The sequence below is a fragment of the Aegilops tauschii genome, chromosome 2 (assembly GCF_002575655.3).
Source record: "Aegilops tauschii subsp. strangulata cultivar AL8/78 chromosome 2, Aet v6.0, whole genome shotgun sequence".
NCBI classification, from domain to species: Eukaryota; Viridiplantae; Streptophyta; class Magnoliopsida; order Poales; family Poaceae; genus Aegilops; species Aegilops tauschii.
Genome location: NC_053036.3, coordinates 354,368,743 through 354,440,831, shown reverse-complemented (window position 1 = coordinate 354,440,831; position 72,089 = coordinate 354,368,743).

Here is a 72,089-nt window from a genome sequence, read left to right as displayed (position 1 = left end):
CCAATGCCACCTCGAGAATCCGCAAGTTGAGTGCCAAAACATATATCAAGTGAATCAATAAAATACCCCATTGTCACCACGGGTATCCATATGCTAGACATATATCAAGTGCTCTCAAGCCCATAAAAGTATTCAATCCGATAAAACGAAATCTCAAAGGGAAAACTCAGTTCATCACAACAAGATAGAGAGGGAGAAACACCATAGGATCCGACTATATTAACAAAGCCCGCAATACATCAAGATCATGACATCTCAAGAACACGAGAGAGAGAGAGATTAAACACATAGCTACTGGTACAAACCCTCAGCCCCGAGGGTGGAGTACTCCCTCCTCATCGTGGTGGCCGCCGGGATGATGGAGATGGCCACCGGTGATGATTCCCCCCTCTGGCAGGGTGTCGGAACATGGTCTAGATTGGTTTCTCATGGCTACAGAGCCTTGCGGCGGCGGAACCTCTGATCTAGGTTAACCCCGAGGGTTTTCGGAATATTTGGGAATTTGTAGGGTAAAGAGGGGGTGCGGGAGACCACTGAGGTGGGCACAACCCACCAGGGCGCGCCTAGGGGCCCAGGCGTGCCCTGGTGGGTTGTGCCCCCCTTGGGGCACCCCCCCAGGTGTTGCTCTGGCCCAATGGATGTCTTCTGGTCCATAAAAAATCCACAAAAAGTTTCGCGGTGTTTGGACTTCGTTTGATATTGATTTCTTGTGATGTAAAAAACAAGCAAAAAACAGCATCTGGCACTGGGCACTGGGTCAATAGGTTAGTCCCAAAAAATGATATAAAGTTGCTATAAAATGATTATAAAACATCCAAGAACGATAATATGATAGCATGAATACTTCATAAATTATAGATACATTGCAGACGTATCAATCCTTAAACTCCCTGACAATTATCTTTTCCCTGCTGCTATCAAGGGCATGTGCAGGAAGATGGGCAAGATCCTAGAAGTCCAAACTACCCTACCGGCGGGTTTTGTAGGAAAATTTGTCAGAGTGAAGGTCGAACTGAATGTGACAAAAAAGTTGATACGATTTGTGGGTATAACCAAGAATGAAGAGACAAATTACTATCAAGTTCAGTATGAAAAGCTATCGATCTTGTATGGGAATTGTGGCATGCTAGGCCACTGGCATCAAGAATGTGGAACTGGTGAGTATGATCTGACGAAGCTTGAATGGGGGGACTTCATGCTAGCGGATGGTGGTCGTGGTCGAGGAAGAGGCGGTGGGACCGGACGCACTAGTGGACGAGGGGGACGTGGCCGTGGTGCCCGTGGGGGCCATACGGGTAACACCGGAGGTGGTAACACATGGGAGACGGCTACAAGCTAGCGACATAATGCAGTGTTCCATCAAGCTGCAACGGACATGGAGACGGAGGCAGGGAATAGGTATGATGGTATGGAAAGCCAGGATGCTAGAAACATGAATATCCTTGGCAAGCGTACTACAAAATCCATGGTGCCGGTGTCCTCTACGGCTCTAACTGTTATCCCTACTGCGCCACCCATGTCTTCAGTTGTGGCCAGGCTAGTGGATTGGATAGAGGGGGAAACCCATCTGGATACACCTGTGGAAGAGATGAATACGCCACAGAAGAACACAAATAAGAAGAAACGGAAGGGAGAAGGTGATGATGCAGTCAATAGTTTGAAGGATACTTCAAAACCTGAGATATCGGCGTCCTCCCGAGACTGGGATGGCCGGATGCAATGAAAATATTAGCTTGGAACTGCCGGGGGCTTGGGAATGCCTCGGAAGTTCGAGCGTTGCTGGATGTCCAGCGACTTTGTCGCCCAGATGTGATGTTCTTGTCGGAGACTCACCTCGACATTTTTCCGGCAGAGTGTTTATGCAAGAGACTGAAGATGGTCCACAAGCTTATGTGTCCTAGTGATGGTAGAAAAGGGGGCTTAGATCTATCCTGGAATAGTAACATTAAAGTTCATAGGCTAGCCCTAGATGTTATGTTTATTGATGTGAGAATTGAAGAAATAAATAGTACTATTTGGCGCTTGACTGGGATGTATGGCGAATTCAAATGGGAAAATAAACACCTAACGTGGATCCGTATGCGGCAACTCCACCAGGCGCATGATCTCCCTTGGTTGCTCATAGGAGATCTGAATGAGATATAGTTCCTCCACGACAAAGAGGGAGGTAATCCTAGACCTCCACGATATATGCGTGAATTCCAAGATGCTATCGATGACTACGAACTTCATGATCTAGGATTTATCGGTGACCGTTTTACCTGGTTCAGAGGGAGAATAAAAGAAAGGCTTGATCGTGGTCTCATAAATGATGCATGGGCTAACCTGTTTCCTCATGCAGCCGTAGAGAACTTGGAATTCAATCATTCAGACCATCGACCCTTGCTGGTAGACTCGGACTACCACAGTCGTGCTGCTAGGTCAGGTAATTACACCCAACCGAAGAGGTTTGAGGCAAGTTGGTTACGGGAGGATAGTTTTAATGATAAAGTGGAAAAAGCATGGAATGATATTACTGCAGATCCCGAGGCAAACAATATCTATGAAAAATTAAACAAAATGCATGATCAATTCCATGACTAGGATCAGAGAGTTCTCAAGAAACCGAAAAAGAGGCTCAGGAAGGCGCAAAGGGATCTTGAAAAAGTAATGGCAGGGCCACTAGATGATAATAGTGAGGCAAAAAGAAAAGAACTTTTGGAACTGATTGAATACCTGCTGGAATTAGAAGAGATACAGGTGATGCATAGGTCGAGAGCTAATTGGTTAAAATTTGGAGACCATAACACGGGATTCTTCCAGGCCTTTTCCTCCGCAAGGAGGAAGAAGAATTTTGTGAAACGTCTAAAAGATGAGATGGCAATTGGCTAGAAGGTATACCAGAACTAAATAGCCACATCCTGAATTATTTCACTCATCTATTTTCGTCTAAAGTACAGCACAAGGAAGAGTCTTTACTTCAGAAAGTCCAACGCAAGGTTACTGATCATATGAATAATTTCCTCTTAGCCCCATATACGGTTGATGATGTGAAGAAAGCAGTGTTCAGTATAGGTGATCTGAAGGCTCTAGGACCAGATGGTCTTCATGCAGTATTCTTCAAACGATACTGGCATTTAATTGGGAATGATATTACAACAAAGGTGTTGGAGGCAATTAATTCTAAGCAGATACCAGCCAAGTGGAATGAGACCACAGTTGTGATGATCCCAAAAACAGACGCCCCTGAATTGGTAACACAATTTTGACCCATTAGTCTATGTAACGTGTTATACAAAATAATCTCTAAGATGTTGGCCAGCGTCTGAAAAACATCATGCCTGAGATAATCTCACCCACACAAAGTGCTTTTGTACCGGGTAGGATAATTACTTACAATATCCTGATAGCATATGAATTTGTTCATAAAATCAAAAACAAAAGAGTGGGCCAGACGGGATTATGTGCAGTCAAGCTTGATATGCACAAGGCATATGATAGGGTGGAATGGTCATTCTTACATGATATGATGATTGCTCTCGGGTTTGATACTCGATGCGTTCAGATGATGATGGCATGCATGAGTTCTGTGAGTTATAAAGTGAGGTTTAATTCTCAAGAAATGGACTCTTTTAATCCAACAAGAGGAATCAGGTAGGGGGATCCCCTCTCTCCCTACCTGTTTCTCATATGTGCGGCAGGTCTTTCCAGTTTGTTGCAGTATGAAGAAGAAGCTGGTGGTATAGAGGGGATTCAAGTGTGCAGAAATGCACCGTCAGTATCACACCTTTTATTCACTGACGATTCTCTTATCCTCATGAAAGCCGATGTGTTAAATGCAGCTTCCTTACAGCATGTTCTGGATACCTACTGCCAAAGTTCTGGGAAAATGGTGAGTTTAGCGAAATCAAGTGTATTTTTTAGTCCTAACACACCTGTTGCTTCTAGGACTGAGATTTTCCAAGAGCTGCATATTGATACAGAGGCATTGTCAGACAAGTATTTAGGACTGCCAGCTATGGTTGGGGCAGATAGAAGCGATTGCTTCAAGCACTTCTATGAAAGAATTAAGGAGAGATTGAAAGGATGGAAGGAAAAGCAACTCTCTACTGGGGGTAAAGAAATTCTTATCAAAGCGGTGGCCCAGGCCATTCCAGTGTTTGCTATGTCGGTGTTTAGCTTACCAAATGGGATATCCAAAGATTTCACTGATTTAATTGCCCAATTTTGGTGGGGGTGATGAAGACCACAAGAAGATGCATTGGTATACATGGTGGAAGCCATGTTACCCGAAATGTGAGGGAGAATGGGGTCCAGGGACCTTTATTCCTTTAATCTGGCCAAGCTCTCAAAACAGGTTTGGCGACTCATAGATGACCAGGAGTCTCCCTGTGCAAGGATTTTGAAGGCGAAATATTGTCCTAACTGTAGTTTACTCCTGAAGGAAATATGCCCTAGAGGCAATAATAAAGTTGTTATTTTATATTTCCTTGTTCATGATAAAGGTTTACTATTCATGCTAGAACCGTATTGATCGGAAACTTAAATACATGTGTGAATACATAAACAAATACCGTGTCCCAAGTATGCCTCTACTAGACTAGCTCATTGACCAAAGATGGTTAAGGTTTCCTAACCATAGACATGTGTTGTCATTTGACAATAGGATCACATCATTAGGAGAATTATGTGATGGACAAGACCCACCCGTTAGCTTAGCATAATGATCGTTCAGTTTATTGCTATTGCTTTCTTCATGTCAAATACATATTCCTTCGACTATGAGATTATGCAACTCCCGGATACCGGAGGAATACCTTGTGTGCTATCAAATGTCACAACATAACTGGGTGATCATAAATATGCTCTACAAGTATCTCCGAAGGTGTTTGTTGAGTTGGCATAGATCAAGATTAGGATTTGTCACTCCGAGTTTCGGAGAGGTATCTCTGGGCCCTCTCGGTAATACACATCATAAGCTTGCAAGCAAATGACAAAGGAGTTATTCACGAGGTGATGTATTACGAAACGAGTAAAGAGACTTGCCGATAACGAGATTGAACTAGGTATGGTGATACCAACGATCAAATCTCGGGCAAGTAACATACCGATGGACAAAGGGAATTACGTATGTTGTCATAACGGTTCGACCGATAAAGATCTTCATAGAATATGTAGGAGACAATATGGGCATCCAGGTCCCGCTATTGGTTATTGATCGGAGAGGTGTCTCGGTCATGTCTTGATACGTCTCCAACGTATCTATAATTTTTTATTGTTCCATGCTATATTATATTCTGTTTTAGATGTTTATTGGGATTTATTATACACTTTTATATTATTTTTGGGATTAACCTATTAACCGGAGGCCCAGCCCAAATTGCTGTTTTTTTGCCTATTTCAGTGTTTCGAAGGAAAAGGATATCAAACGGAGTCCAAACGGAATGAAACCTTCGGGAACGTGATTTTCGGAACAAACGTGATCCAGAGGACTTGGAGTCTATGTAAAGTAATCAAAGAGGAGAGCACGAGGCAGGGGGGTGCGCCTGCCCCCCCCCCCCCCAGGCGCGCCCTCCACCCTCGTGGGGCCCACGTTGCTCCACCGACGTACTTCTTCCTCCTATATATACCCATGTACCCTGGAAACATCAGATACGGAGCCAAAACCATATTTCCACCGCCGCAACCTTCTGTACCCATGAGATCACGGAGGCTTTTACATCAACACCATAGCCTCTCCGATGATGTGTGAGTAGTTTACCTCAGACCTTCGGGTCCATAGTTATTAGCTAGATGGCTTCTTCTCTCTCTTTGGATCTCAATACAAAGTTCTCCTCGATCTTCTTGGAGATCTATTCGATGTAATCTTCTTTTGCGGTGTGTTTGTCGAGATCCGATGAATTGTGGGTTTATGATCAAGTTTATCTATGAACAATATTTGTATCTCCTCTGAATTCTTTTATGTATGATTGGTTATCTTTGCAAGTCTCTCCGAATTATCAGTTTGGTTTGGCCTACTAGATTGATCTTTCTTGCAATGGGAGAAGTGCTTAGCTTTGTGTTCAATCTTGCGGTGCTCGATCCCAGTGACAGAAAGGGAAACGACACATATTGTATTGTTGTCATTGAGGATAAAAAGATGGGGTTTATATCATATTGCATGAGTTTATCCCTCTACATCATGTCATCTTACTTAAAGCATTACTATGTTCTTATGAACTTAATACTCTAGATGCATGCTGGATAGCGGTCGATGTGTGGAGTAATAGTAGTAGATGCAGAATCGTTTCGGTCTACTTGTCACAGACGTGATGCCTATATAGATGATCATACCTAGATTCTCATAACTATGCTCAATTCTATCAATTGCTCGACAGTAATTCGTTTACCCATCGTAATACTTATGCTATATTGAGAGAAGCCACTAGTGAAACCTATGGCCCCGGGTCTATTTTCCATCATATTAATCTTCCAGCACTTAGTTATTTCTGGCACCGTTTATTTTTGCAATCTTTACTTTTACTCTTTATCATAAAAGTACCAAAAATATTATTTTATCATATCTATCAGATCTCACTCTCGTAAGTGACCGTGAAGGGATTGACAACCCCTTTATCGCGTTGGTTGCGAGGTTCTTATTTGTTTGTGTAGGTGTGTGGGACTCGCGCGTGGTCTCCTACTGGATTAATACCTTGGTTCTCAAAAATTGAGGGAAATACTTATGCTACTTTACTGCATCACCATTTCCTCTTCAAGGGAAAACCAACGCGGTGCTCAAGAGGTAGCAAGAAGGATTTCTGGCGTCGTTGCCGGGGAGGCTCACACCAAGTCAAGTCAAGATTTGATTTCCCGTCAACGAGCCATTTCTGGCGCTGTTGTCGGGGAGTCTACGCACAAGTCAAGACATACCAAGTACCCATCACAAACTCTTATCCCTCGCATTACATTATTTGCCATTTGCCTCTCGTTTTCCTCTCCCCCACTTCACCCTTGCCGTTTTATTCGCCCTCTCTTTTCCATTCGCCTCTTTTTCGCTTGCTTCTTGTTTGCTCGTGTGTTGGATTGCTTGCTTGTCACGATGGCTCAAGATAATACTAAATTGTGTGACTTTACCAATACCAGCAACAATGATTTTCTTAGCACTCCGATTGCTCCTCTTACCGATGCTGAATCTTGTGAAATTAATGCTGCTTTGTTGAATCTTGTCATGAAAGATCAATTCGCCGGCCTTCCTAGTGAAGATGCCGCTACCCATCTAAATAGCTTCGTTGATTTGTGTGATATGCAAAAGAAGAAAGATGTGGACAACGATATTGTTAAATTGAAGCTATTTCCTTTTTCGCTTAGAGATCGTGCTAAAGCTTGGTTTTCGTCTTTGCCTAAGAATAGTATTGATTCATGGAATAAGTGCAAAGATGCTTTTATATCCAAGTATTTTCCTCCCGCTAAAATCATCTCTCTTAGAAACGATATCATGAATTTTAAGCATCTTGATCATGAACATGTCGCACAAGCTTGGGAGAGGATGAAATTAATGATACGTAATTGCCCTACACATGGTTTGAATCTTTGGATGATTATACAAAAAAATTATGCCGAATTGAATTTTGCTTCTAGAAATCTTTTAGATTCGGCCGCGGGAGGCACTTTTATGGAAATCACTTTAGGAGAAGCTACTAAACTCCTAGATAATATTATGGTTAATTATTCTCAATGGCACACCGAAAGATCTACTAATAAAAAAGTGCATGCGATAGAAGAAATTAATGTTTTGAGTGGAAAGATGGACGAACTTATGAAATTATTTGCTACTAAAAGTGTTTCTTCTGATCCTAATGATATGCCTTTGTCTACTTTGATTGAGAATAATAATGAACCTATGGATGTGAATTTTGTTGGTAGGAATAATTTTGGTAACAACGCGTATAGAGGAAACTTTAATCCTAGGCCATTTCCTAGTAATTCCTCTAATAATTATGGTAATTCCTACAACAATTCTTATGGAAATTTTAATAAGATGCCCTTTGAATTTGAGACTAGTGTTAAGGAGTTTATGAATTCACAAAAGAATTTCAATGCTTTGCTTGAAGAAAAAATTGCTTAAGGTTGATGAATTGGCTAGGAACGTTGATAGAATTTCTCTTGATGTTGATTCTTTGAAACTTAGATCTATTCCACCTAAGCATGATATCAATGAGTCTCTCAAAGCCATGAGAATTTCCATTGATGAGTGCAAAGAAAGAACCGCTAGGATGCGTGCTAAGAAAGATTGCTTTGTGGAAGTGTGTTCTTCTAATTTTTGTGAGAATAAAGATGAAGATTTAAAAGTTATTGATGTGTCTCCTATTAAATCTTTGTTTTGCAATGTTAATCTTGATAATGATGGGACTGGAGATGAGTTACCTTTACCTAGAAGGCGTTCCAAAAATTCGGAGTTATTAGAACTTGATACGAAATTTGGTAAAAGTGGGATTGAAGAGATCAAAACTTTAGATATTAATGAACCCACTATTTTGGATTTCAAGAAATTTAATTATGATAATTGCTCTTTGATAGATTGTATTTCCTTGTTGCAATCCGTGCTAAATTCTCCTCATGCTTATAGTCAAAATAAAGCTTTTACTAAACATATCGTTGATGCTTTAATGCAATCTTATGAAGAAAAACTTGAGTTGGAAGTTTCTATCCCTAGAAAACTTTATGATGAGTGGGAACCTACTATTAAAATTAAAATTAAAGATCATGAATGCTATGCTTTGTGTGATTTGGGTGCTAGTGTTTCCATGATTCCAAAAACTTTGTGTGATTTGCTAGGATTCCGTGAATTTGATGATTGCTCTTTAAACTTGCACCTTGCGGATTCCACTATTAAGAAACCTATGGGAAGAATAAATGATGTTCTTATTGTTGCAAATAGGAACTATTTGCCCGTAGATTTTATTGTTCTTGATATAGATTGCAATCCTTCATTTCCTATAATTCTTGTAGACCTTTCCTTAGAACGATCGATGCAATCATTGATATGAAGGAAGGGAATATTAGATTCCAATTTCCGTTAAGGAAAGGCATGGATATCAAGTGCATACAGGATGTTCGGTTCCATCTCCTGCATAAGGATTACCTAGCAGTTGTTCTATCATACCCGAATGAATTTCATATTCAATTTTTTCAGTAGGTGCAGTAGGTTGAGGGGTAGCTAATTGTGGTTCCGGTCGAGGTGAAGGTACCCCGAACAAACCCCTCAAAGGATTGTTTTCCATAGTAACAAGTGACAGTAAATTTCAGCACACTATATAAATGTTTCCTTACCAAATTGCACTTACCAAAGGCGCTTCACTCCCCGACAACGGCGCCAGAAAATAGCCTTGACGACCCACAAGTATATGGGATCAATTTTAGTTCTTTTCGATAAGTAAGAGTGTCGAACCCAACGAGGAGCAGAAGGAAATGACAAGTGGTTTTCAGCAAGGTAATGTCTGCAAGTGCTGAAATTGTAAGTAACAGTGTAGTTTGATAGCAAGATAATTTGTAACGAGCAAGTAACAATGATAGTATCAAAAGTGCAGCAAGGTAGCCCAATCCTTTTGAGGCAAAGGACAGGCCAAAACGGTCTCTTATGATAAGCAAAGCGTTCTTGAGGGTACACAGGAATTTCATCTAGTCACTTTCACCATGTTGGTTCGATTCGTGTTCACTACTTTGATAATTTCATATGTGGGTGGACCGGTGCTTAGGTGTTGTTCTTACTTGAACAAATCTCCTACTTATGATTAACCCTCCCGCAAGCATCCGCAACTACAAGAAAAGTATTAAGAATAAATTCTAACCATAGCATTAAACTTTTGGATCCAATCGGTCCCTTACGGAATAGCTCATAAATTGGGGTTTAAGCTTCTATCACTCTCGCAACTCATCATCTAATTGCTACCCCACAATGCATTCTCTAAGGCCCAAATATGGTGAAGTGTCATGTAGTCGACGTTCACATGACACCACTAAGGGAATCACAACATACATACTATCAAAATATCGAGCACATATCAAGTTCACATGATTACTTGCAACATGATTTCTCCCATAACCTCAAGAACAAAAGTAACTACTCACAAATGATAATCATGCTCAAGATTAGAGGGGTATTAAATAGCATATTGGATCTGAACATACAATCTTCCACCAAATAAACCATATAGTAATCAACTACAAGATGTAATCAACACTACTAGTCACCCACAAGCACCAATCTATAGTTCCGGTAACAAGATTGAACACAAGAGATGAACTAGGGTTTGAGATGAGATGGTGTTGTTGAAGTTGTTGATGGAGATTTCCCTCCGCAAGATGGGAGAGTTGTTGGTAATGATGATGACGATGATTTCCCCCTCCGGGAGGGAAGTTCCCTCGGCGGAATCGCTCCGCCGGAGGGCAAAAGTGCTCCTGCCCAAGTTCCGCCTCAAGACGGCAGCGCTCCATCCCGAAAGTCCTCTCCTTATTTTTTTTCTAGGTCAAAATGACCTATATACCAGAATATGGGCACCGGAGGTGGGCTTGGGTGAGCACAACCCACCAGGGCACGCCTGGGCTCCCTGGCGCGCCCAGGTGGGTTGTGCCCACCTGGCGGGCCTCCTCTGGTACTTATTTGCTCCAATATTCATCATATATTCCATAAAAATTCTCCGTGAAGTTTCAATCTGTTTGGAGTTGTGCAGAAGAGGTAGCCTGACGTAGCTTTTCCAGGTCCAGATTTCCAGCTGCCGGAATTCTCCCTCTTTGTGTGTACCTTGCAAATTATGAGAGAAAAGGCATTAGAATTATTCCAAAAAGCATTATTATGCATAAAAACATCATAAATAACAGTAGGAAAACATGATGCAAAATGGACGTATCATGCACCTATACAAATTACCATTGTATTTGGTGTGTTGGGGACACAAGAGACTTTTTATTATTTGGTTCCAGGGTTGTTTGAGAGAGACCATCTTCATCCTACGCCTCCCACGGATTGGTAAAACTTAGGTCATCCACTTGAGGGAAAATTTCTACTGTCCTACAAAACTCTGCGCTTTGAGGCCCAACACGTGTCTACAAGAATAAAGTTGCATAGTATACATCAAGCTCTTTTCTGGCGCCGTTGCCGGGGAGGTGAGTGCTTGAAGGTATATCTTTAGATCTTGATATTGAATTTTTTAGTTTCCTGTTTTATCACTAGTTTGGTTTATAAAAGAAAACTACAAAAAATGGAATTGAGATTGCATCATATTATTGATCATCTTTATAATATCTTTCTTGAAAATGATGGTTCGGAAAATTGTGCTCAATTGTTAGAAGAAGAAGTCAATAAAATGTTTGGCACATAATATTTGAATGATGAGCATGATTACAATGTTGTTAGTATGAATTCTTTAAATATCCAAAATGCTAATGATGATTGCACAAGTCATGACCAAAATGTTTCTTATAAGCATGTCAATTTTTGTGGAGTGCATAAAGTTTGTGAAGACGTGTCTTATAGGGAAGATAGATTTTGCAATAAGCATAAACATGATAGAACCAATTCTTTGCTCAAAGTGATATATGAATTTGATACAAAATTATGTTCTCTTTGTCCTATTACTTGTGAACTTTGCAATAAGGTTGTCCATCTTAATTTTCAATGCAAATTTTTTCATGATGGAATCATGGCCAAATATTGTAATGATTTGATCACCCTTGAACTTTATAATGAGATTTATCTATTTTTGGGGAGTGAAGAATTGACATATAAAATTAGTTGGTTTGAAGTATTCATTCTCAGAGACGACATTGAAACTAAACTAAAAAATATCCATATGTTTTGCATGGTAAATTGCAATGAGAATGCTTATATTGCCAACTATAGAAAGATGGGAAAATGAATATAATATAAAAGGAATACTAATGAAAGGGTAAAGATTTCCACCTTCCCTCCTATTGTATCTCATGATGAAATAGGTGATGAGGAGGAGCTCCCTATTCAACCAATCTCATCAATAAGAAGCTTGAAAAATTAATTAAACCGACACATGATGTGGTAAAGAAGAAGAAAAGAAGAAGAAAGAATAGAGTTAGAAAGGCATCTCTCCCAAATAGTGTTGCTCCTATTATTGTTGTGCCTCATGAAAATGAATCAAAAATAATTGTGGAGGATGATGCACTTGATGATGATATTGCTTATATGTCTTATGGCACAATGTCCGAGAGCACTATTGATGATGATTTTGTTATGCCAATTGCTTGTTGTGATGATTATGATTGGGAAGATAATGATACTTCTTATAATATTGGAAATCTTTTTGGCACCAACTTGGGAAATTATGATGATAACAATTGTTATACCGTTGGTGCTATTCATACTATTAATGATGAGAGTGATTATGCTTATGATATGCCAAGCCACAAGCTTGGGGATGCTATGTTTGATGATAATGACATGTTTGAGAATTTATTTGCTGCAATTAATGTTTGTCCCAAGCTTGGGGATGCTATGCTTAATGAAGATGATCTTTTGAGTCTCCTTACTTTGAATGATCAAATTTGCTATGATGATTGCATGCCTCCCACTTATGATGATTATTATGATGATACTTATGTTATAAAAAGTAGTGATAATTATTGTCATAATTTTGAATATCCTTTTAGTCAAAATTACTCTTTTAACGTGGGAAAAATTTGTAGTATTCGAGTTTCCTATGATACTCCAACTATTATGAATGAGAATAAAATTGCTTATATGGAGAGGAATAAATTTTCTATGCTTTTGGATCATGAAAAGAATGCTTTATGTGATGGTTATATTGATGAATCTATTCATGATACTACTAAAAATTATTATGAGAGAGGAACTTATGATTCATGATGCTCTTGTTATGTTTCAATCCTTATCTTTTATGCAAGCATCATTGAACTCATCATGCCTGGCTTAAAAGGTATTAAAGAAAAGCGCTTGTTGGGAGACAACCCAACACTTTTACCTACAGTTTTCGTATGTTCACATGATTATGCTACTGTAGTGATCATGTTTTATTGCTTTTGTTTCAATAAAGTGCGAAGTAAAGCTTTTGGGATAGTGTGGATGATAGTTGACTTGAATCTGTGCAAAAACACAAACTTTTGCGTCCAGTGAAGAAATTCTTATATTTTACTGGAACATGGAAAAATTCTGAAATTTTTATAGGTGATATATATATATATATACAAATTCTCTATGTTGTCCTAATTTTTCAGAATTCTTGGAGTAGCAGAAATATGGTTGGAGTACAGATTACTACAGACTGTTCTGTTTTTGACAGATTCTGTTTTCAATGCATAGTTTGCTTGTTTTCTAGTTTCTATGGCTTATATTGCTCAATATAAATTGTGGAAATGATGTGCTACAGTAGGCATTGTGTGGAAACAATTATGAATCTTGTCTTTGACAGTACCAAAGTGAAATGGCACTGGTACGCGTCGGTCCTAAACAAACGGTTTTTTACCCCTTTCCGCGACGACATTTGGAATCATCGCCAAGTGAGTGTAGGCGATAGGGGGGGTCCTTCCCACACGACCCAGAAACCGTTGGTGATATGCCCTCCTGGCACACACGCTCGGGAAAATGAGGTCGTGTGCGACCGGCGAGCGCTCAAATACAGAAATACGTACACCAGTGCTAAAAAAATACAATTATACAAGCGAAATCATTTCTGGTCGTAAGTACATCCCACACAGTCAGTCACCACTAAACGTTTCCGTTCGTATATACATACCACACAGTCACTTCAAGGAAAACGTTTGCGCAAGGTGGCGTAGCGCAAACAGTTTTGAACAGAATGTCGCGTGTGATTATTCATTGATCCAACATGGTTTATTCCTAGAAACTATGTGCATTGCCTTAGGTCATCGCCCACGGTGTTTTCTCATTAACCGTTTTCAATAGGAAAACCCAATTAGCAAGCTAATTGGCCAATTAGCGGGCTAATTGGCCTATTATTAATAATCCATTTACTAATCTAATTGACATTCATATTAAGCACATAATATATTCCATTTCCATATTAAGGAAGCAAGATTTCATAATTGAAATACATCGGAGTACAACATGATATAGCTTCAGCACTCAGCTACCCCATTACACAACTGCACCAGCAGCAAGTTTCACATGCAACATCTAGAACCTTTCGAAATTAGCATCATAGACGGTACATAGAGAGATGCATCTCATGTGGAAAACTGCTGAAGCGGAAGGCGAATATTGAGCCTTCATTCATGTTAAAGGTCTTTGCAACTTTAGGCCAGTGCCTGTGGATGATTGACCGTCCGTCCTTCGACCTCTTCAGGAACACTTCAATATTGAACCGTGGGTGTTGTATGAAAACTTTCCTTGCCTCCTGACCACAGAGGTGGTTTGAGAGGTAATCATCACTAAACCCTGAAAACAAGGATGTGCATAAATATCTTCTCTATATTGGAAACGGGGCAAAGGAATAAAAAGGCAAGGTATAATAGTTAGTACCATCTTGTAAACCTCAGTGCTTCCCATTGTTTCCCTGCAACACATATAAGGTAGTTAGTCATCAGGTTAAGTAAGGGTTCGCATGCTATCAATAAAATATGTTGATGAAAAATAAGCACATTGCAGATTCATCTGATTAATTCAAGCCACATGGAAAACCCATTTATCCAAACCAAACATGATTAAGAACTAGGAAATATAGCACTTGTATATGTTTCTCATGTATTAAGTGCAGCCAAATTCGACTTCCTCACATGGTATACAATAAGAGAATGCAGCCACAACAATTGAACATTGCATTGCAGAATTGAACCAAGCAGTTAACTAAACACCACAACAAATGAACCAAACGTTAACTGAGCACCACATTACACAATATAACATACTCCTAATAGAAGATCAGACATTTAACCAAACCAAGCATGCTTAACAACTTGGAAATATAGCAATTGTATTTGTTTCTCATATATTTAGTACAGCCAAATTCGATTTATTCCTCACATGGTATACAATAAGAGAATGCAGCCACAACAATTGAACATCGCATTGTAGAATTGAACCAAGCAGTTAACTAAACACCACAACAAATGAACCAAACGTTAACTGAGCACCACATTGCACAATATAACATACTCCTAATAGAAGATCAGATAGTTAATCAAACCAAGTATGCTTAACAACTTGGAAATATAGCAATTATATATTTTTCTCATGTATTTAGTACACCCAAATTCGATTTATTCCTCACATGGTATACAATAACAGAATGCAGCCACAACAATTGAACATCGCATTGCAGAATTGAACCAAGCAGTTAACTAAACACCACAACAAGTGAACCAAGCCACAACAAATGAACCAAGCAGTTAACTAAACACCAATTGAACAATATAACATACTCCTAATAGAAGATTAGACAGATAACCAAACCAAGCATGCTTAACAACTTGGAAATATTGTACCCTGAAGAATTGAACATCACATTTGCAGAATTGAACCAAGCATCTAATTGAACACCACATTGCACGACATATAGAACATATACACTATAGCAGAAGATTGCATGGTAAAAGTAGATAGCACAATTCACTAGAATTTGTTAAGGGAAGGTAGTAGCTAGCAAACTAAACGTGGGTCCTTATAGTGAGCTAATAAGACAAGCTACTCCTCATTGTCGGAGATATCGATGACGATTGGCTCCTTGGACATGGAAGAGGGCGAGGCCTCCGCATCGTGGGTTCCCTTGTTGTAGTGGTGAGTTGCCTGAGCCACTCCGGGCACCAACCTGCTGGCTCTCGAGATGAGGTAAGCACGTGCACGCAGAGAAAACACCTTGTAGTCTTCGTCGAAGGCATCGACGGTGGCCTCGAGAAAATGCCATGAACTGTCGTTTAAAGCAGCCAACCGCGTCGCGGCGTCGGCGCGCGAGGCGTCAACGGTGGCCTCGACGGCGAGGTGCTCCTCCAAGATCTGGGGGCCAGCACGAATGGCAGCCATCGCGACCTCATCTGCGCGTGCGGCCGCGATTTGCTTCTCCGCTGCCAAATGCTCCTTGAGGTCCTGGCTATACTGCGTGCACCATGGCTTAGGCCGGCGCTTATTTGGTGGAGGGGGCGGTGATTTGGGTGGAAGGTGTCGCGCTCGTGCCGGCGGTCGGGGCATGTGGGATGTGGAAGGAGGAGGAGGATGGGGGTCGGGTGTGGATTACCTTCCTGGATAGGCGAGGCCGAGCAGCGTGAAGGAGGGACGCCGGCGAGGAGGCGGCGGCGCTGCAAGCAAGGAGTGAAGGTTTCAACTTGGAAAGGAAGGCGGAAAGGGGGGAAATGTGGCTTTTGGTCAGGGGGAGGGGGCGGGGAGGTAGATATTTCCGCGAAAGACGAAAATTTGGAACCGCTTCAGCCAAAAAACTAGCGCGCAAAGTGTCATCAGACACAGTCCCTTATTTAGACACGGTCCGAAGATATTTTGTGCTGCATCTCACACGGTTGGTTATAATAAACTGTGTGGGATCTACTTGATTTTTTGTCTTAATTTGAATTACATAACGGGATCACAGCGGCGATGGACGGTGTTTGAATTGCTAGCCTTTTATCTGCAGTGATCATAAAAGAATTGGAATTATTCAGGGTTCGTTTGGACATTTTTATGCATTAAGTGGGTTTTCAATGCATTTATGTGCATAATTCAAATTTGAACTACATGCACATGCTCCAGTGCATATAAATTGGTTGAAAAATCAAATCTTTGTCCTTGGGTGCATGCTTAGGTCCCATGCAAGAAATGGGAATGAATGTCAAACACCCTGCCACCGTCACTCGGCCGCAAACATTGAGATACCTGGTTTTTAATTCTAGTAAATCCAAAACTCGTCTGAAATTCATGAAACTTGGCATGCTATCATGAAACGGCATCAACATGGCATGGTGAAGTTTTGACCCATTTGGGGCAGGTTTGGGTATATGCTTCTCACAAACCAGAGCTTCTCACAATAAGCATGATGGTTTCGGTAGGGAACGCCCCAACTTTGGGGACGAAACAATATCCATTGCCTCTAATTGCTTTCAAATTTTTTCTCGTGTCAACATAGAACAACAAGAGTGTTGTGTTATTTTTTGTGATTTTTCGGGGTTCGTTTGGACATTTTTATGCATTAAATGAGTTTTCAATGCATTTATGTGCATAATTCATATTTGAAATACATGCACATGCTCCGGTTCATATAAATTGGTTGAAAAATCAAATCTTTTGTCCTAGGGTGCATGCTTAGGTCCCATGCAAGAAATGGGAATGAATGTCAAGCACCCTGCCACCGTCACTCGGCCGCAAACATTGAGACACCTGGTTTTTAAATTCTAGTAAATCCAAAACTCGTCTGAAATTCATGAAACTTGGCATGCTATCATGGAGCGGCATCAACATGGCGTGGTAAAGTTTTTGTCCCATTTGGGGTAGGTTTGGGTATATGCTTCTCAAAAACCATAGCTTCTCACAACAAGCATGATGGTTTCGTTAGGGAACGCCCCAACTTTGGGGGCGAAACGATATCCATTGCCTCTAATTGCTTTTAAAACATTTCTCGTGTCAACATAGAACAACACGAGTGTTGTGCTATTTTTTGTGATTTTTTGGGGTTTGTTTGGACATTTTTTATGCATTAAGTGAGTTTTCAATGCATTTATGTGCATAATTCAAATTTGAACTACATGCACATGCTCCGGTGCATATAAATTGGTTGAAAAATCAAATCTTTTGTCCATGGGTGCATGCTTAGGTCCCATGCAAGAAATGGGAATAAATGTCAACACCGTGCCACCGTCACTCGGCCGCAAACATTGAGATACCTGGTTTTTAAATTCTAGCAAATCAAAAACTCGTCTGAAATTCATGAAACTTGGCATGCTATCATGGAGCGGCATCAACATGGCGTGGTAAAGTTTTTGTCCCATTTGGGGCAGGTTTGGGGAGATGCTTCTCACAAACCATAGCTTCTCACAACAAGCATGATGGTTTCGGTAGGGAACGCCCCAACATTGGGGGCGAAACGATATCCATTGCCTCTAATCGCTTTCAATTTTTTTCTTGTGTCAACATAGAACAACAGGAGTGTTTTGTTATTTCTTGTGATTTTTCGGGGTTCGTTTGTACATTTTTATGCATTAAGTGAGTTTTCAATGCATTTATGTGCATAATTCAAATTTGAAATACATGCACATGCTCCGGTGCATATATATTGGTTGAAAAATCAAATCTTTTGTCCTTGGGTGCATGCCTAGGTCACATGCAAGAAATGGGAATGAATGTCAAGCACCCTGCCACCGTCACTCGGCCGCAAACATTGAGATACCTGGTTTTTAAATTCTAATAAATCCAAAACTCGTTTGAAATCCATGAAACTTGGCATGCTATCATGGAGCGGCATCAACATGGCGTGGTAAAATTTTTTGTCCCATTTGGGGCAGGTTTGGGTATACGCTTCTCACAAACCAGAGCTTCTCACAACAAGCATGATGGTTTCGGTAGGGAACGCCCCAACTTTGGGGGCGAAACGATATCCATTGCCTCTTATCGCTTTTATTTTTTTTCTCGTGTCGACTTAGAACAACAGGAGTGTTGTGCTATTTTTGTGATTTTTCGGGGTTCGTTTGGACAATTTTATGCATTAAGTGAGTTTTCAATGCATTTATGTGCATAATTCAAATTTGAACTACATGCACATGCTCCGGTGCATATAAATTGGTTGAAAAATCAAATCTTTTGTCCTTGGGTGCATGCTTAGGTCCCATGCAAGAAATGGGAATGAATGTAAAGCACCGTGCCACCGTCACTCGGCCGCAAACATTGAGATACCTGGTTTTTAAATTGTAGTAAATCCAAAACTCGTCTGAAATTCATGAAACTTGGCATGCTATCATGGAGCGGCATCAACATGGTGTGGTAAAGTTTTTGTCCCATTTGGGGCAGGTCTAGGGATATGCTTCTCAAAAACCATAGCTTCTCACAACAAGCATTATGGTTTCGCTAAGGAACGCCCCAACTTTGGGGGCGAAACGATATCCATTGCCTCTTATTGCTTTCAATTTTTTTTCTCGTGTCAACATACTACAACAGGAGTGTTGTGTTATTTTTTGTGATTTTTCGGGGTTCGTTTGGACATTTTGATGCATTAACTGAGTTTTCAATGCATTTATATGCATAATTCAAATTTGAAATACATGCACATGCTCCAGTGCATATAAATTGGTTGAAAATCAAATCTTTTGTCCTTGGATGCATGCTTAGGTCCCATGCAAGAAATGGGAATTAATGTCAAGCACCGTGCCACCGTCACTCGGCCGCAAACATTCAGATACCTGGTTTTTAAATTCTAGTAAATCCAAAACTCGTATGAAATTCATGAAACTTGGCATGCTATCATGGAGCGTCATCAACATGGCGTGGTAAAGTTTGTTTCCCATTTGGGGCAGGTTTGGGTATATGCTTCTCACAAACCAGAGCTTCTCACAACGAGCATGATGGTTTCGGTAGGGAACGCCCCAACTTTGGGGGCGAAAAGATATCCATTGCCTCTTATTGCTTTCAAATTTTTTCTCGTGTCAACATAGAACAACAGGAGTGTTATGCTATTTTTTGTGATTTTTTGGGGTTTGTTCGGACATTTTTATGCATCAAGTGAGTTTTCAATGCATTTATGTGCATATATCAAATTTGAACTACGTGCACATGCTCTGGTGCATATAAATTGGTTGAAAAATCAAATCGTTGTTCCTTGGGTGGATGCTTAGGTCCCATGCAAGAAATGTGAATGAATGTCAAGCACCGTGCCACCGTCACTCGGCCGCAAACATTGAGATACCTGGTTTTTAAATTCTAGTAAATCCAATACTCGTCTGAAATTCATGAAACATGGCATGCTATCATGGAGCGACATCAACATGGCGTGGTAAAGTTTTTGTCCCATTTGGGGCAGGTTTGGGTATATGCTTCTCACAAACCATAGCTTCTCACAACAAGCATGATGGTTTCGGTAGGGAACGCCCCAACTTTGGGGGCGAAACGGTATCCATTGCCTCTTATTGCTTTCATTTTTTTCTCGTGTCAACATAGAACAACAGGAGGTTGTGTTACTTTTTGTGATTTTTCGGGGTTCGTTTGAACATTTTTATGCATTAAGTGAGTTTTCAATGCATTTATGTGCATAATTCAAATTTGAACTACATGCACATGCTCCGGTGCATATAAATTGGTTGAAAACTCAAATCTTTTGTCCTTGGGTGCATGCTTAGGTCCCATGCAAGAAATGGGAATGAATGTCAAGCACCGTCCCACCGTCACTCAACCGCAAACATTGAGATACCTGGCTTTTAAATTCTAGTAAATTGAAAACTCGTCTGAAATTAATGAAACTTGGAATGCTATCATGGAGGGGCATCAACATGGCGTGGTAAAGTTTTTGTCCCATTTGGGGCAGGTTTGGGTATATGCTTCTCACAAACCAGAGCTTCTCACAACAAGCATGATGGTTTCGGTAGGGAACGCCCCAACTTTGGGGGCGAAACGGTATCCATTGCCTCTTATCGCTTTTAATTTTTTTTTCTCGTGTCGACTTAGAACAACAGGAGTGTTGTGTTATTTTTTGTGATTTTTCGGGGTTCGTTTGGACAATTTTATGCATTAAGTGAGTTTTCAATGCATTTATGTGTATAATTCAAATTTGAACTACATGCACATGCTCTGGTGCATATAAATTGGTTGAAAAATCAAGTCTTTTGTCCTTGGGTGCATGCTTAGGTTCCATGCAAGAAATGGGAATGAATGTAAAGCACCATGCCACCGTCACTCAGCCGCAAACATTGAGATACCTGGTTTTTAAATTCTAGTAAATCCAAAACTCGTCTGAAATTCATGAAACTTGGCATGCTATCATGGAGCGGCATCAACATGGCGTGGTAAAGTTTTTGTCCCATTTGGGGCAGGTTTGGGTATATGCTTCTCACAAACTAGAGCTTCTCACCACGAGCATGATGGTTTCGGTAGGGAACGCCCCAACTTTGGGGGCGAAACGATATCCATTGCCTCTTATTGCTTTCAATTTTTTTTCTCGTGTCAACATACTACAACAGGAGTGTTGTGTTATTTTTTGTGATTTTTCGGGGTTCGTTTGGACATTTTGATGCATTAACTGAGTTTTCAATGCATTTATATGCATAATTCAAATTTGAAATACATGCACATGCTCCAGTGCATATAAATTGGTTGAAAATCAAATCTTTTGTCCTTGGATGCATGCTTAGGTCCCATGCAAGAAATGGGAATTAATGTCAAGCACCGTGCCACCGTCACTCGGCCGCAAACATTCAGATACCTGGTTTTTAAATTCTAGTAAATCCAAAACTCGTCTGAAATTCATGAAACTTGGCATGCTATCATGGAGGGGCATCAACATGCCGTGGTAAAGTTTTTGTCCCATTTGGGGCAGGTTTGGGGATATGCTTCCCACAAACCATAGCTTCTCACAACAAGCATGATGGTTTCGGTAGGGAACGCCCCAACATTGGGGGCGAAACGATATCCATTGCCTCTAATCGCTTTCAATTTTTTTCTCGTGTCAACATAAAACAACAGGAGTGTTTTGTTATTTTTTGTGATTTTTCGGGGTTCGTTTGTACATTTTTATGCATTAAGTGAGTTTTCAATGCATTTATGTGCATAATTCAAATTTGAAATACATGCACATGCTCCGGTGCATAAAAATTGGTTGAAAAATCAAATCTTTTGTCCTTTGGTGCATGCTTAGGTCCCATGCAAGAAATGGGAAGGAATGTCGAGCACCCTGCCACCGTCACTCTGCCGCAACCATTGAGATACCTGGTTTTAAATTCTAGTAAATCCAAAACTCGTCTGGAATTCATGAAACTTGGCGTGCTATCATGGAGTGGCACCAACATGGCTTGGTAAAAATTTTGTCCCATTTGGGGCAGGTTTGGGTATATGCTTCGCACAGACCAGAGCCTCTCACAACAAGCATGATGGTTTCGGTAGGGAACGCCCCAACTTTGGGGGCGAAACGATATCCATTGCCTCTTATCGCTTTTAATAGTTTTTCTCATGTCGACTTAGAACAACAGGAGTGTTGTGTTATTTTTTGTGATTTTCCGGGGTTCGTTTGGACAATTTTATGCATTCAGTGAGTTTTCAATGCATTTATGTGCATAATTCAAATTTGAACTACATGCACATGCTCCGGTGCATATAAATTTGTTGAAAAATCAAGTCTTTTGTCCTTGGGTGCATGCTCAGGTCCCATGCAAGAAATGGGAATGAATGTAAAGCACCGTGCCACCGTCACTCGGCCGCAAACATTGAGATACCTGGTTTTTAAATTCTAGTAAATCCAAAACTCGTCTGAAATTCATGAAACTTGCATGCTATCATGGAGCGGCATCAACATGGCGTGGTAAAGTTTTTGTCCCATTTGGGGCAGGTCTAGGGATATGCTTCTCAAAAACCATAGCTTCTCACAACAAGCATGATGGTTTCGCTAGGGAACGCCCCAACTCTGGGGGCAAAACGATATCCATTGCCTCTTATTGCTTTCAATTTTTTTTCTCGTGTCAACGTTGTACAACAGGAGTGCTGTGTTATTTTCTGTGATTTTTCGGGGTTCGTTTGGACATTTTGATGCATTAACTGAGTTTTGAATGCATTTATGTGCATAATTCAAATTTGAACTACATGCACATGCTCCGGTGCATATAAATTGGTTGAAAACTCAAATCTTTTGTCCTTGGGTGCATGCTTAGGTCCCCTGCAAGAAATGGGAATGACTGTCAAGCACCGTGCCACCGTCACTCGACCGCAAACATTGAGATACCTGGTTTTTAAATTCTAGAAAATTGAAAACTCATCTGAAATTCATGAAACTTGGCATGCTATCATGGAGGGGCATCAACATGGCGTGGTAAAGTTTTTGTCCCATTTAGGGCAGGTTTGGGTATATGCTTCTCACAAACCAGAGCTTCTCACAACAAGCATGATGGTTTCGGTAGGGAACGCCCCAACTTTGGGGGCGAAACGATATCCATTGCCTCTTATTGTTTTCAATTTTTTTCTCGTGTCAACATAGAACAACTGGTGTGTTGTGCTATTTTTTGTGATTTTTTGGGGTTCGTTTGGATATTTTATGCATTAAGTGAGTTTTCAATGCATTTATGTGCATAATTCAAATTTGAACTACATGCACATGCTCCGGTGCATATAAATTGGTTGAAAAATCCAATCTTTGGTCCTTGGGTGCATGCTTAGGTCCCATGCAAGAAATGGGAATGAATGTCAAGCACCGTGCCACCGTCACTCGGCCGCGAACATTGAGATACCTGGTTTTTAAATTCTAGTAAATCCAAAACTCATTTGAAATTCATGAAACTTGGCATGCTATCATGGAGCGGCATCAACATGCCGTGGTAAAGTTTTTGTCCCATTTGGGGCAGGTTTGGGTATATGCTTCTCACAAACTAGAGCTTCTCACAACGAGCATGATGGTTTCGGTAGGGAACGCCCCAACTTTGGGGGCGAAAAGATATCCATTGCCTCTTATTGCTTTCAATTTTTTTCTCGTGTCAGCATAGAACAACAGGAGTGTTGTGTTATTTTTGTGATTTTTCGGGGTTCGTTTAGACATTTTTATACATTAAGTGAGGGTTCATTGCATTTATGTGCATAATTCAAATTTGAACTACATGCACATGCTCCAATGCATATAAATTTGTTGAAAAATCAAATATTTGTCCTTGGGTGCATGCTTAGGTCCCATGCAAGAAATGGGAATGAGTGTCAAACACCCTGCCACCATCACTCGGCCGCAAACATTGAGATACCTGGTTTTTAAAGTCTAGTAAATCCAAAACTCGTCTGAAATTCATGAAACTTGGCATGCTATCATGGAGGGGCATCAACATGCCGTGGTAAAGTTTTTGTCCCATTTGGGGCAGGTTTGGGGATATGCTTCCCACAAACCATAGCTTCTCACAACAAGCATGATGGTTTCGGTAGGGAACGCCCCAACATTGGGGGTGAAACGATATCCATTGCCTCTAATCGCTTTCAATTTTTTCTCGTGTCAACATAGAACAACAGGAGTGTTTTGTTATTTTTTGTGATTTTTCGGGGTTCGTTTGTACATTTTTATGCATTAAGTGAGTTTTCAATGCATTTATGTGCATAATTCAAATTTGAAATACATGCACATGCTCCGGTGCATAAAAATTGGTTGAAAAATCAAATCTTTTGTCCTTGGGTGCATGCTTAGGTCCCATGCAAGAAATGGGAATGTATGTCAAGCACCCTGCCACCGTCACTCTGCCGCAAACATTGAGATACCTGGTTTTTAAATTCTAGTAAATCCAAAACTCGTCTGGAATTCATGAAACTTGGCATGCTATCATGGAGCGGCATCAACATGGCTTGGTAAAGTTTTTGTCCCATTTGGGGCAGGTTTGGGTATATGCTTCGCACAAACCAGAGCTTCTCACAACAAGCATGATGGTTTCGGTAGGGAACGCCCCAACTTTGGGGGCGAAACGGTATCCATTGCCTCTTATCGCTTTTAATTTTTTTTTCTCGTGTCGACTTAGAACAACAGGAGTGTTGTGTTATTTTTTGTGATTTTTCGGGGTTCGTTTGGACAATTTTATGCATTAAGTGAGTTTTCAATGCATTTATGTGCATAATTCAAATTTGAACTACATGCACATGCTCCGGTGCATATAAATTGGTTGAAAAATCAAGTCTTTTGTCCTTGGGTGCATGCTTAGGTTCCATGCAAGAAATGGGAATGAATGTAAAGCACCATGCCACCGTCACTCAGCCGCAAACATTGAGATACCTGGTTTTTAAATTCTAGTAAATCCAAAACTCGTCTGAAATTCATGGAACTTGGCATGCTATCATGGAGCGGCATCAACATGGCGTGGTAAAGTTTTTGTCCCATTTGGGGCAGGTCTAGGGATATGCTTCTCAAAAACCATAGCTTCTCACAACAAGCATGATGGTTTCGCTAGGGAACGCCCCAACTTTGGGGGCGAAACGATATCCATTGCCTCTTATTGCTTTCAATTTTTTTTCTCGTGTCAACATAGTACAACAGGAGTGTTGTGTTATTTTTTGTGATTTTTCGGGGTTCGTTTGGACATTTTGATGCATTAACTGAGTTTTCAATGCATTTATGTGCATAATTCAAATTTGAAATACATGCACATGCTCCGGTGCATATAAATTGGTTCAAAATCAAACCTTTTGTCCTTGGATGCATGCTTAGGTCCCATGCAAGAAATGGGAATGAATGTCAAGCACCGTGCCACCATCACTCGGCCGCAAACATTAAGATTCCTGGTTTTTAAATTCTAGTAAATCCAAAACTCGTATGAAATTCATGAAACTTGGCATGCTATCATGGAGCGGCATCAACATGGCGTGGTAAAGTTTTGTTCCCATTTGGGGCAGGTTTGGGTATATGCTTCTCACAAATCAGAGCTTCTCACAACAAGCTTGATGGTTTCGGTAGGGAACGCCCCAACTTTGGGGGCGAAACGATATCCATTGCCTCTTATTGCTTTTAAATTTTTTTCTCGTGTCAACATAGAACAAGAGGAGTGTTATTCTATTTTTTGTGATTTTTTGGGGTTTGTTTGGACATTTTTATGCATCAAGTGAGTTTTCAATGCATTTATGTGCATATATCAAATTTGAACTACGTGCACATGCTCCGGTGCATATAAATTGGTTGAAAAATCAAATCTTTGGTCCTTGGGTGTATGCTTAGGTCCCATGCAAGAAATGTGAATGAATGTCAAGCACCGTGCCACCGTCACTCGGCCGCAAACATTGAGATACCTTGTTTTTAAATTGTAGTAAATCCAAAACTCGTCGGAAATTCATGAAATTTGGCATGCTATCATGGAGCGGCATCAACATGGCGTGGTAAAGTTTTTGTCCCATTTGGGGCAGGTTTGGGTATATGCTTCTCACAACAAGCATGATGGTTTCGGTAGGGAACGCCCCAACTTTGGGGGCGAAACGATATCCATTGCCTCTTATTGCTTTCAATTTTTTTCTCGTGTCAACATAGAACAACAAGAGGTTGTGTTACTTTTTGTGATTTTTCGGGGTTCGTTTGAACATTTTTATGCATTAAGTGAGTTTTCAATGCATTTATGTGCATAATTCAAATTTGAACTACATGCACATGCTCCGGTGCATATAAATTGGTTGAAAACTCAAATCTTTTGTCCTTGGGTGCATGCTTAGGTCCCCTGCAAGAAATGGGAATGAATGTCAAGCACCGTGCCACCGTCACTCGACCGCAAACATTGAGATACCTGGTTTTTAAATTCTAGTAAATTGAAAACTCGTCTGAAATTCATGAAACTTGGCATGCTATCATGGAGGGGCATCAACATGGCGTCGTAAAGTTTTTGTCCCATTTGGGGCAGGTTTGGGTATATGCTTCTCACAAACCAGAGCTTCTCACAACAAGCATGATGGTTTCGGTAGGGAACGCCCCAACTTTGGGGGCGAAACGATATCCATTGCCTCTTATTGTTTTCAATTTTTTTCTCGTGTCAACATAGAACAACAGGAGTGTTGTGCTATTTTTTGTGATTTTTTGGGGTTCGTTTGGATATTTTTATGCATTAAGTGAGTTTTCAATGCATTTATGTGCATTATTCAAATTTGAACTACACGCACATGCTCCGGTGCATATAAATTTGTTGAAAAATCCAATCTTTGGTCCTTGGGTGCATGCTTAGGTCCCATGCAAGAAATGGGAATGAATGTCAAGCACCGTGCCACCGTCACTCGGCCGCGAACATTGAGATACCTGGTTTTTAAATTCTAGTAAATCCAAAACTCGTTTGAAATTCATGAAACTTGGCATGCTATCATGGAGCGGCATCAACATGGCGTGGTAATGTTTTTGTCCCATTTGGGGCAGGTTTGGGTATATGCTTCTCACAAACTAGAGCTTCTCACAACGAGCATGATGGTTTCGGTAGGGAACGCCCCAACTTTGGGGGCGAAACGATATCCATTGCCTCTTATTGCTTTCAATTTTTTCTCGTGTCAACATAGAACAACAGGAGTTTTGTGTTATTTCTGTGATTTTTCAGGGTTCGTTTGGACATTTTTATACAGTAAGTGAGTTTTCAATGCATTTATGTGCATAATTCAAATTTGAACTACATGCACATGCTCCAATGCATATAAATTGGTTGAAAAATCAAATATTTGTCCTTGGGTGCATGCTTAGGTCCCATGCTAGAAATGGAAATGAATGTCAAACACCCTGCCACCGTCACTCGGCCGCAAACATTGAGATACCTGGTTTTTAAATTCTAGTAAATCCAAAACTCGTCTGAAATTCATGAAATTTGGCATGCTATCATGGAGGGGCATCAACATGCCGTGGTAAAGTTTTTGTCCAATTTGGGGCAGGTCTGGGTATATGCTTCTCACAAACGAGAGCTTCTCACAACAAGCATGATGGTTTCAGATAGAGCACTCGTATGCAAAGTGAGAGCAGGATTTGTGCATCTCTTGAACACAAACGGTTCTTTTGGATGACCCATGTGAACCACTTACAAAATTTTGGTGTGATTTGCATCTTTCATATTGGGTATGTTGCCATTTGCCAAACTAGAAAGATTGACATTTGTTGATCTAGTAACATTGCCATTTGCCAACCTTGTAACACTGCGATTTGTCAAAATATGAAGCTAAAAATCACTAGCGGGCGGTGCAGTACTATTCGATTTGACAGCGGGCGGCGCAGTTCCTGATACGGCTTTAATGCAGACGAGGGAGAGGGTAGCGGTTCCCGAAGTGTTGAACGGCCAATGATGCATCCTCCTTCAATTAGCATCGTGTGAATGCATGAGGGAAGTAATGGGAGGACCAGGAAAAGAGGCAGCATGATGTGAATGCAACGCAGTTTGCACTCATATAGAGGCACCCCTCCATTCCAATGCATCTACCACATCGTACGCACCTAAGCATTTGCCTAAGCACCTACACTAATAAGTGCAAAAGTGCCCACTCCAGACCCATGGTGGCAATGCGCGCGAGCAGCCAGCGGCTGTGCCAAGTGGTCCACGACGCCGGCCTGCGGCATGGCACCGTGGATCGTCTCCATACGGTGTTGGCGACCGGCTGGTGGATGGACGCCGTCGACGCCAGCTACGACTCTCAGTTGGACTAGATGATCGTTCGCACCACCAACAGGTTCACCGTCGTCAAGAAGCTTGCGGACGACATCGCCGTACTCTTCCAGCCCGCGCCCGAGCTCCTCATTGCCTGCCACCCTAATTGGCCTCCATGGTCGGAACCTCTTTGAAGCACTAGTGGCCCTACGACTGCCCGCCGACGCCACGAAGAATGTCCACCTGGAGGTCGCGCTCACCGCGAGGCGCCTCGCCCTACAAGAAACCGTCGACCTACACATCCATGTGTACGAGCAAATCGTGTACATAGGTATCTACAAGGCCAGTGAGGACGCTACGAAGTTGGCCTTCTTCAGCTGGCTGGAAGCCTTGGATGCCTTAGTTGAGAAGCACCTTGACCTCGCCACACAAGCCGCCGCTCCTTAGCCGCCGGTTGGTGGCCCGGCCGGCGCACTGAGTTGAGGAGGAGGAGGTCGTACGTTGATGAATGCATCTTTCTTCTTGCCTCCTATAACCACCACTGCGATCGCATCATCATGGCCTTAATTCTTATTTTGCTATTGCATTCTCGTTCCAGTCAATACAGACATGTGCGATCCCTTTGCTCAATACAGACATGTCTGTTCCAGTCTTATTTTGATTAGCTTGAATGAAGGTCTATCCCGCCGTTAGGCGCCGCGGTGCGCTCTGCTCGCGTCCGTTGGCGCGCTCTGCTCGCGTCCGTCGGCGCGCTCGGCTTGTAGACAGCTTTTCCTTGCGTGTTCAACTGCTATATGCATATATATATGGTTGCTCGCTGTTGAGGCAACCGCGGAGCGCTCTGCTCGCGTCCCTCCGCGTGCACTCTGCCAACGATTGGGCATGCGCACGATCACGTCGGGGGCCCCGTATGCATGTGGTTGCGCCGCGCGCGTTGCCACGTGATGCAGTTATGTGCGACATGCTGGAGTTACGCGCTGCAAATTAGAACTGCCATCAGGGCCTGCCAATATTCCTGGCCGTCCGGCTTCCCCTTTAATTCCCACGGCCATTATAACCTTAGTCTCTTCAACCTTTCGATCGCGCCCCACAACACAACAAGCACACCCACGACGACACATAGAGAGGGGATGTCCAGCGGCGCTCCAATGGAGTTCGGCGAGCATAGAGTGGAGACCCACGCGAGGGAGACGGATCTCTCGGTGGTGTACACCATCGACCCGGCCGTGGTGAACGACTACATCAACAGCGTTGAGTAGTCGCTTGCTGGAGACAAGTACAAGGTGGTCAGCATCGACCTCCAGTACATCGCCGGTTGTCCCAGCATAGATCAGAAGGTTGTCATCGCCCAGTTGTGCGTGCGCCATCATCTCCTCATCTACCACTACTGCATGGCTACAAAGCCTTGCGACCGTTTCAACAGGTTTGTTAACAGCACCGACTACAAGTTCGCCATGGTGGAAACGAAAGACGATGTAAAAGCGCTTAGTATTATGGGCTTGGCCTACAAGAACCTTGTCGAAATCCATGACCACTACAGGGTCTGGGGCAGCACGAAGAAGGACTCCCTGGTCGAACTCGCCTCGGCCATCATCGACCCCTACTACGAGAAGATGAAGCAGGATGCCCAGAGAACAAGCCCCCTATCCTGGCACAGGGCCTGGATGCGGCAACTGGATGAACCTCACCTCAGGTTTGCGACCAAGAGCGTGTACACATGCTACGAGATGCATAGGCGGATCGTTGACATGAGGAAGTGCCTCGTTACCCAAATCGACGAGCCCGGATCGAGCCACAAGCAGAGCAAGCATCACAGGAAGTAGATGATGATCAGATGATCGTTTATGCTAGTTAATCATGCATGTAATATATAGTTTACTTTATTGGTGTGTGGAAATGTCATGTGTGTAGTAGCCACCTATGTAATTATGCATGTAATAGTTTACTTTGGTGTGTGCAAATGCCATGGTTGTAGTAGCCACCTATGTAAGTGGATGTTTAATTTGGTTATGCAAGCATGTCCTTATAAGTGTGTGTGTGTGTGTGTGTATGTTGTTGTTCTGTATGCAATCCCATCGCACAACACACACGTCTTGTTAAGTTGAACCGTTTCTGTTCTCTTGTGTCAACGCAAACAGTTTGTCCGAGTGAACCGCATGCCGTATATTGCACACACCTTTATCTAGCTGACCGTTTCTTTTGTGTTGCCTAATCACAAACAGTTCATCTGAGTGAACCGTATGCTGTACATCGCACACACCTTCATCTGGCTGCCCGTTTCTTTTGTTCCTCCTCATCGAAAATGGTTAATTGAACTGAACCGTATGCCCTGAATCACACATGCAACTAAAATCTGAACCGTGTTTGAAGCATCCTCCATCGCAAACGTTTTGCACCTTTGACGGGTTTTTTACACCACCGTTTGCGATTATGGCATCGCACACAGTTTCGTCGAAGGGTCTCTGATCGTAGTGTCGCGTTAGCAGCATCCTGCAGTAGTGTGGTTTGCTCTTTATCATACTAACCTATCTCACGAAGTTCCGTTGAGTTTTGTGTGATTGAAGTTTTTCAAGTTTTGGGTGAGATATCAATATGAGGAGAATAAGGAGTGACGAGACCCTAAGCTTGGGGATGCCCAAGGCACCCCAAGGTAATATTCAAGGAAGATCCAAGCTTCTAAGCTTGGGGAGCCCCGAAAGGCATCCCCTCTTTCGTCTTCAACATTATCGGTAACTTCACTTGGAGCTATGTTTTCATTCGTCACATGATATGGGTTTTACTTGGAGCGTCATTTTCTTTTGTTAGGATTTGCTTGCTGTTATTTAGAATAATATTTTGCATCTTTCTTTTCAATAAAAATATCAAGTATAGCCTTTGCCATGCTTATTTTGCAAGTCTACATGTTGTTGTTTCAAAACAGAAAGTTTATCGCTGTTGCAAAAATTCCCTAGAAAAGTCAGAATGTGATAAAATGTTGAATTTTTTTGAAAAATAAGCTCTGATAAATTTTCTACAGTGTGGTAAATTTTCATAATTTCTGGAGATTGAGAAGTATTTATACTCTTGCATTCTTTATAGACTGTACTGTTTTAGCAGATTGCTGTTATGTTTGCATATGTTTTCTTGTTTAATGATTCTATTTGAGGATAGGAGTATTAAATATGCAGAGGCATTTAGTATGCAATGTTGAATAATAATTTTAGTGATTTGCTACAGTAGAGAATGATAAGGTTTTTGCATTGGTTTATACTAACTTATCTCATGAGTTCCTGTTGAGTTTTGTGTGGATGAAGTTTTTAAGATTTAGGGAAACCGTGATATAAAAGGAATTAACGAGACACAAAAGCTCAAGCTTGGGGATGCCCAAGGCATCCCAAGATAATATTTCAAGAAGTCTCAAGCATCTAAGCTTGGGGATGCCCCGGTAGGCATCCCACCTTTCTTCACCAACAATTATCGGTTAGTATCGGTTGATCCTAAATTTTTGTTTCTTCACATGATGTGTGCTATTGTTGGAATGTCATTTTATTTTGTTTTGCTCGCTGTTTTAATAAAATTCTTAGATCTGAAATTTTTAAATAAGAGAGTCCTCAATTAGCTACCCATTTACTTAACTACTCACATGATCTTCACCTATATCTTTTTGGAGTAGCTTGTAATTTACTCTTGTGCTTCACTTATATCCTGTGAGTAAATTGTTGAATTAATTGAATATCATGAAGTTTAAATTATATCATGCCTAGTGGTAGCTTCACATTGGGTTTAGAAAGTGAAATCTTTTGAAGCTTGACAATCACAATTTTGGTCATACAAGCAATTCCTGAATGATTACTATAAGGAAGAGAACTTTCACATGCAAATACACTATCTTGGAAATCTTTTGTGATTGTGAGCCCCCATCAAAATATTATATGCCAAAATTGTTGACGTTGGACAAGGAAGACAACGTAATGGTTTATGTTTGTTCATATTCACATAGAAGCTATATTGTCATAGAATCCTTCAACATGTGGTGCTTGCCCCCCATATTTGCTAGCCAAAAATTCTGCACCAAGTAGAGATACTACTTGTGCATCCAAAAACCCTTAAATCCAAATCTTATTTTCAAGAGTCCACCATACCTACCTAAGGATTGAGTAAGATCCTTCAAGTAAGTTGTCCATCAGTGCAATAAGGCAATAAAAATTGCTTCTAAAAGTGTTAGATCATTTAGTGTAAGAGAAAATTGAGCGTTGTACGAACTTGTGATGGCAAAGAATAAAAGCGACAGACTGCATAATAAAGGTTTCTATAATAAGGGGCAATATAACGTGACATTTTTTTGCACTAAGGGGTTGAGCATACAAACAAAAAGCGCATGGCAACCTCTGCTTCCCTCTGCAAAGGGCCTATCTTTTACTTTTATGTATTTACTTTCATGCAAGAGTCAAAGTTTTTCTCTCTATTCCTTTTTATTTTTCTCTTTTGGCAAGCATCATGTGGAGAGGAAAGATCTAGGCACATGTATCCAGTTGGATATGGGTAGCATGAGTTATTATTGTTGACATCACCCTTGAGGTGAATACGTTGGGAGGCAAAACAATAAGCCCCTATCTTTCTATGTGTCCGGTTGAAACGTTTTGCTCATGTGTATGCGGTGAGTGTTAGCAATCATAGAAGACTATATGATGGTTGAGTATGTGGAGCTCTTACTTAAACTCTATTGAATAAGTTGAATTACAATTGCTTGGTGAGTGAGAACATAGCTTGTTAAGTTTCAAAGAATTCATTCTTTGAACCTTAACATGTGAATTGGTTGCTACTTTAACATGAGAAGTTTTATAAGAAAGAATTGTTGTTATGATGCTAGGAAAAGTGATTGAAATTGTCATTGATCAAGCTTATGCACTTTGCTAGCATTCACACTTCATAAATTATTTCTTTTATCATTTACCTACTCGAGGACGAGTAGGAATTAAGCTTGGGGATGCTGATACGTCTCCAACGTATCTATAATTTATGAAGTATTCATGCTGTTATATTATCATTCTTGGATGTTTTACCACCATTTTATAGCAACTTAATATCATTTTTTGGGACTAACCTATTGACCCAGTGCCAGTTGCTATTTTTTGCTTGTTTTTTACATCGCAGGAAATCAATATCAAACGAAATCCAAACACCGCGAAACTTTTTGTGGATTTTTTATGGACCAGAAGACATCCATTGGGCTAGAGCAGCACCTGGGGGTGCCCCGAGTGGGGCACAACCCACCAGGGCGCGCCTAGGGGCCCAGGCGCGCCCAGGTGGGTTGTGCCCACCTCGGTGGCCTCCCGCACCCCCTCTTTACCCTATACATTCCCAAATATTCCAAAAACCCTCGGGGTTAACCTAGATCAGAAGTTCCGTCGCCGCAAGGCTATGTAGCCACGAGATACCAATCTAGACCCTGTTCCGGCACCCTGCCGGAGGGGGAATCATCACCGGTGGCCATCTCCATCATCACGGCAGCCACCACGATGAGGAGGGAGTAGTCCACCCTCGGGTCTAAGGGTTTGTACCAGTAGCTATGTGTTTAATCTCGCTCTCTTTTGTTCTTGAGATGTCATGATCTTGATTTATCGCGGGCTTTGTTAATATAGTCGGATCATATGGTGTTTCTCCCTCTCTATCTTGTTGTGATGAATTGAGTTTTCCCTTTGAGATTTTGTTTTATCAGATTGAATACTTTTATGGGTTTGAGAGAACTTGATATATGTCTTCCATATGTATACCCATGGTGACAATGGGGTATTTTATTGATTCACTTGATATATGTTTTGACACTCAACTTGCGGATTCCTGAGGTGGCATTGGGGTAATCTACGCATAGGGGTTGATGCACGTTCGTGTCTTTGTTTCTCCGGTAGAAATCTTGGGGCACTGTTTGAGGTTCTTTGTGTTGGATTGAGTATTATGAATCTGAAGTTATTTGATGTTATTTTAGTACGAACTCTTGTATAGATCGATCGGAAAGAATAGGTTCGAGGTGGTTTCGTACCCTACAAACAATTTCTTCTTATGTTCTTCGCTAGATAGGAACTTTGGAGTGATTCTTCGTTGCACGTTGAGGGATGGTTATATGATCCAATTATATTAGCATTGTTGAGAGATTGCACTAGCGAAAGTACGGACCCTAGGCCTCATTTTCAAGCATTGCAATACCCTTTGTGCTTTGTTTCATCAATTGCTACCTTGCTGTTTTTTATTGTTCCTATTACAAAAATCAATATCTACTATCCATATTACGCTTGTATCACCATCTCTTCGCCGAACTAGTGCACCTATACAAATTACCATTGTATTTGGTGTGTTGGGGACACAAGAGACTTTTTATTATTTGGTTGCAGGGTTATTTGAGAGAGACTATCTTCATCCTACGCCTCCCACGGACTGATAAACCTGTGGTCATCCACTTGAGGGAAAATTGCTACTGTCCTACAAAACTCTGCGCTTGGAGGCCCAACACGTGTCTACAAGAATAAAGTTGCGTAGTAGACATCAAGGATCCTCGCCCATACAACAATTTTATCCAGCACCACAGAACATGGATTAGTAAATACATCATGTTAAGCAATGAGAAGGCCTTGGTTGCGGAAGAGCCACGGTCCCATGTTCATGGCAGTGTTCCAATCCCCCAAGCAGTGAAATTGTACTGTAAATAGGTTATCCTCAACTCTTCTCATGTGTGGTTCCTTTGCGGTATTCCAAGTCGATCACATATCTGCATACATGGCAGAGGGGCTAAATCCCTTACCCGTATGTACCTTTTGCAATTACGAGCCACTTGGCCGCGATCTGATCATCCTTGAATTCATCTTCGCACACGAACTGGTCAGCTTCATCCTCCTGCAGATCCAGCCGCCGTAGAAGGTCCTCAACTGGTTCGCAGCGTTGTCGCGAACCACCAGCCTCTCCCATGTGATGCCATCACGGGAGTCGTTCCCAAACCCTAGCCCTTTGACGAGGGGAAAGAAGAAACTCTGCCCAACCGCCCTTTTTGCCAGAGAGGCTCGGCGAGAGAGGTGCTGGGGGAGGGGATCAAGGTTTATGATCGGTGGCAGTGCAAACTCTCGATGTCGGCACCTCCGGATGAGCTCAAAACCCTAACTAGGGGAATTATATTTACTAGCTTTGCCTTGGGGATATAATACAAAGCTAATTGTCTACCACTAGCAAAATGTACCGTCATGAGGGATTCGATCAAGGAGCCTATGGATTATAGACAATGTAATCAGTATTTTTAAATAGCAAAAGGGTCCATACGTTGCAACGTGAGGAAAAAAAATCATAATCTCCAATGACGATGACCATACTTTGTTCACATCTCATCGCATGATTTTGAAATTTTGTTCACAAATGCAAGAAGATGTTTCTTTTTTAAAAATTTATTCACAAATTGAAGCATTCACATTTTTCTAAAAAATATCGTGGTTGTAAAAACTTGGTAATTCAAAGAATTATTCTGCATTTCAAGAAAGGTTAAAAAAACATAATAAAAAATTCTGATCCACCCCGGCAGTTAATTCTTCAAAATTCTTGCGAGTATATAGTCACAAAGAGTCAGAAGCATCACTATTTAACTACATACCTTCGATCATTCGTGAACATTTTACAAAATTGGAAACATTATTAAAAATTGTGAAGATTTTTTACTATTTACAAACAATTTTTTTAAATTATCACCATTTTTTGTATTGCGAATGGTTTTTAAGCATTTTCTTTTGAATCGGCGAACAATTCTAGAATAAACAAACATCTTTTTTATAAATTGGTGGATTTTTAAAAAAAATCACAAACAATTTTTGAAATGCATGAACATTTTTCTGAATCAGCAAACATTTTATGAATCAATAAACTCTTCTGTAATTCACGAACTGTTTTTAAAATGTTAGGACATTTTTAAAATGCATGAACATTTTTTGAGTTAGCAAACAGTTGGTCAAATTTCATTAATAATTTTTAGTAACATGGACGTTTTTCCAAATCATGGACTTTTTTTATTTTACAAACATTTGTTTCAAAATTGCAAACATTTGTTTTGAATATGCGAACATTTTTAGAAAAAAAAACCCAGGCATTTTTTAATTCACTAACATTTTACGTTTTCTTGAACATTTTATTTCAAAATTCTGAGTTTTTTTAGACTTCAAAAGTTTTTTGACGTTCCAAATTATTTAAAGTAGAAAAACTAAAATAGAACAGAAAAATAAAACTAAAAACCGCACATGGGCCGGGCCAAACGGGCGCGTTGTGTATTCTCCAGCGTGCAGAACGCAGTATAGTAGGTCCCTATGCTTGGGCCGGCCCAGGCGGGTGATTCAGTGCAAAAAGATTTTTGTCACTTATAGGTGGCATTGCTTGGTAATATTTTGTACCTTTGGGGGCAATTTTAATGACGCACTGTCAGAAGCAATAGCCCCTTTATTATTAGGTATAGATTAATAAAGTTGATGATGTTTTTAAGTTAATTGTCTACCACGATATATGCCTCGGCGTTGCAATTGGTTATATTTTAGTGGTCACCAATCATGTTTGAAATAAACTTTGCACATATCATATTCTAGGTTTTAGTAAGATTAAATTTGATTTGAGTAAGGATAGGGTATGGTAAGAATTTTTTTGATTTAGTTGAAGTTTTGGTAAGATTCGATTTGGGTAAAGGAAGGCAAGATTTTTTTGATTTAGGTAAGGTTTGGCAAGATTTGATTTGATTTTGGTGTGGGTAGGAAAATCTAAGGAAATTTTGATTTAACTGAGATTTTGATAAAATTTGATTTGTTTTGATTGAGTTAATGTAGGATGTGGAGGGAAGTTGGGCGTACGAACATACAATCTTTCAACTCAAAAGATACAAATGTGATGAATCCAAATGATCTCACACCTCCTTTGGTTCATAGGGTAGTAAAATCAATCATTTGATTCACATCATAAGAATTTTTTCATTGAGTCTATGTTAATGTTTATTTTCATTTGAAATGTGGAGGTTATGAAGAATTCCTCCATAGGACTAGGATTCAATTCCTACAAACCAAAGTCCTGTAAAGGAAAATTTTCTATAGAAATCATCTTGTAGGATTCTTACAAAATCCCTCCAAACCAAAGGCGGCCACAGTTTTTTTTTCTTTTTAAAAACTTAAGCCCTCTAAAGAGGGATCCTTTGTGTATATTATATTATAACATATCACAATGCATGAATAGGACCAAAAGTCCCAAACTACAAAGGAGCCTTACGAAAAGAAACCGCTAAAGGACAGTTCACACGCCATTATTTTGCACAATGGTTGCTTCGAGGTTGGAAACGACTTTCATGTCACGGCCGCTGCACATCCGCCACCACCGCGGCCCGATTCAAGCCTCACCCGATGTCGTGCTGCCGTCGCACCGCTCACCGACCACACAACGCGGCACCGCCCCGTCGCCAGATCCGGCCTCTCCACCGCCCCGTTCGCCGGTTCCGTCACATCTCCGCCACTGCCCGCCTCTAAATCGTCCCAATCGACCGCTCTTTCGCCACGCCGCTGTTGCTGTGCCGCCACCCGATTCAAGCCACTCATCGCCCAGCCGCTGCCCGCCGCACTTCCGCCACCGATCAGCCATCGCCCGCCGCACGGCTACACCGCTGCTGCCCGATTCAAGGACCTCTAGACGTCGTGTCTATTGGAAATACTAGAGGATACCCCGCGCGTTGCTGCGGAAATTGGTTGATGAAATTTTGGGTTGATAGCATAAGAACCTACATAAAAATACATATGACTTATTATATTTGATTATGCATAGTTGTGATAATATTTATTGAATATAAATGGAATAATTAAATGGAAAATATTTTCCATTATATGATGATGCTAGTCTGACAAAGAGTTCAAAGGAGGACACGTTATAAACAAAAGAAGTAAAAAAAAGGAAACTTGGAGAAGATGGTGCGTAGTATAATGTAACTTTGAAATCAGGTTTCTCAGCATGCTCAAATCTTAGCATCTTATTGAATGATAAAATTATTTAATTTATCTCAATGGAAAAAAAAAGCAATCCGACCTGATGTGTTGCTAACACAAAAATATTAGCAAATAATTTGTCTAAATATGTATACATACTAATCAGAGAAGGGAAAGAAAGACCACAACATGACTATCAGAGCAACATATGGGATATATGCAAAAATACTATTTCAATACAAATTGCTTTTTTGCACCTTGAATGAATTCCTAGCTTTAATCTTTCTTGTGCACGTAACTTCACTAAACGTACATAGTGCCATGTACGAATATCTAGTATCCAGGTTACAAAAAAAAAAGTTGTGACGTTTTGTGCTGAAAGCAGTACAAAGGAATCAGCAATTTAGTGTCGTAGGCTTTTTCTCCACACAACAACTGGATCTGCAACAGGCCTGGATCGGAATCAGCATACACTGACGTGTGGAGTAGATGTTGCATGCAGGCGCAGGCCAACCGGACGTCCTAGTAGCTGTGACACAGCGTGGTGACCTGCTCGTGTATGGCATCAAAATCAGGCAGATGTGTGCAGGAAACACATCAAGAGATGAGGGAGATGCGTGAGCGACCTGTTGTTGTGTTTCGGTGGAAGGCGAATCAGATAGCCCAGACCAAGCACTTCGTGGTGTTGCCCCACGCTGTCAGAGAGCTCGGCATCGGCATCATCCTTAGCAGTAGTGGCAGTGTCTCGTCCTCTCGCTCATTTCCCCGTCCCCATTATCTACAGCCTTCATGGAGAAAGAAAGCCTCGACAATGGGGCCATTGCTATTTAGGAACACATCATCCTATGAGAAGGATTGGAATGACGGGCGTGCAACGTTTGCTCTAGTGGGGTATTACCGAAAAAGGCTTTCGCCCCGCTTTATATTATAAAGCCAACCGCACCACACACACGAAAGTCCACAGGAACAAAAGGTACAAGAAAGGGTCAATGATGAGGGCACAGCACAACAAGCCCTAAACCCAAAACACACACGCCATACAGCCGCCAGGCGGTCTAGTCAGGCTCAGGAGGAGGAGGCGGCAGCGGGGGAGCCACGCGGAGCGCCATCGAGCGGAGATCGGAGAGGAGGGTGGTGATGACGTCCCGGTCCTGGGGCGGCTAAGCGGCCGCCAAAGCTGCAGGTAGCCACACAATTTGAAGATTGCGTCAGTCGCACGTCGGAGAGGCACCTTCTGAATAACAAACTTATTACGAATGTTCCAAAGCGACCAGGCGAGAACCCCAACGCACAACCATCTAATATGGCGGTAGCGAGTAGGGGAAGCGTTGAGCTCGACAAGCAGGTCGGGGAAGTTGGTATTACACCACTGTTCGCCAACCGTTTCACGGAAGCAGGCCCAAAGGAACTGGGCCGAGTGGCACGAGAAAAAGATGTGGTTAGCATCCTCAATCGTGCCACAGATGGGGCACATCCCATCACCCGGGCCATTACGCTTGAGGACTTCAAGCACAGAGGGGAGGCGTCCACGGATCCATTGCCACAGAAAGATCCTGATTTTCAGCGGAAGTCGGATGTCCCAGATCAGGCTAAATGGTTCCGGGGCCGTCGAGGGAGCAATGGCGCCGTACAGGGACTTCGTGGAGAAACGGCCAGAGGGCTCGAGGCGCCAGGAAAGAACATCCCGGTCCTCCTCAACGTTAATCGGCATAAGTGCGATGTCTTGGAGGAGGGAGTCCCAGGCGGCCACCTCGAGGGGGCCAAAGGGGCGCCGGAAGGCGAGACGCCCTAAGTCAATAAGGGCCGTCTCGACAGAGACCCGAGGGTCAGCCGCAATGGCAAATAGTTCTGGGAATCGCGCAGCCAGGGGGGAGTCCCCAAGCCAGCGGTCGAACCAGAACAAGGTCGAGGCCCCGGAGCCAACCGAGATGGATGTGCCGATGCGTAGTACGGGCAGAAGCTGGATCACGGACTGCCAGAACTGGGATCCACCCGTACGTTGGCAAAAGGCATGAGGTTGGCCACGGAGGTACTTATTACGGATGATGGTGAGCCAGAGGCCTCCCTCCCCATTGGCAATACGCCACAGCCATCGGGTCAGGAGGGCAATGTTCATGCGTCGGGATGACAGGATCCCAAGGCCACCCTGGTCTTTGGGTTTGCAGATGTCGGGCCAGCTCACCATATGGTACTTCTGCTTGTCGCCCTCACCAGCCCAGAAGAACCTCGACTGGTATTTGGCCACCTCCTGATGGAGGGTCTCATGAAGGCTATAGAAGCTCATGAGAAACCAGAGAAGGCTGGCAAGCGAGGAGTTGATTAGAATCACCCTGGCAGCTTTGGACAGCCAGCGTCCCCTCCAGGGTTCAACCCTGTGCTGCATCCTAGTCACCGTCGGGCGGAGATCCGCGACGGTGAGTCTGGAGTCACTAATGGGCACCCCCAAGTAAGTCGTGGGGAAGGAGCCCAGGCGGCAGTTCAGCCGGTCCGCTATGGACAAAGCATCGTCCGGGGGGTAGCCGAGGACCATCACTTCGCTCTTGTCGAAGTTGATGGTGAGGCCGGACATCTGTTGGAAGCATAGGAGGAGCAACTTCAGGTTGGCGATGTCGGACGCGGAGCCCTCCACCATGACTATGGTGTCGTCCACGTATTGGAGGAGGGAAACCCCTCCTCCGTCCACTAGGTGGGGGACAACGCCCCGGATATGGCCGCACGCTTTGGCCTTATCAAGGATGACCGCAAGGGCATCGACAACCATGTTAAAAAGGAACGGGGAGAACGGGTCACCCTGGCGCACCCCACATAGGGTGGGGAAGTAGGGACCGGTCTCGCCGTTAATGTTGACCGCCGTCCGACCGCAGGTGACGAGTTGTATAACGCGGGTAACCCAGCGGTCGTCGAAGCCCTTCCGAAGCAATACTTCCCGAAGGAAGGGCCAGTGGACCGTGTCGTAGGCCTTATGGAAGTCGAGCTTAAGGAACACCGCGCGGTGGTGCTTGGATCGGATTTCGTGGAGGACTTCATGAAAGACCAACACCCCATCCAAAATAATCGGCCTTGAATGAAGGCGGATTGGTTGGGGTGGGTGACAGAGTCCGCAAGAAGGGTCACCCTATTGGCGTATCCTTTGGCCAGGATCCTGAAGATCACGTTAATCACGGTGATCGGGCGGAACTGGCGGATGTCCGAGGCCCCCGGAACCTTTGGGATGAGGGTAATGATCCCATAGTTCAGGCGCCCCAGGTCCATGGTCCCAGAGAAGAACTCGTCGAAGAGGGCCATGACCTCCGGTTTAATGGATTGCCAGAATGTTAAAAAAAAACAGGACTGGCAATCCATCCGGGCCCGGAGCCAAGGAGGGGTTCATTCCATTGATCGCCGCAAGGTCCTCCTCCTCCGAGAAAGGCGCCACCAAAGCGGCGTTGGCCTCGGCGGAGACAAGCTGGGCACTCGACCAGGTATCGGGGGCCAGCACAGCCCCACCCCGAGGGGTGGGGGTGAAAAGGGCTTTATAGAAGCCGTCTACGTGGGCACGGATGTCCGAGGGTCGAACAAGCTGAGTATCACCTTCCCACAGGGAGTGAATGGAGTTGCGACGACGCCGGCCGTTGGCAATCGCCTGGAAGTAGGCCGTGTTGGCGTCGCCCTGAAGCACACACCGTTGGGTGCCGCGCAACCGCCAGTAGGCCTCCTCGTCAGCATAGATGACCGAGAGCTGGTCCTCGAGATCATATCTCAACATCCACTCATCCGGGGAGATCCCGGACGAGTCAGCACGGGCGTCCAGGGCCTAGATGGCGCTCAGGAGGGCCTTCTTGCGGTCACGGATATCACGACCGAGGTTCGCGCCCCATCCCTTCATAAATTGGCGGGCTAGCTTGGCGCAGAACTGCCAGGAGTCCACCGCGGACATGGCGCGGTGAGGGGAATTGCGTGCGGCGGTCCACTTAGCCGCAACAGCCTCGCGGAACACGACCTGGTTGAGCCAGAAGAGCTCAAACCGGAACCGAGGGGGGATGGGGGGCGTTCATCAGCAGAGGAGAGGAGAAGAGGAACATGATCAGAGCCGATCCTGGTAATAGCCTGAACCAAGGCCAGGGGCATCTGAGCTCCCATTCCGGGGAAACTAAGACGCGGTCAAGGACAGACTGCGTCGGGTTCGCCTGGCGGTTAGTCCAGGTGAACCGGGCCCCCGTGCGCTCGAGCTCACGGAGGCCCAGCTCCGCGATGCAGTAGTTAAAATCTGCATCCGGGGGCGATTAACCCGGTCATTGTTCTTCTCATCTGGGGAGCGCATGAGGTTAAAGTCACCTCCCACCACAACAGGGAGGGGGGAAGCGGAGATCTTCTGCTGCAGCTCGGCAAGGAAGGTCGGGTAGCGGCTGTGGTCTGCCGGTCCTTAGACGATGATGACCTCCCATTTAAAGTTGAGCGCACGCTCGAAGATCTCCATACTGACGAAGAACTCGCCCCGATCCATACCTCCCACCTCAAAGGTGGCATCCTTAACACGTAAGAGGATGCCACCCGAGTGACCATTGTTCCCACTAGAAGGGAGCCAATGCCAGGCGAACAGGTGGGAGCTAAGGCTGTCAAGCTCGGGAAGACAGAAATCCATGCGCATGGTTTCTTGGATGGCAATGATGTCGATGTGCTCGTCACGGATGTACTCAACTAGCTGGTGGCGGCGGCCGTCATGGCCGAAGCCGCGGATGTTCCAGAAGAGGGCACGCATCTAAACCGCCATTGAGGGGCTGCTTGACACCAAGACGGTGGAAGCACTGTGGGCTCTAAGAGCGGCAGTGCGGGATCGAGTGCGACCACGGATTTCCTTGGCCGGCAGCCCAGAAGGGGTCTGGGGTGCCGGGGTGCGGAGGAGGCGGGCCCGGGTTTCGGCGAGTTTCTCGTCAAGGATCTCGCGAGCCTGGATAGCCGCAATCTGCTCTAAGGGGGGACCCACTTCCCCCCTGAAAACTATAGCCGAGTCTAGGGCCACCTTGGCGAGGCGACCCAGCGGGATCGCTTCGAGCGTAGAAAATGAGCAGACGGAAGAACTGGAGGGGGTGTCAGACGCACCTGTCTCGAGGTTCCGGGCCGCAGCCCGGATCTCCGCCCGCTCTGAGATGGACGGAACCGGGAGGCCGGCCGGGCGGTCCGCACCGAGTCGGGCACTGCGGCGGGAGGCAGTCACCGGAGTCGACGAGGCCCGAGCCCGGCGGACGTACGGAACCGACCGAGGCGGGTGGGAGGCGACAGGGGTGGCCACATCAGCGGAGGCCACCAGGAGCAGGCGCGGCGGGGACGCTGGAGCCGGTGGCGCCAGCAGGGCCCCGGACCCCGCCAAGAAGGGGGAGGGCGGGTCCGGGGCAGGCAGGTCGGCCACCGGGGCGGGAGCGGAAGCCGGTGGAGAGGCGGGAGGCGACGGAGGATCCTTCCCAGGAGGGTCAGCCAGGGCAGACCCAAGGGGGGCGGGATCCAACGCCGGCGAGCCCGATAGCAGCGGAGAGGCCACCGTCGGGGGCGGAGGTGGCGGGACGGCCTCGGTGGAGAGGCACGGCGAGCGCAGCGAAGATGCCGGGAGGACGAGGAGAATGATGCTGGAGATGTCGCTGAGCTCGGCCGAAGAGGAGGGGGAGGAGTCGGGCAGCGCGGGGGGGGGGGGGGGGGCTCGACGGAGGCCAACCCCCGCGACCGTCCCGCTCCCGAATGCCTGCGCCCCGGAGGGGGGTCCGAAGGGACGGGCGAGGGGGAGCGGCTGCGGCCTGAGCGCTCATCGTCGTCCTCCGGGTTCTCGTGGCGGGAGGGGCGCGGACGAGGTAGTGGGAGTCGTCGCGGTGGTCCGCGCTTCCCCCGGCAAAGTGGTCCTCAGTGAAGCGTCGGGGGCGGCGGATGTGGTTGGGAGGCTCGGGGTAGATCTTGAGGTCGAAACCCTGGTCGTTGAAGAAGACTCGGACGGTGGCACGGAGGGTGGAGGAGTCCAGGCACTTGACCTTGACACGGACCTCCTCCTCCTTGCGGAGAGAGAGCTCGTCTACCACCACCACCTTGCCCAGGAGCTTGGGCATACTGCGGACCACCTTCTCAGAGCGAGCAATGTCGGGGAGGCCAGCGATGAGGATCCAAGCAATATCCAGCACGGCCACAGCCTTGGGGTCCATCAAGGGCTCAGAGATGTTGACGACGAGCTTGTTGAGGGCGAGGGTGATGTCGTCGCTACGGGTGCAGAGGCCCACGCTAAGGGCGTCAGGGAAGAGCACGGTGAAGGAGCTGTCTGAGGTCGGAGTCACTTGCCAGTCCCAGACACGGCGGCAGAGGTGGTTAAGCTCGGCCTCGATCATCTCCGGTGAGGCGACCCCCGCCCCCACAATGGTCACGACCGCAAGGAGTGACGGGGATGGGGAGGGACGTCCTCGACCTCGATGTGGAAGAAGCCGAGACCCTCAATGCCGTGGCCGTACATCATGAGCTCCTCCGACACCGGGCGGTCCGGGCAGAGGGCCGCGGGGTGGCCCGAGCCCTTGCAGAGGTAGCACATCGGCGGGTTGGGGCACTCGATCTGGTAGTGGCCGGCAATACCACAGTTGAAGCACGGCGGGGGATCACAGGGGGGGGGGGGGCGGAAACGGCCGCGGCCGAGGATGCAGGAGTCGGGGCCGTGGGGTTGGGCGGGCGACCGGGGCCCTTCCGCTTCTTCTTCTTGGCACCTTGGCGACCCCGAGCCCCGGCGCCCCCCTGGCCGGGAGGCAAGCTTGGTTGGTTGCGGGGGGGGGGGGGGGGGGCGACGGCGAGCGGCCATGGCGACGCACGGGCGAAGGGGAGTGGGGGCGGTCGCGGCGGCTCTCCCGCGCGGGAGAGCGCCGGTCCACATCCCACTGCGGGGAGCGCCGGCCATCTCCGCGCGCCGGGGAGCGCCGGTCAGAATGGGGCGGGGAATGGCGCGAATCGCGCAGAGGGGAGCGCCGGGCGTCGCGCGCCGGGGAACGCCGGGGCTCCTGGTAGGTCAGCTGGCGACGGAGGTTAGCCTCCCGGTGGTGGCCGTCCGGCGAGGCGCGAGTGGTCGTGCGGGACTCCTCGAGGGGCGCTTGGGGCGCCCAGAGCCATCTCCCCAGTCCTGCGTCATGGGGATGGGCGGAGGGGCCACGGCGGGAGGTGGGGACGGAAGGGGCGATGGGGGCGGGAGGAGGGAGCAGGAGGATGCAGACGAGGAGCGGGCGCGGGGGGGAGGAGACGGCTGGAGGGGAAACCCTCGCGGGAGCCAAATCCTCCCCCAGGCGGGGCTGGGGTGGGCCGAGGCCAGCGCTGGGTCCCTAGTGGGCTGGGGCGGTCCAGCCGGCCCAGACAGGTCAGGCGGGCCAGATAGCCGGTGTGGGGAGGGGAGTAGGCCCACTCCAGGCCGCAGGCCCAGAATCGGGCGGCCCAGCCCACGGACGGGAACCACGCGCCCGGCTAGGGCATCCCCAGCCGCCGCCGGCGCGGGTAAGGCGGCCGACGGCCGGCGAGGGGGGGGGGGCGAGGCGAGGCAGGGCGACGGGGGGACGTCGAACAGCACAGTCTTGAGGAGCCGAAAAAAAAGATGAAGGGGCAAAAGGGGGAGCGCCGGGAGAGCGCGGGGGAGCCGATAACCTGCGGCGGCGGCGCGGCCGGCCGGGCTAGGGCGAGCCGGCCAGAGGAGAACCACGACGAGCGAGCGCGGAGGTTATGGTAGTCCTGCAAGTCGGACAGAGAAGCGAACAAGAGCAAGATAAGAAATCAAAGTCTACTAAGAAGTTCCAAGCCGCCTGCTTAGCAGCCGACTCGGAACTCGGGGACTGCACCGAGTGGGTGCGCTGATGCGCCCCCACGGAAGAAATCAAGATCAAGAAATAGAAAAGCGGGAAGACTCACCCGAATGGCCGCCCGTGTCGCGAGGAAGTCTTCATTGTACTGCCTCAGCACGGCGGCCTATGACTGAAGCCGGTTCCGGACTTCTTGCGCCGCCACGTTCACCACGGCCGTCCCACCACCCGGCGTCCACCCCGAGCTGGCGCTGGCTGTCTCCAGATCCTGGGTCGACGAGCTAGATCCCGCGGCCTTCTGTGGGTCCGGCGCCGAAGTCTCCTTCCCCGCACGCTGGCGTGATGGCGACCGAACCACCAGGTCCGTCCTCGCAGCCGGCTCACCTCCAGCCGGCCGCACGGGCGGCGCGTCAAGCCGGCTGCCTCGGTCCGCCCCAGTCGGCGATGGCGGTGCCGCCTCCCTCTCCCGGACGACGACGTCGTCCTCCTCCCTCTCCATCCCCAGCAGGCCGCCACCGGCTTCCTCCGGCGGGGGCTCCAGGATCTCGGGCGTCACGGCACACAGGGGGGTGACAAGCAAGGCCCCCGCCACTGCCGCTGCGGCTGCAGCTTCCGCCTAAGCCTTGGCCACCGCGTCGGCTTGTGCCTTCGCCGACTCCTCCGCCATCTCCTGCGCCGCCTTGGCGGCGGCCGCCCTCAGCTCCTCCGCCTCCCGCGCCTCCTGCGCGTTCTGCTCCGTTGCCGCTTGAAGCTCGGCACGGGGGTCCATGCAGCGGGTGCTTGCTGATCCTCCCGCCGATCCAACCACGGAGGCGGCATCGATCCGCTCAAGAGAGAGCGGAGCCCTGTTTGATAAGTCAAGACAAGGATTCAGAAATCGATAAGAAAAGAAGAAGGAATATGCAAGAGAATCGATACTTACGCCGAAACCTTTTGTGATTGCTTCACCACCTTGCGGAAGCGGGCCGCCTTCGCGGCCGCCTCATCCCGCCTGGTCGCCGCCGCCCCGCTCTTGGGCTTCTTCGGCCGACTACCGAACAAGCCCGACGTGGCCCGACGCTTCTGCGCGCCGCCTCGAGCAGGCGGCGCGGCGGATGAACCCGCGTCATGGTCGGACGCCGGCTGGCGGCGTGGAACGATTTCCGCCTCGTCATCATCCGGCCAGTCGTCGAAGCTGGCTCCAAGCCCGGAGCCGCCTGCTTTGCTGCCTGCTTCGCCCCCTCCTGCCTCGGTGTTATCGTCCATAGCGGCCACCCCCAAGTCGGGGTCCTCCAAGTCATGCTCCGCCCGGTCGAGGAGAAATTGGCGATCCGCCCCCGCTGACCCGGCCGCAGGTCGAAGGAGAGGGCTCTGCCAAGACGTGCCGACTGGTCAGAGTCGGCCAAGAAAAACTTGGTGACAAAACTAAAGAAGAGAAGATAAAGAAAGCATACCATAGGCGGGGGATCGGCACGGGAGTACGGCTCCTTGCCAAACTACCACTCTGCGGAGAGCTTGCACTCCGCGAGATAGTTCACCATGTGAGCCACCTCGTCATGAGGCATCTCCTTGGTGCACATCCGACTCGGATCGAGTTGGTCGCTCATTTGACAGACCAAATGAGGGCGGCCATGAAGCGGGAGCACCGGGCGCACCACGAAGGCGGCCAGCAGGTCGGACCTAGTCAGGCCCTCCGACTGGATCATTACCCGGAGTCGGGCGACGGTGGCCGCTCCAGCCGGCGACAGCGTCCTGGCCCGATAGGACGACTGGGGCCGCCTCCCAGCCGGCGGGCCGGCTACGTAGGCCGGCAAATTGACATAGTCGCCTTCCGGGGCGACGTTCTTCACGTAGAAGTACGATTTCTGCCAAAGCTTCACCGACTGGATCAGCGTGATGGCAGGGAAGGGGTTGTCGGCTGCCGGCCTCCGCACCGTGATGAAGGCGCCGCTCTGAGCCGGCACGCCCTGCATGCGGGTGCCGAGCTTGGATTGGAAGAATTCCCCCCAGAGCTCGAGGGTGGGAAGGACGCCGAGGAAGCCCTCGCACAGAGTGACGAAGGCGGCCAGCAGCACCACCGTGTTTGGAGTGAGATGGTGCGGCTGGAGCTGGTAGAATTCGAGGAAGGAGCGGAAGAAGGCACTCGCGGGCAGGCCGAGGCCGCGCAGGAAGTGCGAGCGGAAGATTACCCGCTCGCCTTCCTCCGGCGCCGGCGAGATCTCCTTCTTCGGTGCAAGACGGGCCCGCACCTGGTCCTCGCCGGGCAGTCGCCGCGTCTTGCGGAGGAAATCGATGTGGTCCGCGTGGACGTTGGAGCCTTCCCAGTCTCCGCGGTGCTGCATGACGGCCAGAAGCTGATGAGAAAGGGCGCGGCGACGGCGAAACCACGGCCCCGCGGCGGCGAAGCTGCGGGGTAGTGCGAAGAGTAGAGGGACGGTGCGGCGGCGAAGGGCTGCTGCGGCGGAGAAGGAAAGGAAGAAAATGGCGGAGCGAGGGTGAGCGTGCGAGCGCCTGCCGCTCTCCCTCCTCCCCCTACTTATAGCCTCGTGCGGCGAAGCCGAGGAGGCGAGGCGTGGGGGGGAACGTGGGATTAACTGCGCCCACTCCCCCACGTCCCGCGATTATTGCGCCCTAACGACGTGCAGAAACTGTCGTCGGAAGGCGAGCGGCCCGCTTTGGGCCACAGAGAATCCGCGCCTGGGCCTAGGCGTGGGAGTGGTGGGCCCCGGCCTGCGGCGGCGTCCCGTCGCGCGCATGGGCTGGCAGGCTTTTTTCAGTCGGAGGGTGCCACGTGGCGCGCGGGCGGCGAGCGGCCGGCCCGCAACCCGGCGTGCGCACCAGCCGACTCCCGCCTTCAGACTTCGAAATCTCGCCAAAACGGCGCACCCAACCGAAGCCGGCTCCTAGCTGCTGGCTCTACAAGATAGGAAGCTGACCAAGCTTCTCGTCCTCTTCTCAGCCTTGAAGCCCAACCAGCTTCAGGGACTACAGTCGGAGTAAATGGCCACGGGTAGCCTAACCGACTCCCCTTGGCTCTTTGAAGAATTATCAGGCCGATCGGGCCTTCAAGCATCCAAAACACAGGGCCGCCTTCCCCTGGTCGGCTATCTCACAGGCCGACTACCGGAAGGCGACCCGACCTCAAAAACCTTCCCGAAGATAACCATAAGATGGCCGACTCCCAGAAGCCGGCCATAAGGAGACCGACTCCCAGAAGCCGGCCGCAAGAAGACCGACTCCCGGAAGCCTGCCAAGACTGCACCCTCAAGGGCTGCACCCACATAACGGTGATGAGACGGGGCGTGGCCACAGTATAGCCTGCCACCCCCGAATCCCGGAGCATGCATGGCCACGGTGCGCCGTACAGGTCAGCCATCCCCCGTCCGGCGCGGCACTGTTGCCATGTTGACCGTGATGCCACCCACGACAGGCGCCTATACGGCCGCGGGCGGCGGGCCCCTTCAGCCGGAGAGACGCTCGAAGGCGGCCAGGCCTCCCCTAGTCGGCCTGGGGCGTAGCCAGCTCCCAATAGCCGGCTGCCTCCCTCCCCCGAAGTATGCGCATCATTAAGGAGACAAGATGAGGTAAGGCTACAGTGAGAGCCCGCCAGGCGGTGGCACTCTAGCCATGCTTACCTCGACAAAGCCCTCGTCATCAGGAGCGAGGCAACGGTAACCAGCCATCGACAAGACCCCCTGGCGGTGGGGCCGGCCTGTCGACCAAGAGGCCGGCAGCCGGCGGGACCACCAGTCGGCGGGCCCCAACGGCCGGCGGAGAAGCCGGCGAACACAGACACTAACGGCTGGGACCCGCGCCCAGCCGGATTACCATTGTACCCCTGGGGGGTAGGCCTATATAAACCCCCCAGGGCACCCATGCAAAGGGTTGATCTCTGAGATAGTTTTACACACCACATAGACGGAAGAGGAGAGCTAGCCTAGCCCTTCTTCCTCCTCTAGCCAAACAGCTCAAGGAGCACTTGTAGCTACTTGTGTTGATCTAGTGATCATGCGGAGACCCCGCAGAGCAGGACTAGGGGTCTTATCTCCATGGAGAGCCCCGAACCTGGGTAAGATCCGCCGGCATGCATGTCTTCGCCTTATCCCGTTTCCAAGCACCGGCGATGTCTTACTGGCTCCCACAATGATAAGCCACCCGTTGGCATATGTCGCACCTACCACCCGACACGTCGTGCCCGAGCGCCTCCCTCGTGATGTTGGCAAGGTCGGAGGCCCTCCAGAAGAGAGCCCCCGGACCCTGCACGAGGAGGGCGCCGGGCGCGCCTTCCTATGCGAGGGAGGGAGGCGCCCCAGGCGCGGGCGCTGATCCTGACGTGGCTCCACTTGCGGCGCCACTCTCCTGAGGCCCTGAGCGGAGTAGCTGCTTCTTCTTCTTGGGGATGACCTCAGGAGGGTACTGTGCTGCATTGCGGTTGGGGTCTTCGGTTGACGCTGCTTGGAAGGCACTGGAGGGAGCACACCGCATCTCTTTCTTCGCAGGGGACTGTGATGATCCCGCCACTTCCTGGCATCTTGAGAATGTTGTAGCCATGTTGTGTCACTGCCATGAACTTGGCCAGGGCCGGGTACCCGAGGATGGTGTTGTATGGCAAGCAGATGTGGGCGACGTGAAAGTTGATGAGCTCAATGCGGTAGTTGTCGCGCTGTCCGAAGGTGACAGGGAGGCGGACCTGCCCTATTAGCGTGGTGGAACCGTCGGTCACTCCTGAGAAGGGCTTGGTAGGCTGAAGCTGATCGTAAGGCACTTGAAGGCTGTCGAACATCTCAACGGACAAGACGTTAAGCCCTGCACTGCCGTCTATGAGGGTCTTGGTGACTTGTACGTTGTTGATGACGGGAGAGCAAAGCATTGGGAGGGCGCCAGCGGTGGCCGCGCAGTTGAGCTGATCTGGTGATGGCGCACTTGGACCACCTAAGCGGGCGTGTGGCCTCGAGCTTGGGGAGGACCGCGTTCACCTCGCGAGCAAACTGCTTGAAGATTCACTGAGAGGCTGGGGCTTGACCTCCGCCCAGGATGCAGGCGATAGCCCGCGGCTCCTAGAAGCCCCCAACCCCCTCATCCTGATGGTGGTCGTCATTCCTTCTTGGTGGTGGCGGCAGCAGAGGGAGACCAGCGTTGCCTTCGGGGCGGTCCTCGCGAGGCTGATCCCTCCAGGCGCCCTCGTGAGGCTGATCTTGCCAGCGGTCCTCACGAGGCCGGTCACGCCACTCTTGGCGAGGGCCATGGTCGCCCCAGCTTCCTCCGCCATGTCCTCCTCCTCGGCCGTAGCCCCGGTCATTGCGCTCGGGGCATCGACCGAGGCATCCATCTCGAATGGCCTTGAGCTCTTGACAGTCGTTGGTGTTGTGGCTATGAACGTTGTGGAAGGCGCAGAACGTCCGGCTGCTCTTGGATGACTCGGGCTGGTCCCGGCCGCGCTTCGGGTCCGGCTCCGCTGCGAGTACAGCCACTCCCTTGCGCTTCACGTCCTTGGCCTTGGCTTTCTTCTCCTCCAGGTCGGCAGCTGGGAGCTCGAGAAGGGAAAGGCGCCCTTCCTCAGCTCTTGTGCACTTGGTCGCCAGGTTGAACAACTCCAAGCACGTGCACATCTCCTCCTGGATGGCGAGCTCCTCCTTCATCTTGACGTCGCGAACGCCATCAGAAAACGCGGAGATGATGGCCTCGTCCGTCACCTTGGGAATCTTGAGGCGAACGTTGTTGAAGCGCTGTATGTACTTCTGGAGGGTCTCTCCTGGCTACTGCTTGACACGGCGCAGGTCACCCGCGGCCGGAGGGCAGTCGCGAGTGCCCTGGAAGTTGGCGACAAAGCGGTCGCGCATCTCGTTCCAGGAGGAGATGGAGCCTGGGGGCAGGTTCAAGAGCCATGAGCGGGCACCATCCTTGAGAGCCATGGGGAACTAGTTCGCCATGACTTTCTCATCGCCGTTGGTTGCCTCGATGCTCAGTTCATAGAGCTGCAAGGACTCCGTGGGGTCGGGGGTGCCGTCATAGCGTGGAGGCAGGTCTGGCTTGAACTTGCCCGGCCATGCGACTCTACGCAGCTTAGGAGTGAAGGCGCGGCAGCCCGCGGTCGCCACCGGGACCCTTTGCTGATGCGGAGCCTGCCCTTGATGTCCACGCACCGCCATCGCAGGCGGCGCATGGTCTTGTCGCAGTGGTGCTGGGAGCGCGGGAGCGTTTTCTTGCAGATGAGGAACTTCTTGGCAGCTTCCTTCTTCGTGCACGGGCGCCCGACACGGCGAGTCGCGCCGGGGGGCTGCACGCCTTGGCGCCAGGACACCGTCTTGGTGCGGAGGTGGTGGAGGTGGCGCTCCATGAGCCATGTCGCCCACAGCTGGCGGAGGGCGAGGCAGCGAAAGGCAGGGTGCAGGGGAGCCCCCTGTGGCACTGACGAGCTCGGCGATGCGGTCTAGCCAGTCCTCGTAGAGGTCATCGGCGGGGCGGTAGCAAAGGAGTTCGCGTGCCATGCACAATGCGGCATGCACGTCCGTGGGAGCGCGACGAGCGTGAGACGACGAGCCGGCCGGGGTCAGCCACGGAGTGGTGGTGCAGCCGTCCCGCCGCACCGAGGGGTGCAGCGAGGATGCTCGCTGCTCGTTCCCCGTCGGGCCGGTGGCAACATTGGCGGCAGGTGATGGAGAACGACGGGGAGGCCCGCCGACGGGAGCCGTCTGAGCAACGCGGGCAACGAGGGCGGCCCGACGCTCAGCGCGAGCTCGGCGAGCGTCCGCCATGGATGCCACGAAGCAACGGGACGCGGATCGACGGAAGGAAAGCTTCGGTGCACCACTACCTCGCGCGCCAAATGTCGGATTCGGGTTCTGTCAAAACCCTTGAGGTTCGAACACTGGGGTGCGCGCGAAGATTTCCCCCTACATAATCACGCCCTCGACCTCGCCGCAATCTCAAAGCCTAGCTCGACGAACCCGCAACACAAGAGACACGAGATTTATACTGGTTCGGGCCACCGTTGTGGTGTAATACCCTACTCCAGTGTGGTGTGGTGGATTGCCTCTCGGGCTGAGGATGAACAGTACAAGGGGAAGAACAGCCTCCTGAGGCGAGGTGTTCTTGTGCTTGGCGTGTGTGAGGATGATCTGAATCCGTTGCCTCCTACTGTGGTGGCTAGTCCTATTTATAGAGGCCCTGGTCCTCTCCCCAAATATTGAGCGGGAAGGGAGCCAACAACGGCCAATTTGAAAGGGGACAACTAGTACAAGCTATCCTGACTAAAGGTGGTCTTCGCCTGCCAAAGGCTCTGGTGGTGACGCCGTCTTGGGCTCCACGGTGACCTTCGTCCTGCCGTCCTGCTAGTCTTGGTCTCATTGCACCGATATGGAAACCTTTGCCTGACGCCTCGGTACTCCTCGCATGTGCTTGCCACCTTAGCACCAAAGGGGAAACAAGGACACTGTGCGCGCTGGCGCCCGCCTGGTCTTGGTCGTCATGGCTGACGTCGTAGGAACCTCGTGAGGTTCACCTTGCATTGATCTCTCTGCCCCTCACGAGCCAGCCTGGTGAGGCCGCTCCCGAGGAGGTCTTGTGCCGTCCGCCTCGCGAGGGTCTTGAGCGCTTGCTGGTGAAGACGGGCTATACTGGGCCGCGAGTGGAGCCACGCCGCGGGCTGCAGGCAGGCAAGTCTAGGGACCCCCGTTCCCAGAACACCGACAAAAACTCTAGAGTCATGGGATACTAAAAACTCTGAGTGAATAACTGGGTGAGGGTATAGTGCTGAGTGCACTTATCTGCATTGAAGGCGGAGAGCTCAGTGTTCTGAATGTATTGATCAAATTCTTCTGTAATGCCTGCACCTATCATGAACTCATTGCAAGGCCAGCGACATGATTTTGCTTCGGCAACTCACGCGAACTTGCCCTTGGTTCAACATACGCCTGCCGTGCCGAGATTTCGCTCGTCAATCCTTCCGAGGACCTCCTCCTTGAAGAACTCCTCCTGAAGAAGTTCATTTTCCTAAGAACAAATTTCTGAAATTTTTGGACCACAAAAAGATGTTAACAAAACTTCACAGGATTGATAGCAACTACTCGTATGAATGTCTAGAGGCTATATCAAGCATTCAAACTACTTAGAACTCAAAGAACTTAACATGCAAGCTCATTTTCAATAGCACCAAGAGCAGCAAAATATGCAAAATATAATCCAGTAAAACAAAAACTAATTTGAGTAATGGAGGAGTCACATACCAAGGAGCAATCCCCCAAAACAGTTTCAGAAATGGAGCTCCGAGCAAAGAGATCGAAAATCTCAGGTTTGGGAGCAAGAACACGAGGGAGAGAGCTACAAAGGTTTTTTTTCGAGGTCAGAGATCAAGTGTGCTGAATGGATAAGTGAGTGGGGTCCTGTGGACCCCACAAGGCATCTTGGCGTGGCCAGGGGGTGGATGTGCCTTGTTGCCTTGTGAGAAACAGGGGCACCCCCCGTGGATGTATTCAGTGCCAAAAAATCTTAAATATTAAGAAAAAACCATGTTAAAATTTTACGACATTTTGAACACTTTTGTTTTTGTCCCTTTTTTATTACACGGATAATTCAGAAAACAGGATAATCATGTCATTTTGCTTTATTAGAATATAAATAACAGAGAGCAAACTAATATTACAGAAGGTTATTACAGAAGGTTGTGCTTACTAGATTCATCGACCACATGCCCCTAAAAAATAATCCATTAATAAGGTTTGATCAAAAAGGTTGATCAAGTCTTATTAACAAACTATTTTTGGGTAACATGAAACCAAAGAATTTTCGTATAACACTAAGTTACCTCAACAGGGATATGCATCTCCCCAACAATAAGAGTTTCATATTTCTTTTTGACAGTAGGAAGAGGGAATTTGAAACCTCCAATAGGGATTATCGAAACCTTTTCAATACAATTGATACCATTCAACGAACTTTGTTTCTTTGGAAAATAATTGTATGCTCATTACCACTACCATGAAAAGTGACCTTTCTTTTGTTGCAATCAATAACAACACTTGCATTATTCAAAAAGGGTCTACCAAGGATAATCGATATGTTGTCGTCCCCGGGCATATCAAGAATAACAAAGTCCGTTAAGATAGTAACATTTGCAACTACAATAAGCACATCCTCACAAATACCGATAGGTATAGCAGTTGATTTATCAGCATTTGCAAAGATATTTCAATAGGTGTGAGTTTATTCAAATCAAGTCTTCTATATAAAGAGAAAGACATAACACTAACACCGGCTCCCAAGTCACATAAAGCAGTTTTGACATAACTTCTTTTAATTGAGCAAGGTATGGTAAGTATTCCTGGATCTCCTAGCTTCTTACTCCACCCTTAAAAGAATAATTTGCAAGCATGGTGGACATTTCAGCTTCAGTTATCTTTTTTTATTAGTGACAATATCTTGCATGTATTTAGCATGTGGAGGCATTTTCAAAATATCAGTGAAGCGAGTGCGCAAAAAAAAACAGGTCTAAGCATTTCAACAAAGCGCTCAAAATCCTCCTCGTCCTTATTTTTTTGTGGTTTAGTAGGAAAAGGCATGGTTTTTTGAACCCATGTTTCTCTTTCCTTGCCATATTTTCTAGCAATGAAATCACTTTTATCATATTTTTCATTTTTAGGAGGTGGGTTATCAAGATCAACAATAGGTTTTATTTCTACATCATTACCAGGTTCTTTAACATCAACATGAATGTCATTATTATTAACATCATCACTTGGTGGATGTTCATTACCAGATTGTGTCTTAGCATCAGAAATAGAAACATCATTACTATTCTCAGAAGTTTTTTCTATCTCAGGCTCACTAGAAGCATGCAAAGTTCTATCATTTTTTTTTCTTCTTATATGAACTAGGCATGTCAATATTAATTCTCTGAGAATCTTGCTCAATGCTTTATGGATGACCTTCAGGATACAGAGCCTCCTGAGTCATTCTACCTCCTCTAGTCATTACCCCAACAACATTATCACTCACTTTATTATTCATCTCATTAAGCAAATCATTCTGTGACTTAGCGACTCGTTCTAACTGGGTATGAACCATGGATGCATGTTTACTTAGACCTTTAACATCATTAGCAATTCTAAAGATCAAGTCACTCAAGCGATCAATCATGATAACATTCTATTTCAATTGATTCTTAACATACATATTGAAGTGTTCTTGCTTAACAATGTAATTATCAAATTCATCCAGGCATTGACTAGACGATTTATTATAAGGAATATCACCTTCATCAAATCTAATAAGAGAATTTACCTCTACTATCTGTGTCAGGGCATCGAGTCCATGTATTTCTTCAATAGGTGGTAAATTCTTAACATCTTCAGCTTTAATACCCTTTTCTTTCATAGATTTCTTTGCCTCTTGCATATCTTCAGGACCGATGAACGAAATACCTCTCTTCTTTGAAGTCATTTTAGGAGGTGGTTCAGGAAGTGTCCAATCATTGGATTTTCTCAATATATTATTCAACAGTTCTTCTGCCTTCTCAACAGTTTGTTCCCTGAAAACACAACCAGCACAATGATGACCCACAAGTATAGGGGATCTATCGTACTCCTTTCGATAAGTAAGAGTGTCGAACCCAACGAGGAGCAGAAGGAAATGACAAGCGGTTTTCAGCAAGGCATTCTCTGCAAGCACTGAAATTATCGGTAACAGATAGTTGTGTGATAAGATAATTCGTAACGAGTAACAAGTAACAAAAGTAACTTAGGTGCAGCAAGGTGGCCCAATCCTTTTTGTAGCAAAGGACAAGCCTGGACGAACTCTTATATAAAGCAAAGCGCTCCCGAGGACACATGGGAATTACTGTCAAGCTAGTTTTCATCATGCTCATATGATTCGCGTTCATTACTTTGATAATTTGATATGTGGGTGGACTGGTGCTTGGGTGCTTCCCTTCCTTGGACAAGCCTCCCACTTATGATTAACCCCTCTCGCAAGCATTCGCAACTACGGAAGAAGAATTAAGATAAATCTAACCATATCATGAAACATATGGATCCAAATAAGCCCCTTACGAAGCAACACATAAACCAGGGTTTAAGCTTCTGTCACTCTAGCAACCCATCATCTACTTATTACTTCCCAATGCTTTCCCCTAGGCCCAAATCATGGTGAAGTGTCATGTAGTCGACGTTCACATAACACCACTAGAGGAGAGACAACATACATCTCATCAAAATATCGAACGAATACCAAATTCACATGATTACTTATAACAAGACTTCTCCCATGTCCTCAGGAACAAACATAACTACTCAGAAAGCATATTCATGTTCATAATCAGAAGAGTATTAATTATCATTACGGATCTGAACATATGATCTACCACCGAATAAACCAACTACCATCAACTACAAGGAGTAATCAACACTACTAGCAACCCACAAGTACCAATCTGAGGTTTTGAGACAAAGATCGGATACAAGAGGTGAACTAGGGTTTGAGAGGAGATGGTGCTGGTGAAGATGTTGATGGAGATTGACCCCCTCTCGATTAGAGGATCGTTGGTGACGACAATGACGATGATTTCCCCCTCCGGGAGGGATGTTTCCCTGGCAGAACAGCTCCGCCGGAGCCCTAGATTGGTTCTGCCCAAGTACCGCCTCGAGACGGCCGCGCTTCGTCCCGAAAGCTTCCTTCTGTTTTTTCCAGGCCAAAACACACCATATAGCAGAAGATGGGCATCAGGGGCCTGCCAGGTGGCCCACAAGGGAAGGGGGCGCGCCCATGGGGGGTAGGACGCGCCCCCACCCTTGTGGATGGCTGGTGGCCCCCCTCTTGTGCTTTCTTCGCCCAATATTTTTTGTATATTCCAAAATAATTCTCCGTGAAGTTTCAGGACTTTGGGAGTTGTGCAGAATAGGTCTCTAATATTTGCTCCTTTTCCAGTCCAGAATTCCAGCTGTAGGCATTCTCCCTCTTCATGTAAACCTTATAAAATAAGAGAGAAAAGGCATAAGTATTGTGATATAATGTGTAATAACAGCCCATAATGCAATAAATATCAATATAAAATCATGATGCAAAATGGACGTATCAACTCCCCCAAGCTTAGACCTTCCTTGTCCTCAAGGAAAAGCCGAAATCGAAAAATATGTCTACATGTTTGGAGATAGAGGTCTCGATAAAATAAAATACAGACATGAGGGCATCATGATCATCTTTTAGAACCACAACATATAATATCATATTGTTTCTTATGCTAAAGTAACAATTCATTCACAAGGTAAAGTATGAATCAGAAACTTCATTGAAATCTAACAAACTACGATCTTAGTCATTGAAGCAATTACAATTTATCATAACATCGGAAAGAGCCAATATCAGAGCTTTTTAGCAAGTCCACATACTCAACTATCATTTAGTCTTTCACAATTGCTAACACTCACGCGATACTTATGGGTTCAAAGCTTCAGTTAGACACAGAGAAAGATAGGGGCTTATAGTTTCGCCTCCCAACCTTTTACCTCAATGGTAATGTCAACAATAATACTTTATGATAACCTACATCGAGTTGATATATATATATATATATATATATCCGGATCTCTCCAACACATAGTGCTTGCCAAAAGAAAAAGTATAAAAAGGTAAGGTGATGATCACCATGACTCTTGTAAGGGTAGAAGATAAATGTAAAAGGTAGGCCTTTCGCAGAGGGAAGCAGAGGTTGTCATGCGCTTTTATGGTTGGATGCACAAAATCTTAATGCAAAAGAAAGTCACTTTATATTGCCGCTTGTGATAAAGAACTTTATTATGCAGTCTGTCGCTTTTATTTCTTCCATATCACAAGTTCACATAAAGATTATTTTCTTCACACTAATAGATCATACATATTTAGGGAGCAATTTTTATTGCTTGCACCGATGACAACTTACTTGAAGGATCTTACTCAATCCATGGGTAGGTATGGTGGACTCTCATGGCAAAACTGGTTTAAGGGATGTTTGGAAGCACAAGTAGTATCTCTACTTGGTGCAAAGGATTTGGCTAGCATAAGAGAGAAAGGCAAGCTCAATATGTGGGAGGATCCATGACAATATAACTTCTATTTGAATATAAGAAAACATAACCCATTATGTTGGCTTCTTTGTCCAACATCAACCTTTTAGCATGTCATTTTTTAATGAGTGCTCACAATTACAAAAGATGTCCAAGATAGTATATTTATATGTGAAGCCTCTCTTTCTTTATTACTTCCTATTAATTGCAACAATGACCAAAACTATGTTTGTCAACTCTCAACAACTTTTATTCATCATACTCTTTATATGTGAAGTCATTACTCTCCATAAGATCAATATATGATCTTTTTATTTCTTTTTATCCCTTTCTTCTACTTAATTCCCTCAAGATCATAGCAAGAAAGTAAAGCCCTCAACTCAAAACTACTCTTTATTATATATAACTCACGGACTCGATTACATATACTACAAAAAAGACACATCTGTGACATTTTGGGCCGAACGATATTTTTTCCTGTCATGCTTATGACACTTCTATGACGATCATTGTGACAAAACCCGGTATCATCATAGATGTGGTGGGATCCAACTTCTATGACAAAAATCATGAAAGAAAAATGGGCTTTTCGTCCTGGGTGGGTCGGAGACGCAGCTGCATGACATTCTTTGGGTCGTCCATGACGGAAAAAATCGTGGTAGAAGCGAGGGCAAGGAAAATATCGCGGAGCTCCCGGTTACGGTGGGTGGTCGGGGCCGAGCGATGCATTGTGGTTTGCGCATTTTTCTCATGTACTCGCGTGTGTGCGAGACGTTGGCTAACTTAACCCGAGCGATCGCACGTTACTGAACCCGAGTGATCTATCCCTTGGCTGTTAAGTGAACCCGAGCGATTCATTCGCTGCTGACTGAACCCGAGCAATTCCTTCGCTACTGCTGCTAACTTAACCCGAGCGATTGATCATTGTTGCTGCTTACTAAAGCCGATCGAGCTGGTGTTGGGTTGCCTCTCGATGAACAGTGACCGTTGCTACCGTGCACATGATAGGTAGAACGAGTCGAGACGTGGTAAGTCGAGTCCGTTGGTTGGCTGTGGATGAACAGTTCCCGGTGGGGGTTGGATGAACAGGACCCCGTGGTAGTAGGCCATTGCCGCTGGATTAACAGGACCCCGAGGAGGCCGCCGCACCCCAGCCGGTTGGGGATGGATCAACAAGACCCCGTGGAGGCTCTATGAACAGCAGCCGGTGGAGGCTAGATGAACAGTAGCCCGTGGAGGCTGGAGGAGGTCGACGGTTGATGAACAGTAGCCCGTGGAGGCTGGAGTGAGGTGGTAGAAGGTGGATGAACAGGACCCTGTTTCGACCGTAGGCACTCCAACACAAGCCCGTTTCCTCCGTTTTGCGGTACGCCACACCCCTCCCGATCAACAGGACCCTGTTTCGACCGTAGGCACTCAAACAAAAGTCCGTTTCCTCCGTTTTGTGATACGCTAGACCCCTCCCGATGAATAGGATCCCGTTTCGACCGTGGACGGTTGAACAGAATGTCGTTTCCTCCGTTCTGCGGTTCACCAGACCCCGTTTCAGCTGTTCCGTCCAAGCCGGTTGGCTCCCGTTGAACAGGGCGCATTCCGACCCAGTCGGTTGCCTCCCGATGAACATGACGTTGTTTCTCCGTTCCGACCAAGCCGGTTAGCTGCTCGATGAACAGGACGCCGTTGCTGCCGTCCGTTGCCTCTCCATGTACACAAACCCTGGCCGTCCATATATATGCGCGAGTACGCGCTCGAGACCCCGCCCGTATGTATGTACGTGGCCGTATTTTTTGCCTTGTGGTTGTACGTACGTGTACATGACTTAGACGGGACTGCGTGAACTGCTATGTCGGGTGCTCTACAACGACACGTGCCGCTACTTACTCGACCACGGTTCATACTTGCAGAGAGACCGATCGACCAGCATGTACGTACACATTCACGACCAGACAAACAACGCTACATACGCTTTGACCGGGTGGGTCCCAGCGGTGAGGAAGGATAAGGACGCACTTGCTTGCGTGCGAAGATATAGCTGGTCGGTCCCAGCTGTCAGGGGGAGGAATCATTTTTATTTTGTGAGTAATAAGGAGGCACTTCCTTGTGTTTGAAGATGTAGCTGGTGGGTCCAGCTGTCAGCCTCACCGCCTAAAGTACTCTTCCGATGGCTGTCCTTCGCTGACCAATTTGACCACGTCGCGCCAAGAGCACCAAGGCGGTGGATGACGGCGAGGCCTAGGAAGGGAACGACGCAGAGCCAGGGAAGACGCGGCAGTGGATGCCCACGCGGAGGGGAGTATGTGGGTTGACTACTTCGACTATGGTGTGAGGCTGCCGTCGCCAAAGAATAACAGGAGGTGTGGGCGAGTATAGAGGGATGGCATGGCCAACAGTGGCAGCACAGTCGAGCACGGGAGGCAGGAGCAGGCGGCACGGCCGGCGCTTGTTTGGGCGGCTGAGCAAGAAGACCAGAGGTTGAAGAAGCACGACGGCCGTTGGATGGACATCGTACGATCACTGCAGCTAGAATCATTTATATTGACTAAGTTGACAAAGCCCTTGGTACGCGCCAACTTAGTAGGCCCACAGGTCAGCCTCCGAAACGGTGCGCCCTAGATGTCAGGGGGAGGAATCATTTTGTGGGCAGCTGAAGAAAGAATATCCGAGATTGAAGAAGAAGCACGACATCCGTTGGATGACATCCAGCGACCACTGCTGCTAGAACCGTGTGTTGACTATAAGTTGACAAAGCCTTGCGTACGCGTCAACTTAGTAGGCCCACAAGTGTGTGGCAGACAACATATAGCCCATTTGCGATTTGTAAAACGTCATCCCATTTTTGAATTCTAATGGAATTTACTACAACCCATTTACAGTTTGTTAAAAGTACATCCCATTTTCTAGCTAGGACAACTATTAATAATTTCAACCAACTGCCCAAAACAGAATTCAATAAAATTTCCCACATTTTGATGGGATCCGAAATATTTTATCTCGAAATTTCTAGTCAGATTAAATATAATTTCAAAATAAATTTTTATTACATAAAAAATCCAACGAAATATTGCGCGCGCAACAAGTAATGAAGTTAAAATTTTCAAAATCCAAAAATAATATTTTTTTAAAGTAATTACGTGTTTGGTGCATTTTTTATAGTTACTGCCCAATTTTTATAATTACATCCCATTTATAATTTCTTAAAGCCCATTTTCTTGTTAAGCCTAATGCATCCCTCCTAGGAAAGATTTGCAGCCGAGCGGGGCGGAGAATAACATGTTGACCCGGACATTGTGTACAACTGTCAGCCCAGTTGCATTCCTGATGTTCCAGAAAAAGGCCTGTGTAGTACAATACAACTTTACATGGCTACTCAGCCCACATTCAGCGATGCCGGAAAGGCCCAAACAAGGCTTCTGTAAAAAAAATTGAAGTCACTGAGCTCAATTAATAACTTAAGAAAAACGTTAGAGTACAGTGGAACCTAATGAAAAGTTGTCACGAGCGAAGAAATAATTCAACGGGACCCACTTGTGCATGTGTGTGTGTGTGTGAGAAGAGAGAGAGAGAGAGACCCATCGATCGATGCTCGTAAATACATCTTTCAACCGTATGCATTGCTGATGCTCAGTAAAAAATTATATAGTTGACACAATCATATAGAACATCATAGCACACCGAACTTGCATGCAAAAATTTCATGCAGGCGGCACAATCAAGGTGGAAGCAGTGGATCGCTACGGGTAGGGCTATGTTGAAACCAACGAACTTGTACATAATGGTTCATCGTCTTTATCAATGACGGGGAAATATCTTGAATGCCGTGCAAAGAAAACAGACAGACAACACAATAAGTTCTGCTAGCACATTAAGTTGACGTAATACCCTTTCTAAAAAAAGTTCAGGTACAAAAATAGAACAGGTCACAATCAAATGTACTGGCACATCAGTGCTTCACACCCATAGCTCGGATTTAACTAGTATCTGACAAGATTCAGTTGTTACCTCAAATAAGAGCACATCCAGGCAGCCAGCCCTGCCTCTTCTCCCAAAGAAGAAGTGGCCTCCGCCGCGCGATGGAGTAGGCCCTGTGCCATCCATCGTTCCGAGCAACACAGGGAAAGTCTGACGTTGACTCCTATAATGGACGTCGTCGACGGACCCTTGCACCAGCGGCGGCGGCAGGACTTCGATTGATGGATTGACCACTTCTTCAACATGCACGAACACTCGATACAGGTACATCCCTAACATGGTCCGCGGAGGCCTTGGTGGTGACGAATAGTACAACCCCGATTCCTGCGCCGGTATCTCAAGACCAATCACCTTCGCTATGGTGGACGACTTCTTCATCTATGCCATAACCATCACAGCCCATCTGTCTGGAGGAACAAACATACTTACCAGCTCACCTCCAAGGTCGTTGATAAGCTCATTCATGAACTCGCTGTTCCAAGCACGTCGAGGCATGCCGTGGAAGGTAAGCTTTGTTAAAAACTCAAGCTCAGAGGGCACCGAGCCCCATCCTGGGTGCCACTGATCAAAGCTCACCAGCGCGCCATCGCAGAACAAACGCCGGGAAGATTCAAACACACGATTGCAGTCGAAAGTTGTCCGGAACCTGACGAAGAAATCAGCCGGTGGCGGTCAGACTTTGACGAGCAAGTCACTTATTTGGATGCCGTGCGCAATGCCAAGAGCTTTGACAAGGTCGTCCGGCGAGACGGGAGGCCGGTCACCTTTGATGGTTACCATCAGCACTATGCCGGCAAACTGGTTGTCAAGCGCCGCCATGCCACTGTTGAGTGTAGCGACCAGACCTCAAACAGTCTAGTCTCTGTGCATCAGTGTCATCCCTGGATCGGTAATGCTGACACGCACAGTACTTTGGAGGATTTATAACAGAGTAGCAATCACACACTTATTACATCGAATAGTTCAAGAGAACTCAATACAATAAATATGGCTTAAGGCCATCTAAAATACGATAACAGCAGAAGGCTTGGAAGATAAAGTGAGTCCATCAACTCCAACGGCATCACTGAGTATAAGACCACGACCTAAGGCTCCTTACTCGTCGTCTAAAAGTCTGCAACATGATACGTTGCAGCCCGAATACGGGTCAGCACATGGAATATGCTGGCAAAGTAACACATAGAGAGTAATGAACAGAATAATGCTATCACTACATGCATATTTGGCTGGTGGAAAGCTCTATGGTTACGGTTTTGCGAAAAGCCAATTTTCCCCTACCACAAAGGAATAAATTTTATTTAACTATCATGGTGGTTGTTAAACATTGAGAAGGTACCTCCAACTCAATCCCAATTAAGAACGTGATTAACCCAATCAAATTAAATTAAGTAACATGATGATGAGATTCACATGATAATCCAAGAACTAGATACTCAAGATGTCCATAACCGGGGACACGGCTAATCATGATCAGTTTGTACACTCTGTAGAGGTTTGTGCACTTTTCCCCAATCCACGTCTACGAGCATAGCATAGCAATATAAGCAAACGTAGAAATAACTCCCAAAGGTTTGATAGTAAACATGACAATAGGTACTACCTCATCTACTTCCCAAAACCCACATATAAATCAGATCCTAATCATGCAACTGTTTGAGGATTGATCTAATGTAATAAAACTGGGTGATGAAAAGTATGATCAAAGTGTTACTTGCCTTGCTGATGATCCGTGAAACCTAGAGACTCATAGTAGCACGCTTCGCACTCCGGGTACTCTATCGCAAACAAACAATACATACATAAGCAATCAAGCAAGGGTGCACGAAAGAAAACTCAAAATAAGAGATCTAACCAGAAAGTTCAACTTAAGAACTCAGGTTTGCAAAAAGAATCAATTCAAACGAAGCAACGAAGGTCAAACGGCGAAAGAAACAAGCTTCGTTTACTAATCTGGATCTAAGTCAAACTTTACAGTAGCAAAAACTTGTTTGTGTTGGTTAAACAGAAAGAGAATTTCGAGACGAAACTCTAGGCGCTTGAATCGCCTGATTCCGATAAACGAGCGAAAAGTTATACTAAAACGAAAAACAGATCGGAAATCGCGATCAGGAATAATTGTGGAAAATCCGAGAAAAAGAAAAACTGACGAACAGGCTAACGATCGAACGTTTGCTATCTGTAAAAAAATGAAAACCGTTCGTTAAAACGAACGAACGAACGGGCGTTCGCTATTTAACTAAACCGGAAAATATAAACCGATCTAATATATAAAAAAAGCATCTTGGTTTCGAAATAAAACCGAACGGTTTTTCGAGAAAAACAGGCGGCTACCTCGGTTCGCGTGACGGCGGCGGCGGTGAGCGGCTCCGGCGGGTGGCGGCGTCGGGCGAGAGGCGGCGGGGCTCCGGCGGGCGGCGGCGGACGGCGGCGGGGCTCCGGCGGGTGGCGGGTCGGGCGGCGGCGGCGGCACGGGGCGGCGGCGACTTGGGCTGAGGCGGGGCTCGGGCCGCGGCTTTAAAGGCCGGCCGGGCTGAGGTGTCCGGGTCGGACACGGTCCGTAAGGCGGTTGACTTAAAAAAAAATTCAGACATGTAGAAAAAGTAAGAAAAGAAATACTAAACGGACTCCAAAAATCCTGAAATAAATTTTCCCCGTCCTCTAAAAATAAGCCGGACAAGATGAACATTTATTTGGGCCTAAAATGCAATTTTGGAGAATGCGTATTTTTCCTAATTCGAATAAAATCAAATAAAATCCAAATAAAATCAAATATTTGTTTTTAATATTTTTCCTCCAATATTTCATTATTTGTGAAGAAGTCATTTTATCCCCTCTCATATATTTTGATATGAAATATTTTCAGAGAGAAAAATAATTAAAACAAATGATCCTATTTTCAAAATTTGAGAAAACCCAAATATGAAAATAACGAAATCCCCAACTCTCTCCGTGGGTCCTTGAGTTGCGTGAAATTTCTAGGATCGCAAATCAAAATGCAATAAAATATGATATGCATGATGATCTAATGTATAACATTCCAAATTGAAAATTTTGGATGTTACAAACCTACCCCTCTTAAGATGAATCTCGCCCTCGAGATTCGGGTTGACTAGAAAATAGGTGAGAGTGGTCCTTCCGTAGATCTTCCTCTCGCTCCCAGGTGGCTTCATCCTCGGTATGGTGACTCCACTAAACTTTGCAAAACTTGATAACCTTGCTGCGGGTGACTCGGCTGGCATACTCAAGAATCTTAACTGGTTTCTCCTCATAGGTCAAGTCACTATCCAGCTGAATCGCTTCCAATGGCACTGTATCTCTCAGTGGTATCTCAACCATCTCTGCGTGGCACTTCTTCAGCTGAGAAACATGGAACACATCGTGAACTCCCAACAATCCTTCGGGCAATTCCAACTTGTAAGCAACTTCCCCATACGCTCCAAAACTTTGCATGGTCCTACAAAACGTGGCGCTAACTTTCCCTTAACTCCAAAGCGCTTTACTCCTCGAAGTGGTGATACTCGAAGATAAACTCTGTCTCCGACTTCGTAAACTGTCTCCTTGCGTTTAGAATCTGCATAACTCTTCTGCCTGGACTGGGCTACCTTGAGCCTATCGCGAATCAACTTCACTTTCTGTTCAGACTCTTTAATCAAATCTGGTCCAAACAACTGGCGGTCTCCAACTTCGTCCCACAACAACGGTGTCCTACACCTCCTTCCGTACAGAGCTTCGAAAGGGGCCATCTTCAAACTGGACTGACAACTGTTGTTGTAAGAGAACTCTACATATGGCAAATTGTCATCCCAACTAGATCCATAATCTAGCGCACAAGCTCTCAGCATGTCCTCCAAAATCTGATTGCCTCTCTCGGTCTGTCCGTCTGTCTGTGGATGAAAGGCTATACTAAACTCTAGCATGGTACCCAAAGTCTCGTGCAACTGATTCCAAAACCTTGAAGTAAACTGGGTTCCCCTATCTGATACAATGGTCCTCGGAACTCCATGCAGACATACGATCCTGGTCATGTATATCTTTGCCAACTTAGCACTTGTATAAGTGGTCTTTACTGGGATGAAATGAGCTACCTTCATCAAACAATCGACTACAACCCATATCGAGTCATAGCTTGAACGAGTCCTGGGCAATCCTGTGATAAAATCCATGCCTAGCTTATCCCACTTCCATTTGGGTATCGGCAATGGTTGTAGCAATCCTGCTGGCTTCTGATGCTCTGCCTTTACTCTCTGACATACATCACAAACTGCTACATACTTCGCAATATCCTTCTTCATTCCGATCCACCAGAAAGTATCCTTCAAATCCAAATACATCTTGGTATTTCCTGGCTGAATCGAATATGGTGAATCATGGGCCTCTTGCAGAATCAACTTCCTGATCTCCGAATCATTGGGCACATAAATGCGGTCCTCAAACCATAAGGTATCATGTTCATCCTCACGAAATCCCTTGGCTTTTCCTTTACTCATCCTTTCCTTTATCTCAGCAATTTCCTTGTCTGTTTTCTGAGCTTCTCTGATCTTATCCATCAAAGTAGACTGAATCTCCAATGCTGCTACAAAACCTCTTGGAACTATTTCCAAACATAGTTCACGAAGATCCTCTGCTAACTTCTTGGGTAAATCTCCGGTCATGAGTGTGTTGACATGGCTCTTGCGGCTCAACGCATCGGCTACTACGTTAGCCTTCCCTGGGTGATAATGCAATCTCATATCATAATCCTTAATGAGCTCCAACCATCTCCTTTGTCTGAGATTCAACTCCTTCTGCGTGAAAATGTACTTCAAACTCTTGTGATCCGTGTACACCTCACAATGGTTTCCGATGAGAAAATGTCTCCATGTCTTCAACGCATGCACTACGGCTGCTAACTCCAAATGATGTGTAGCATAATTCAACTCATGGGGTTTAAGCTGTCGTGAGGCATATGAAACAACTCTTCCCTCCTGCATTAGCACTGCTCCAAGTCCTCGACGAGAAGCGTCGCAATATACTTCATAATCCTTGCGTTGATCTGGCAGAATCAACACTGGCGCTGTAACCAAACGTTTCTTCAATTCCTGGAAACTAGGCTCACATTCCTCAGTCCAAATGAATTTGGTGTCCTTCTTCAACAACTCCGTCATAGGCTTTGCAATCTTCGAGAATTCTCGATGAGTCTCCGGTAATATCCTGCGAGTCCAAGAAAACTCCGGATTTCTCCAACTATCGTGGGTGCTTCCCAATTTGTCACAGTGTTAACCTTGGTGGGATCTACTGCTATTCCTTCTCCGGATATAACATGTCCAAGGAATCCAACTTCCTTTAACCAAAACTCGCACTTGCTGAACTTGGCATATAACTGATGTTCTCTGAGCTTTCCAAGTACCAAACACAAATGCTCCTTATGCTCTTCTTCATTCTTCGAATAGACCAGAATATCATCAATGAACACTACGACGAACTTATCCAAAAACTCCATAAACACTTTGTTCATCATGTTCATGAAATAGGCAGGTGCGTTAGTCAGGCCAAATGACATAACGGTGTACTCATATAGCCCATACCTTGTGGTAAAAGCTGTCTTGGGTATATCCTGCTCTTGAATCTTCAACTGGTGGTATCCTGATCGCAAATCAATCTTAGAAAATACTTTAGCTCCTTGTAGTCGGTCAAACAGATCATTGATCATCGGCAGTGGGTACTTGTTCTTGATTGTTACTTCATTCAATACACGATAATCAACAACCATCCTCAACGATCCATCTTTCTTCTCCATTAGAAGTACGGGTGATCCCCAAGGTGACGAACTTGGGCGAATATATCCTTTATCCAGTAAATCCTTAATCTGCTTCTTAATTTCTTCCAAATCCTTAGCGGGCATCCTGTATGGTCTCTTAGATATTGGCCCAGTGCCTGGCAAAAGCTCAATAAAAAACTCGATGTCTCTATCCGGTGGCATGCCTGGCAACTCCTCTGGAAATACGTCAGGGAATTCCTTCACCACTGGTACTTCCTCCTGTACAACTCCTGATAAGGAATTCACTTGAGTCCTCTTCGGCACATGTCGGGATACATACTTAATCCTTCTTCCTTCTGGGGTAGTAAGCAAAATCGTCTTACTGGCGCAATCGATGTTTCCTCCATACATCGATAGCCAATCCATTCCCAAAATCACATCCAAACCTTGTGACTCCAAAACTATTAGGTTTGAGGGGAAAACATGCCTACCTATGGCCAATGGCAACTGAAAACATCCTTGGCTTGCCATATACTCTGCTCCTGGCGAGGTTACTAACATAGGTGTTCTAAGAACTTTGGTGGGCAACTTAAACTTATCCACAAATCCCCTTGATATGTATGAATGTGATGCACCAGTATAAAAAAGAACGATTGCAGTAAATGACTTAACCAAGAACTTACCTATTACTGCATCAGGCTGTGCTTCAACCTCCTCCACATTAACGTGGTTCACCTGTCCCCTGTTGAAAGGGTTCGCCTTCTTCCCCGAGCTTCCATTGCCATTTCCATTCTTTGCTTCTGGACAATCAGTGGCATAATGTCCAGTCTTCTGGCACTTGAAATAGGTAACGTGGCTTAGATCCCTCTTGGCTGGGGTTGATGGGTTGGTACGGTTCTGTCCGTTGCTTCCTCCGTTCCCATTGCCATTCTTGGGGCCACTATGATTGTGCGAACTTCCTCCATTGTGATTGTGACCTCCATGGTTATGCTGAAGGTGTCCTCCCGAGTTCGGGGTAAAACGAGGCTTCTGGTGAGCTCCTGTACTATACTTTCCTTGTCCATACTTCCTCTTACGACTCTCAATCTGCTGCTGCTTCCCTTCAATCATGAGAGCTCTATCTACCAACTCCTGGTAGTTGTTAAAAGTTGCCACCATCAACTGCATGCTCAGCTCATTATTCAGTCCTTCCAGAAACTTCTCCTGCTTAGCTGCATCTGTAGCAACGTCATCTGGGGCATAACGTGCTAACTTACTAAAATCCTCCACGTACTGGCCAACGGTATGTCCTCCTTGGCGTAAGTTGCGAAACTCATGCTTCTTCATGGCCATAGCTCCTGCTGAAACATGGGCAATACGGAAAGCTTGCTGAAACTGGTCCCATGTGACAGTGTCAATGGGGTGAGTGGCTGTGTAATTCTCCCACCATGATGCTGCGGGTCCATCAAGCTGATGTGCGGCAAAACGCACTCTCTCCGCATCTGTGCATCCTGCAGTGGTCAGCTCCCTTCCAACCTTGCGGAGCCAATCATCTGCCACAATCGGCTCGGTGCTACTGGAAAACACCGGCGGATTCAACCTAAGAAATCGGGCTAAGTGATCAACAGGTGGTGGTGGTGGTGGGTTGTTGTTGTTGTTGTTGCCTTGGTTTTGAACTAGCACTTGCATCAGGGCATTCTGCTGCTGAATCAATTGAGTGATCTCCGGTGGAAAAACAAATCCGGTGTCGCGTCTCGGAGGCATCTGATGGTTTAGAGAAGATGAGAAAATAGAATAGAATGAGGTCTAGAGGGAAAACACTACCCATATGCACATGAGACAAACACAATCATATCACTCCAATCAATTCAAACAAGGCATACAATCGATCTAACTATCGTTACAAAGTGCTTGGACTATAATATATACATGGTGGAATACTACTACTAATTTGGTGGTCTACTAGACAAATTGCTCAGTCGAAGACTCCATGATATCTGCTCCGGCTTCATCCTCCAAATCATCCTCACTAGGGTCCGAGTCGGTGTCGTCAATGATGATGTAATTCTCTGGGCAAGTAGAATCGTCATCATCTCCTCCTGGTGCTGGGTCTCCCATGAAAACTCCTAGCTTCTTTGTCAGGTCGTCATTCTTCTCCACTAGTGCGACGATTTCCTCCATATAATCCTCGCGTGTAGCCTTGAGTTCTTCCTCCAGTTCCATGATCCTAGTCTTTGCCTTCTTCAGTTCTATCATGTCTGCGCACATCTGGTTCTCCTGGCAACGAATGTGCTGGTTTAACTCCTGGATGAAAGCTGCAATAGATCTATCCTTCCTGGTACTGATCATCTCCCATTGCTCGTCTCGGCGCCCACAAATCTGATAGATAGTATCCTTGAGATCATTGTGGTACACTTCTCCAATGCGTCCCATGGTGATGTGGGCTGCCATGCTCTTTCCTAGACTCCAGGTTGGTGCATCAAAGGAAAACTCTATGGGATCAGTGATTGGCGTGAACGTCCTTCCTGGAACTTGAACTTGAATCATCCAGCGCTCCTCTTCTGGTAGTGTGGCGTTGTAGGTTTTGGTGAAGTTTGGTATTCCGATGTTCAGGTACTTAGTAACTTCCTTCAAGTGTCGTCCAAAAGGTGTATCCTCATCTGGTTGCGCGAACTTGTTCCTTGCATCCGCCATCCTAAAAGAGTGGAAGAAAGGAGAGGAGTCAGAAATGAGAAGAGAGTAGTGATCTAGGGCTTTAGCTTAGTGGTCGTGTCCTACAGTCAGTGTGTGCTCTGATACCATCTCTGTAGCGACCAGACCACAAACAGTCTAGTCTTTGTGCATCAGTGTCATCCCTGGATCGGTAATGCTGACACGCACAGTACTTTGAAGGATTTATAACAGAGTAGCAATCACACACTTATTACATCGAATAGTTCAAGAGAACTCAATACAATAAATATGGCTTAAGGCCATCTAAAATACGATAACAGCAGAAGGCTTGGAAGATAAAGTGAGTCCATCAACTCCAACGGCATCACTGAGTATAAGACCACGACCTAAGGCTCCTTACTCGTCGTCTAAAAAGTCTGCAACATGATACGTTGCAGCCCGAATACGGGTCAGCACATGGAATATGCTGGCAAAGTAACACATAGAGAGTAATGAACAGAATAATGCTATCACTACATGCATATTTGGCTGGTGGAAAGCTCTATGGTTACAGTTTTGCGAAAAGCCAATTTCCTACCACAAAGGAATAAATTTTATTTAACTATCATGGTGGTTGTTAAACATTGAGAAGGTACCTCCAACTCAATCCCAATTAAGAACGTGATTAACCCAATCAAATTAAATTAAGTAACATGATGATGAGATTCACATGATAATCCAAGAACTAGATACTCAAGATGTCCATAACCGGGGACACGGCTAATCATGATCAGTTTGTACACTCTGCAGAGGCTTGTGCACTTTT